We start from the raw sequence: 69,479 nt of genomic DNA on the forward strand, positions 1-69,479 counted from the left end.
TTTGGGAAATCCTGAGATCATCCTAGGATAAGCTTGCTAATTTTACTGAAAAGCATTAATATTAAAGCAACCAACTCTGATCTATGTGAATAATAGTGAATGATAAAGCAAAACACAAGCTGATGTCATGATTACTTGGCTTCTTTGTCTTCCAGCAGCATTTGGTGCAATTTAACCCAAGCATTCAAGATATTTCATACGAAACAAGCGTGTTGTGTGTGACACGGATGGATGTACAGCTGCTATTGAGCCAGGAACCCTGTGAGTGTACCAGGCGTGATCCCAAATGGCCAGGCAGGCAAACCGTGTGGGACCTGGGATCCCTACCACCCAACAAAAGGCCCAACGGTGCTGCTGGAAAATGGCTCTTCCATTCACTCCAGCAGAAACCTCTCCCAGTTCCAGCAGCCAGGCGGCTGGATGTGGTTTCCATGGAAATAGACGTCAGATCAGTAAAAAAAAACAGGGCAAGTGTTTAAAATAATCTCTGTTTTGAAAGCTTTGTACATTTCTGTCACAATATTAACCTTCCTGAAGGTAGGGTGGTTGTTTTTTTGGTGCAAAATCCTCAAGACTGTGCACGAGAAGGGCGGATCCCTCAGAAAACTCCTTCTTTTGGTGTTTTGGGTACAAAGACTGCTGTGCTGGGCAGCATTGTAGCAGATTGGTGTTTTTCTCCGGCCATCTGCCTCTTAGTGGCTGCTGGCGTTGGCTGAAGTGACTGCAGCATGGCAAGGCCACAGGAATCGCACGCTGGTCATTGTACAGCATGTACAAAAACACACATTGGTGAGCAAAGCGCTTCTTTGATGGTGTTATCCGGGGAATGGAGCGCTCGTTATGCAGCCAAGGATGAGGGATGCATGCAGGCAGTACACGTGTCGTGTCTCCCAAAGAACAGGATGGCTTTTCTGCTGGTGTCACCTCCCAGCAGAGGTGCTGTGCTGTGCTGTGCTGGTGGCTGACCCCAGAACAGCCGCCTGCTCCCATAGGGCTCTAAAAGCAAGGGTGCAGCTTTGGGGTGGCTGTGGCCCTGAGGGACCAAAGGTGGGCACTGCAGTGATGCTGAGATGATGGAGGTCTGTGCTGGCCAACCAAGGGACCGAGCTAAGAGACAACGGCCCCGAGCGACCGCCGCCCCGAGGTGACCGACGGCTCCAAGGGGCCGCTGTACATCCATAGGGGACGAGGGACGGCGCGGTCACGGCCCGCAGCCCCGAAGCCATCCCGGAGTTGTCCACCCTGTCACCGCCGCCACGAATCCCCGCAGCGAAGGCTGACCGCAGCCACCCGGGGCTCCCGCTCCTCCCCGCCACCGGGGCGGCAGACAAAGGGAGTCCCGCAGCCTTCCGGGAACGCGACCAGAGCGCGGCACGGAGCCGCGTAGCCCCCGGGACGGCCCGCGGAGACGAGGCACGGCGCGCCGCGGCCCCGCATCCTCCGCCGGGCCACCGCCGGGCCGCGGGGGTCGCCGCCCCGCACCGCCTCCGCCCGCCCGCTACGGACTACGGCTCCCGGCATGCAACGGGCGGCGGAGGAGGGGGCGCAGAGCCCCCAGCTTCGCCCTCCCCGCCGGCCGGCACGTGCCGCTCGGCTCGGCCAATAGGGGCGGGGCGGGGCGGGTCACGTGTCTTTGTTTGGCGCTTTTGTGCGCGGCGGGGCGGGCGGGAGCGGAGTGGGACCGGAGCGGCGGAGCGGGCAGGTGGGTGCGCGGCGTCGGGATCGGCCGCGGATGGACGGAGCGGTGGCCGCCTCCGCCGCCGCACTTCTGCGGTTGTGAAGTGGTCTGAGGAGAAGGGCTCGGAGTGGGGGGCGGCTGTCCTTGCGGGGGTCGCGGTGCCGCAGCGCGGGGTTACGGGGGGGGCTGTGAGGGGACTGACAGCGCGACGGGGCGGCTCCGCAGCCGTAGGAGGAGGGAAGCGGGGGGTCTGTAGGCGCTGCTTTTGTCCTCTCAACCTCGGGTGTTGTTCCCTCGATCCGCGGGCGTCGCGGCGACGAAGGGAGAGCGCCGCGGGAGACAATGGGCTGGGGGAGGGGGGATCGCTCCGAGGGAACCGCCCCGATGGCGGCTGAGGAGAGAAGGGGCGGCCGCGCCCCCGGCTGACAGCACCCCGCCATTGTCAGCTGGGGAAGGGGCGGCGCCCGGCCGCGCCCCAGCGCCTGCGAAGCCCCTCTCGCGTTAGGGGTCTTTTCCCTGCGGGTTGGGGAGGGGGGGCAGAAGGGAGGCGGGGGCCGCACCTGCGGCGGTTGGGTTGGGTTAAGGGGGGGCAGGAGGGGGGGGGCGTCGGACGGAGCCCGGATGTTGCCGTTGGCTCCGCCCCCTCGGAGCCCCCCGCGCGCCCGCCCGCCTGCGCGCGCGCCGTCTCGCTCGGCCGTTTGAATTCGGTGCGGTTGGGAGGGGCGGGGCTTCCGCGTCAACGCGCGGCGCTGATTGGCTGGCGGAGGGCGGAGCGGGGCAGTGCAACGTGGGAGGGGTCGCGGTCGGGGTTGGGGTCGGGTCCGCCCGTTCGGTGCTGCGGGGTGGGGTTGGGGGAGGGGGGGGGGGGGGGGGGGGGGAGATCTGACACTGCTGGCTTTGCGTGTTTTAATGGATGTGGATTCAAACAAAGGGAAAAATAACGCCGTGTTGCGACCCGGCCGTCTGTCTGCTGCTCGGTAAATGCAGTCAGATCCCAAACGCGGCCAGAAACCGCGAGTGATTCAGACGCGTGTTTCTTTGTTTTCCAGGACTTTATCTGCTTGAAGGTCTCCTGTTGGCTCCTGCAGGCGGATTGCCTCGGTCATGGCTACTTCTGGTACGGAGCACGATATGCTCGATGCTCTTTTGCATTGTTCTTGTCTGTTTGCTTCCCTCTATAATAATTGAGCTGCACCAAATGTATAATTAACTCTTTTTGCCGTGCTTCTCTCCCATCGCTAGGCTTGCTGTAGAGAAGCTGTTAAAGCAGCTCCCTGAGCCATCACACGCTGTTAGCAGATAGGATGCGGTTCGTCTGTGTGCCATCTGCTCAGCCAACAGAGCTGTCATGCAGGCAGCTTGATGATCAAAAAGGAAACTGCACGGGGTTGAGGTGTCTGCTCAGAGGTCTTCAAAGAGCAGAACGCTGCCTCACGTGTTTCTGTGGGAGCTGTTGTCAGTTCTTGGCTCTCCTGGCTTTTAACGAATAAAAACATTGCCTTAGACTTTCACTGAAAGGAAGGGATCTTTTTTTTTTTTTTTTCTTCCTATTTATAGTCTTGCCATGCTAGTTTTTGTGACTCTGGATACATAAAGCACCTGAGGCTATTGCAGCCTTAGGATGCAGTATCCAGGAAGAACAGCAGACAAAACTCTCCACTGCCTTTTTTTTTTTTTTCCTTTTTTAAAATAGTGGTGCTGTTGCTTAAAACACAGCTATTGGCTCAGATGCAGCTGTCTCCTTAAGCCAGCTTGGTGGCATTGAATTACTGAAGGCTTGCTCATCTTAGCCAAGTCAGTTTCCTGGCTTAAAACACCACTGAGGGTGGTTGTTGTTGTGTGTTCTTAGATATCCAAGTGAAAGAACTGGAAAAGCGTGCCTCTGGGCAGGCATTTGAGCTGATTCTTGGTCCCCGCTCAAAAGAGGCAGCCCCAGAATTTCCTCTTTCTCCTCCAAAAAAGAAGGATCTGTCATTGGAAGAAATTCAGAAGAAACTGGAAGCAGCAGAAGAGAGACGCAAGGTATGTTTGAAACGACAGATAGAAGTGAGACCTGCAGGCATTAGGATTTTCTTAAATATAATTTCTTTCTTAAGATGAGTGGTGAGGAGCTTATTTCTGGTATTACATTGTGAATGTTAATTTGGCTTTGTTAGGAATTCAGGTTTGTTCTTACAAAGCTTTATTCCCAAAATGGTTTTGAATGATCACTTGAAAAGCAGGGAGATACTTAGCTGGGAAGGGAAGCTGTTTCAAGAAAGAAGCAGTTCTTAATAGTACAGACTTAACTGAAGGATTCACTTTCTTCTACAATATCTAGTGATGAATCTGCAACTAGAATCCTTGTGCGTAAAGGATCTTGAGGTAAGTTCCTGCTGTTCAGATGTGGTTTGGAGCCCTTAGCAGTGCAGAGGCTTACTAAGTGGAGTGCAGTCTCCTGTGCAACAGAATCACAGTAACCCACCATCTTGAGAAGCAGGAGTGTTGTAGGAGAGTTCTATGGGTCTTAGCATCAAATATCCTGCTGTGGTTTAGCCTGGCAGGCAGCTAAGCATCATGCAGTCATTTGCTCATTCCCTCCCTCCCCCTTCCCAGTGGGATAGGATTGAGAATTGGACAAAAAATAATAATTAAAAAAAAAAAATAGAGCTTGAGTTGAGACTAAAAAAAAAATTCAAGATATGAGGAAAGGAAGAGGGGGGAAAAGGCTTATGGTTATGATCATTATATATATGTGTATGTATAAATATGACAAGTCGCATACGAGCAGTTGCTCACCACCCACTGACTGATGAACTTCCCCTTCTTTAAATTTACTTTCTGCCTGATGTCACGTGGTATGGAGTAGCCATTCTTTGGCCAGTTCAGGTTGACTGTCCTGGTTCTGCCACCCCCCAGCTCCTTGTGCCTCCCCCAGCCCCCTTGCTGGCAAGGCAGTAGGAGAAGCTAAGAAAACTGAAACGTCCTTGGTTCTCTGTAGCCCTGCTTAGCAACACCTAGAAGCACTGGTATGTTATTGACACTGCTTTTTGCCTAAAATCAAAGCATAACATCATACCAAACGCTACTGAGAAAAACAGCTGTGTCTACTGAAATGAAAACCTACCCATACTGTTTGTTCTGAGAAGTATCCTGCTTGTCAAGACTTCAGTTATAGAAATTTGCTTTCCTGTGTGGTTTGTAATGGTGAAATGTAGGCTATGGGGGTGGAGAAAGTACTAGGGAGCTTTGTATTGCATCAGGAAGTTATTTTGTTCTGGGGAAAATAGCAGAGAAATCTCTTCTTAGGAATTGCAAGCAACAGGATTGTAGTTGTCCTCATTCATCCGTTTCTGTGTCCAAAACGTGCGTGGTCTGTTTGTAGTCTCATGAAGCAGAAGTCTTGAAGCAGCTAGCTGAGAAACGAGAGCATGAAAAAGAAGTGCTTCAGAAAGCAATTGAAGAGAACAACAACTTCAGCAAAATGGCAGAGGAGAAGCTGACCCACAAAATGGAAGCTAACAAAGAGAACCGTGAGGCACAAATGGCTGCCAAACTGGAACGCTTGAGGGAGAAGGTATGTGTGGAGTCCTGGTTCTGTCTGGGAGGGAATGTATCAATAAAGATAGGTAGAGCCAAGTAAATGGCCAAGTGAGGGAGCAGACATATCCTTCAGTGTCCTGTGGAGTTCTAATTTTGAAATAAGATTATTAAATCCACAGAAGAGTTTGTAGGAATGCTCCTTTTGGGGAGATGGGGTGACTCTGGGCTGCTTGCTCTCAGGAAGCTTCATTCTGTAGCCGCCTTTTGTAACCCCCATTAGGAACCTGCTGTGAGCTGAGGGGTGGGAAGCAAGCTGGGGCTCTGCTGTGTGCCCTGCCTCCGGGCTTGGGGGGCTGATATGTCCCTGCTCCTGTCTTTCAGGATAAGCATATTGAAGAGGTTCGAAAGAACAAAGAAGGCAAAGACCCTGGTGAGGCCGAAACCAACTGACTTCATTCTGGAAACTGACATTCTCCCCCTCCTCTAAATATCCAAAGACTGTACTGGCCAGTGGTTTTGCTTTTTGGTTTTGTTCTTTTAAGTTTCTAGAAACTGATGTAGAACTGTAAAGTTAGATCCAAACTGTATGCTTTCTTTGGGGACTAGAGGGGAGACCTTACATGTTTCACTTTTTCTAAAGTTGTCTTTCCAGTGTAGCTATCTTGTTGCATCCTTTTCTACTCCAGAGCGCTTGCTGCTGGATTGATGGCTAGTACTGTATCAGCTCTGTAAGACATTTGTGAAAGGAATATGTAGTATACTGTTCCATGCTGAATATCTGTTACACTTCAAAAATCTGACTGTCCCAGTCTTTTAAAATACTGCTGTAACTGAGTGACTAAATAAAGCTGCACAGTGCTGTTATCATGAGAATGATTTCTGAAAATGACATAAACGGTTGGCTGAGGCCTCCAGCAGGCATCCTTACCCAGCACTGCATAGAAAGCTCTGTAACAGCACTTTTCCTTACATCCATGGGCATGCTGCATAACTGGCTCTTCCCTAGAGCGCTTTCATTGTCTCAGTTTTACAATAAGAGCTTTGTTTGGACACCTCAGCAGTTGTCAGCTGTTGTGTGTTTTTGTTGAAATGGTTTAGAACCACCTCCCTTCAGATGCTGATGCTTCAACAAACACGTCTTTGTTGCCACATGACTCTGATCTGACCCTTCTGTTTTTTTTGGTAAGGGTTTCTGGGTGATAACTTGTGCTATTGAACTGGGACTTGTGTACCATTTCCTGCAGCATCACAGAGCTTTGGTGAAAGCCAAACCCGTTCAGTCTTGGCATCATGTGCCTCCCCCAGCAGAATGCTGTTAGAGATTGTTTTTGATTTGATGTCTGCTGCAGATGTGTTGGAGTAAACTGCTGCAGGGTGAGTCTGAAGATAGCTCCTGCCCATGGGAACGCATGTCATGTTTGTTTTTCTGGGCAGTGAAGCAGATGCAACTGTACTTGTGCTGTGAGTAAAGATGCTTTTCAGGAGGAGTGTGTCTACATTGTACAGGTGCTTTTTTTTAAAAAACAAAATACTTTTCCTCTGAGATTACTGTCTCACACCCACAAGAACTCATGCTGCTCTGCAGTAAAGACAAGACTGCAGTTAGGGTGAGTTAATAGCCACCCCCCTTTTCATCATGAACAGTGCCCTGATCTGAAGTAGTTGGCTTTCGTGGTTCCTTCCCTCAGAGCAGGGAAGCTCAGCGTTCTGCAGTTTCTCCTGTCAGGCACAGAGAGGCTCTGCTCTGAGACCTGTCCCATCCTGCCTTTCCCCAGCTGTGCCCTTGATTTTGGGGTTTGCTGCTGCGTTTGCTTGGGTTTAATTCATGCCTGGATCATCTGGCACCAACCTGGTGACAGTTTGGGATGGAAAACAAGGTGAGGATATCTTTTATTCAGTGGGTATTACTGAGTTCTGGATCACTTATCTCTGGGGCTTGCTAATGAGGAAACGTTTAGGGAGCTTTCACATTTCATGCTTAGTGCCTTTGATTGTACTTAACTTGTACTTAAATAGCAAAAATGGAAAAGGGAGGAGGATGTGGGATGAGGCTTCTGTTGAAACAAAAGGAAAAGTTGGCCAATGCAGTGACGTAAAGCCAATGGTGATATTTGGGATGGCTGAGATCCTGTGTGAAGGATTTTTCAGTGCTGGTGTCACATAGATGACAATTTAAAATGAGCTGTGTCTGCCTGTAAGCACCCAGCCAGCTGCAGTGGGGTTCAGTACAGGATTTATGGGCTTAGAGGCATGTGTTACTGCCATGTAAGCAGAGAGCATGGAAATTAATGTGAGAATCCACCTGCAGAGGTGAAGAGGAGTGTGCAAGGTGCTCATTGTGGACGGGCTTGAAGCTATGAGTGTTTCTCTACTGCCTTGTAGAGGCTTAAGTCATCACTGAATCACTTCCTTTATTTAAGATCATACTTATGTAGCAATGGGGAAAAAAAAAAATCAGCTCTTCACTTTAATGTGTTCATCTGCTGCCTGAGCAAAACCCAAGTACCCCTAATGCTGGAAGCCCCCCCTTCTTTTTGGGGGAGGAGAGAAGGATGAGAGCACTGCCAGAACCCAACTGGCACTAAGAACACAAAGGCTTTTAAAACACGAGTTTCTGACTTGCCAAAAGCTGTCAGATGCAAACTTGGGCCCTTCTGTTCCTTCATCTTAGTTCTTTCCATGGCTTCTGCTGTGAGCATAAACGGAGCTGAACTCCTTAGAGAGGAATTGTGAGGTGGGAGTGAAGCTCTGGGAGGTGAGTACTGAGGGAGGAGGAGGAAAACAGCCATTTTGCTCAGGCAGAAAAGTGAAAAAGCTGCTTAAAAATGACCACACGAGCTCATAGCTGCCTGACAAGATAACCTTTGATTCAATAGCGAGTTACAGAAAGCCTTATTTGGGCTGCAAGGGTGATAGGAGTAAGGGAGAGGAATAAATGAGGGAATGATACAAACGAGGCTTTCCGATAGGCGGAGGCCGAGGGCTGCTCTCCCGCTGCCCCCTCCGCACCACGCGGGGCGGCGGCGTTTCCCGACGGGGCGGAGCGGATCCGGCGCTGGGGCGGCCGCTGCGGAGGCTCCGTCGGTGTCGGTGCTCCTAGGAGAGCTCCGTAGGTGAGGGTGGGGGTCTGAGATGGGGAAGGGACGGTCCGGGGTTGGGATGGAGGTCCGGGGTTGGGATGGAGCTCCGAGGGGGGTCGGTGCGGAGCTGAGCTGGGCGGGACCGGCAGCGGAGCGTTGTGCTGCGGGATGCTGAACGCCGTCCGTGCGGCGGAGGAGGGCTGAGGCTGCATCTCATCCAGAGGGTGGGCGGGTGCTGCTGGGGCAAAGAAAGCTCCGCAGGAAATAACAGGCGTTAAGGGCGGCGTTGCTGACATCTCACGGTCGTGTGGAGGCTGTTATTCCGAGCTCAAACCGGGTTAATGATTGCTGGTACACCGCAGTACTTGATCTGCTCATACCGAACGTTGCTTCAGGTTTTGCAGCTGGGAAGAGCTTTGCAGATTAAGTCCTGCTCCGACAAGTTTCGGAGAAGCCTGTGCCATGCTGCGGTGCCTTTCCTGCCCCGTGCTGGGCTGCTCTGGGCACGCGTTTCCCTTGGCCTCATCCCAGCGTTCCTCCGAGGGACTTTTTGCAGCAGAACCGTCAGGGGCTGAAGGCGGAGCGGAGCCACCTCCCCATGTGCAGGAGCAGGGTGAGCTCTCCGTGCCACACCAGGGCTTTATTTTGGAAAAATTTGGTCAAATCAGCCTCACCCCAGCAGTTCTGTTTTTGTCAGCAGCAGAAGCTGCTGCAGCGCTGCGACTATTTGAGATCAGCAGGTCTGCGAGTGTGGAAGGTTCACTAAGTTGGCTTTCCCTGGGCGCCCTGCCCGTGTCACAGGAGGTCGAGCAAGGACAAGGGTCACCCTGTGCCAGTGGCTGCTGTTGGTGCAGTGCCTCGGTCACCGGGCAAGGTGGGGAAAGAGCATTTAAGAGGGAAGCCAAGCAGTAAACAGCTGATTTTATCTGCATTTCCGCTCCTCAGCTTCAGGCAGGCGTGAGTTCTGGACCTGGCTGCTCCATTCTGATGAGGAAATTCTAGAGGTGGGTTTGTTGTTTCTGTTGTTTCTTGTTTTTAAATCCAGTCCCATTCCCTCCCCCTCCTGTTTCCAAACTTTGAAGAGCTTTTCCTGGCTGAGCCCTACTTGAAGTGACTGAACTTGGCAGGAGCTGAGGCTTAAAGCAGCACCAGAGCTGGGCTGGTTTCTTCCCAACTTGTCTGAGCAAGAGCAGGTAAAGAGTGGGGTGAGGGATCACCTCGAGCAAATTCTGTTCAGTTCTTAAGGCTGCTGTAAAAGGCAAAACAAGCTGGGGTGGCTGCCTTTATCTCGGTAGGGACAGCAGCTGCATAAATGTAAATATGGAAAGCTTGCTCACTGAGATTACGCTGCTGGACATCAGTGATGCAACCGGACAAACTTACTCAGGCTGCACTGTCTTTGTGTGAAGCCACATGGAAAATGTGGAGCTGGAAAACGATGCTGAGAACTCAGACCATCTCACTCACATGCCCTGTTTCTGATGTTGCAGTTATTTGTGGTCTCAGCGGTGTTGCAGGGCAGCTGTCAGCCTGCTTGCAGGATGCTGCTCCTTGCAGCTTGGGAACAGATGCTGCAGGCAACCAGCAAGGGAAAGTTGAGGCTGTTGCTGGAGGGGGAAGTTGTTAGAACACTCTAAAGTGCAGGGAGGGGGTGAGCTGAACTTCACTAGGAGCCACTGTGCCCTGGAGAGTTAATTAGAGCGTTACAGAGCACTAGTATGGGGTTAATTACCTCTCTGCTCTTCCAGATGGTGTCACCTGTATGGAATGGGGCACAATGGTGGCACTGCTGAAGCATCCCTTCCCACTCCTTCATATTGCTGATTTTAGTGAATCTGTTATGTCAGCTGTAACAAGGTCGCTCTTTAGTCACGGAGGATCTTACATATGAGAGGAAAAAAACTAAAGAAATGCATTCAGGCAGCCTCTTTGGTAAAGTTATTATTAAACCTCACAGCAGAACTGTCTTTTTGTCCCAAGGTGCTTTCGAGCAACGAGAGCTGCAGTGTGGCTGTGCCATGGCGGCGGTGGTGGCAGAGAAGCTCAGCCGCCTCTTCATCAACGTGCGCCAGGTCCCCCAGCTGCTGGCCCCCCCAGTGCCCACCACTGTCAGCAGCTCCGAGGTGCCGAGGGTTTTCTGGAAGCCTTACATCCACACCGGCTACCGCCCGGTGCACCAAACCTGGAGCTATTACTTCTCCACGCTCTTCCAACAACACAACGAAGCCATCAACGTGTGGACTCACCTGGTGGCCACGCTGATCCTGCTGCTGCGCTTCCAGCAGCTCTCCCAGAGGGTGGATTTTGGGCAGGACCCGCACGCCCAGCCGCTCCTCATCATCATCACGGCATCCATCACCTACCTGACGTTCAGCACGCTCGCTCACCTCCTGCAGGCCAAGTCTGAGTTCTGGCACTACAGCTTCTTCTTCATGGACTACGTAGGGGTGGCCATCTACCAGTATGGCAGTGCGCTGGTGCACTACTACTATGCCATCGAGCCCAGCTGGCACGAGAAGATCCAGGGCTTCTTCATGCCCACGGCTGCACTGCTGGCCTGGCTGTCATGTGCAGGTTCGTGCTACGCCAAGTTCCACTTCCACCAGTCAGCATGGCTGCTGAGCCGGCTGTGCCAGGAGGTGCCCTCGGGCCTGGCCTACCTGCTGGACATCAGCCCTGTTGTGCACCGCATCTGCACCGCATCACCTGCGGGGCACACGGACCCGGCCCTGCTGTACCACAAGTGCCAGGTGCTGTTCTTCCTCATCGGTGCCTTTTTTTTCTCCCATCCTTACCCAGAGAAATTGCTCCCTGGGAAATGCTATTTCTTCGGGCAGAGCCATCAGATTTTTCATGTCTTTCTGGTGCTTTGCACGCTGGCACAGATCGAGGCCGTGGTGCTGGACTATGAGTCCAGGCGGCACATCTATTCCTCATTGCAGGGTGACTTGGCACACCACTTCTCTGCCCTGTGTGTCTTCACTGTGACCTGCTCCGTGCTCACAGCTGCATACATGGCACGGAAGGTGAAGGACAAACTAAGCTTCAAAGAAGACTGAGATCCAGGGCAGAGCAGGGGATGCCATGGCCAAAGCTGCATGCTCCGAGGAGAGGAAGGAAGCGCTTTGCAAACTGTCACTTGGCACTGCTCTCTCCAGGGAGGGAAATAAGAGCTGCTCTTCGTGCTTTTTAATTCAGAATTAATCCCATCTTATTCATGAAATAGTGCACTGATTTAATTCCGATATCTGAATAAACAGATAGAACCACGTGGCAGTGTGGTGCAGCCTGGTCTCTGCTGAGCCCTGTGTGTTTTGTCCCAGGGGTCCCCACGGCTGTCCCCTCCACCCCATCTCAGCAGCAGCAGTGGGGCTGCATACCTCTCACCTGGAGCAGCTGCAGATGGGACGTCTGCATGGCCTTTCCCTGCCCTGCCCTGCTTGCATGTCTGTGTGTCTCCAGGAAGGCTGTGGGGAGCAGTGTGTTGCAATGCAGGTGAACGATGAGCACTGCTCCCTCACCTTGGCTAAAGATGTTATCTTGCAGGACACTGTCCAGTTGCTCAGATATGAGCTGCCTTTGGTAAATCTGTGCTGCTTTTCCCAAACCCCTGTTTTGTTTGTGTGGTAGTAGTTTCCAGGAGGATTCGCTCTGTTGCTTTCCTGGGGTCTGAAGGGTGATCTGGTGGGGACTGAGACCTGGGGGATCTGGAGGAGCTCTGCACCCCTGCACAACAGCAGTGCACTGCCTCGACAGGGCAAAGCACAGAACCCAGATCTGAGCAGTGCAGGGCAGCTGCAGAGCCACAACTGCTGCCCTCCGGCTCCAGCACAGCTGCCGCTCAATGCCAACTGGTGCTGTGCCAACTGCTTTTTGTTTGAAGGTGCTGAGGCATGTCAGGTTGGTATTTCTTGGCCGTAGGAATGACATTTAAATGTTGCCACCTTTAATCTACAAAATTCCTAAGCTGGGAAGTCCTGAATGTTACTGAGCTGTCTCTCAGCTTAGTGTGGAACATTGGGCGTCCTGCTGCCTTGCAAGGAGCTCTGCAAGGGAGTGAGGAGCTTGTGCAGGAATAAAGAACATCCCCAGTAGAAATGCTGCACACTGCCTAAGCTTGAAAATAACCAGTGACCAAAAACCACCTTAACCCTCAGAGTAATGCCAGGGCATCCTCAGAAATAGTGTTTGGGAAAGCAGACCCGGCAGTCTGCAACTACTGGTTTGCATAGATATCAATAACAATTGATCCCATACGCCAGCAACTGAGAATGGTGGAATGTCAGCAGCGTGTCTCTATACAGCACTCTGCAATCTGCCTCTTAACACAGTACTGCTGCATTTTGCAGTCATGGACAACGTTAAATAGTATGATTGTCCAAATCTGTTGGTATTGCAGTTCATCCTTTGTGACCCTGATGTAACCATGGAAACAGAACCATCAGAGTGAGTCTGCGCTATGCTGACAGCCCATGGGACATTGCTGATGTCTGTGCTCTGGTTATCCAGTTGGTCGTTGTGGGTCAGACAGATTGAGTAGGAAATAAAAATCAATTCTTCATATGAATTGCACATTACTGACGAGTAGGAACGAAAAGGTCTTGGGAGAATGTTTCCCTGATCAAAGGGATTTTAGGGAGTTTGACCCTGAGCTAAGAAAACGCAATTTAGTGGTTAGCTGAAACACAGAGTTATTTTACAGCAAAACCAATTACAGTAAAAGTGAGTGGAACAGTTACCCAAGGAAGTTGTGGATGCCCCATCCCTGGAGGCATTCAAGGCCAGGCTGGATGTGGCTCTGGGCAGCCTGGGCTGCTGGTTGGTGACCTGCACACAGCAGAGCATTGGAACTGGATGATCATTGTGGTCCTTTGCAACTCAGGCCATTCTATGACTCTATGATCTTGACCTGAAAGAAAGCAGTGCTCTGTCCTGGCACTGCTAAATGCTGAGTGTGCCAGTCCGTGTATACAGTTATAGCTGCAAAGTACCTGCAGTAAAGCACAGAGCAGCACATCACTAGCATGAAGTTGTCACTGGATACTTCCAACGCTTCCTCTAACACCTGAGATTATCAAACAGAGCTTCAGCATCTTTACAAAGGTTGGGATGCATCTGTGGACCGTGTGGATGGATGAAGATCCCTCTGTAGCAGCAGCAGGATGATGCCTCAGAGCTGCTGCAAGTGCTTATCAGAGAGCACTGGTGGCACAGCCGGAGCAATCGAGTGCTTCCCTCACTGCCACCGAGCTGTGAAATCGGACGTGACCTATTGACTGATCCTCAGACCGAAATTAAAAGGCATCGATGGGCTCTTCGGAGCTGTTGTAAAGGAAGTGCATTCATCCTATGCAGGACACTTGTATTGGCGATGCACTTTAGCAGGGCACTGATCAGAGAAACCTAAAGGAGTGCTTAGTGCCACGTCTCGGCCTCGTGTTGGGCTGCTATGGACCCAGCCATCCCTGCCTCATCTCTGCCTATGCTGGGAAGCTCCGACACAGCGATGTACCTCTTTCCTTTGGAGGGTGAAAGGGAATATGGTTGGTAGGAAGCTCAAGCTGTGGATTTTTCATTTCTAGCTTTTCTTTAAAAGTGATTCCCCCTCCCTTCCCATAAATATTATTTTGGTCACAGTTGAATTGTGCTCGGAGCTGTAGCAGACAGACCAACAAATTGATTTTCTCCTCCCTCCATCCCCAGCAAATATAAATTCAAGTGTGCAGAGCCTGCATTCCACCAATTGCTGGGGTGCTGACACAAACTGTTCGTAATGTGAAATCCACGCACACGGATGGAAGATGTCAGGGGTTGTCACTGGATACCACAGAGCTTGATTTTACACATTTTCTGTAAAGAAAGGTATGTTTTATTTCTAATGTGCTGTTTATTTTCACTTGTTTCTCTTTTATGATGTCTAACGACTATTTGTCTGCCAGTTTGAAAGTGTACTTTTGTGTTTAATAGCTGTCTCAATGTAACATTTCCTCTGTAGTCAGCAATATTGTAGCCACGAGAATTTAACATCCATTTACTTCCTTAATATTCTTGTTTTACAGTGCCAAAATTAATTACATCTGAACCGAAAGCTCTGTGTTAAATGACCTATGTACTAAAAAATCAGATTATGCTGATTTTAATGTGACTGAATTCCAAACAAAGTAATGTTATATCTACAAACAGAACTGTTTATGAAACCAGCAGATAATTTTTTGCATAAGTCATTCTTTTTTTCATAGGCTCGTGGGCAAAGGTAGCAGCACTTGGTGCTTGGACACTGTTCAAACAAGGTGTCATCAAGCAGAGGGAATTGGACTGGCGATGGGGGTTTATTTGTTTGCTTAGCACTGTCATCCACAAAGAGAAAGCAGTTATTTGCTCTCAATTATATGCTTAAAAATACTTAAAAATAATTGGTCACTGCCTTTTTGTTGTGTTTTATTTCCTCATGAGATCCTAAGCGTAACCAGATTTCATGGCAAAAAGTTAACAGGACAGAACCATCACTTCAGCTGCAACACATTGCTCACAACACTGAGAATGAGAGCCAGGAAGTATTTCTCTGTTTGTCTGCAAATAATAAATAAAAACTCATCACCTTCTCAGGTATCCTACAGATAAACATCCCACTCTCACAGTGGGATCTATTGGATGATGGGGAAGCAGATCCCTGGATGCCCAGTCCTGTTGTGAGGCAGGCACTGTATTTTCCACTGACTCAGATGCACAGGGGATGCTGCGTACCTCATAGTTACATCCTTGTCTGGGTGTCTTTTAATGATAAATTGGACACAGGTGGATGCACTTCTTTGTCTTTTAGCTGAGAAATAATAATGCCTACAATGCCAACGAGTAGCGTCATGTTGCAATTGACACCATGCGATGGTGATGCTTTTTTGTAATGAATTTAAGATGGGCTGCAGCTTTTACAATATCTGATGCTTGCTCTCTCATACTCTAGTGTTAAAATGGCACAATAACCATGGGAGACTGGAATTTCCTTGGAGGCATTCTGGAGGAGGTCCACATTCACTCCACTATTATTGGCAAGATTTGGCTAACCATCCTCTTCGTGTTCCGAATGCTTGTCCTTGGAGTGGCCACCGAGGACGTGTGGAATGATGAACAGTCAGAATTTATTTGCAATACCGAGCAACCTGGCTGTAGGAACGTGTGCTATGATGAGGCCTTTCCCATCTCTCTCATAAGATACTGGGTCTTGCAAGTTATCTTTGTGTCTTCTCCTTCTTTGGTGTATATGGGTCATGCCTTATACAGACTAAGAGCCTTAGAGAAAGAGAGGCAGAAGAAGAAAGCTCAGGTGAGAGTGGAACTTGAAAGCACTGAATTAGAAATGACAGAATATCGGAAAAGGCTGGAGAGGGAGCTCAGGCAGCTGGACCAAAGAAAGCTGAACAAAGCACCCCTGCGAGGTTCCTTGCTCTGCACTTACGTGATACACATTTTCACTAGGTCTGCAGTGGAAGTTGGTTTCATGATTGGGCAGTATCTGCTTTATGGGTTTCGCCTGGATCCCCTTTATAAATGTCAAAGAGATCCATGTCCAAACGTAGTCGACTGCTTTGTATCACGGCCAACAGAAAAGACAGTGTTCATCCTATTCATGCAGTCAATAGCGACCGTATCATTGCTTTTAAATGTCTTAGAAATTATCCACCTCGGATTCCGAAAAATTAAAATAGGTCTTTGTGGACAGGAGGAAAACAAGGATTACCGTGGCAATTTCTACACAAACAAATCCAAGAAATACTCTGTGATACCCCGCTCTTCTCTGGGAATATCTGCAACTCCTCAAAAAACTCTCCCTTCTGTACTTAGTGGTTATGCCTTTTTAATGGAAAAGCAAACCGACACTGCCATCTACCCGGTCTTAAATTCCGCTCCCATGTTCCAGTCTATTCAAAATAACCACACAGAAAATAGAGGCAATTACACCCACCACAACCAGGAAAACAAACTGCCAAAGAAAAAGCCAGCTACAAATGCTTTAGCTGGTCAGACTCAGAATGCTAGCACAAACTGCACTGAGGGCTTGCTGGCCAGGCCTGGGACTGAAATGAGGAATTCACAGAAAGAAGCTGATCAGAAACACTTCCTTGCTGATACTCAGAATGCAGATACCGCTTCAAGAAGCCTTGCTGAGATGCTGTCACAGCCCCCTCTGCAGCCTTTTCCCGTTGCCAGCCTCAGAAGACAGCACGGAATCATCTCCTCCTGGAACAGCTCCGCAGCGGCCGAGAGCGTCGGATCCTCCACAAATTCCCTCACCAAGAGCAGCAGCAGGAGACGGAGCAGCCTCAGCGCGAGCCAAGGCCAACTGCCCCCCAAAGCCGACACCCGGCACCCCAGCCGCCCCGACACCCCCGACTCGGCAGGGGAGGCCAGCATTGGCTCCAAGCAGAGCCGGGGCTGCGGCAGCCCCCAACCACTGCCCTTATCTGGGCGTCCGTCGCTGTCGAGCAGTGCGAGCAGCCGGCGGGCCCCCACCGACCTGCAGATATAGCATGGCTGCCCAAGCAGTGTGCTTGGCTAGCTGCTGGGCTTTGTGATAGAAGCCAGAGCAGCTATGAGCAGCTTTTTCGTTCAGCTTTAGCCTTCCGCAGAGGTTAAGATAGAAGTTGTGCAGCCCTTTTGCTTTTAGCTAAATAACTTCTGAACCATCTGCTTGCTTTGCTGGCGATGGAGGGATGGCTTAAACCTCTGTGCCAAGCTTCTGCATTAACCTTCCAGCTGCAAAGGAAAACGTACATCATAAAAATCCACATACAAATCCACAGATGAGGAGAAGTCAGGATTAAAATTATAGTTGGCGATATGTAAGCCGGATAAAAGTAGAAGAGAAAATTCCAGTCTATAAATGTATATTATGAAAACCAGTAAATGAAATTAGGTGTAAGAAGGCACTGGGACACCGGAGAGAAAATAATTAACAATAAATAACATTCTTAGAACCAGGAAACCAGCACAGGAACCAGGAAACCAGCACAGTGCTTTCGCTTGCAGCCATTTGACCGCATCCACATCAAGTGTTGGCCTAATTAAAATAATTCTGTCAGTGTTTCTCCAGCAGCCGTTGTTTTTTCTCTCTGTATTCACTTACAGCTCCGTGTAATTATGGGCACTGTGGGGTTGACACCACTGACACACACACCGGTGCCATTTTGCTCATTCTGCCATTTAACCCCTGCACTCACTGCAGTGTCTGCGAGCCACATTTTGCTATTTGACACCTCAGTAGTAAAACACACGTTCACTGCACAGCCTAAAGAGCAGAGAGACTGCTCTAAGGGGCCCGTGCGTGGCACACAGTGCGTTCCCGCCTACTCGAGGTTAGAAAGGACCCCGAATAGCAGCTGCGGGGCTCTGAGGTGGGCTCTTTTTAATGGTCGTATGAACCACACTGCCCACACCGACACTTGAAAGCACTGCGCATGCGCAGGCCTCCAGCGACCGGAAGGCTCCGCCAGGTTCTGGCCAATCAGCGGCCGAGCCGAGAGCGAGGCAGAGGGCGGGACTTCCGGTTGCGTCGCCATGGTAACGGTAGGAAGCCGGGGCGCCATAAAGGAGGCGGGCGCAGGCCGTGCGGGCGCTGCGGGGTAGATGGCGCACCACAAGGTAGGGGCTGCGGGCCCGCGAGGGGCGGCGGGGCCATCCGGTGCCCTCCTTGGTGCTGGGGAGGGGCCGCTCCGCCCCGCCGAACCGCCTCCGTAGGCAGGGGTGCGTCGGCGCTCTGACCGTGTGGGCGTCCTCCTTCAGGCCGCGGACTCGAAGCGGGAGCAGTTTCGGCGCTACCTGGAGAAGTCGGGGGTGCTGGATACGCTCACCAAGGGTAAGGCGGCCTGAGGGCCGGGCCGTGGTTCTGCATGAGTTGGGCGTTGGGGCGGAGCAATGGGACGGCGCTGCTGGGTGCGGGGCTGCTAACGCTGGGGAGCTCGTGGGTTTTTGTGGAAGTGGTTGTGTTTATCGGGATAGGGAATAAAAGCACGCTGCGAGCTCAGCACACTTATTTTCTTATGGCTGAAGTCCTTTAAGTTATCTATATGTGTTCTCGAGAGACTTTCAGCAGGGTGTTGGTATTCCGGCTTGATAAAGTGCACTGCCTGTGGGGTGGAGCAGCTGTACGGCTCTGTGCTGAGCCTTCCCTGGTGTGTTGGGGCCCTTTGGTTTCTGTAGGTGTTGCTGTGTAAAGTGTGACAGCGAAACAAATCTTCCAAGCCTTGTGGCAACCAAGTTTTGCTTCTAACTTAAGTGGTTAGCTTAAAACCAACTTGCCTGTGCAATTCATGTGGCTGAAAGTGGGAGGAAGGTACTTAAGCTGTCTGCAAGTAGTGCTTGAGAAGCATTTATGAAAGCAAATGTATAGAAGTGCATGCCTCTGGTGTGTGTTACGCCACTTACTTTGTCCTCCGTACTCAAACCCTGTGGTTAGGTCAAAAAAATCCCTTCTGCCTCTGTGTGGGGGTGCACTATTTCCTCCTGTTCAGCTCTGTCCTTATCATGAAGGATATAGGCGAGAATCTTCTTAAATAGGAGAACATGTTGTAAGCATGGCACAAAACTTCTATGCATTCTGACTGCTGTCTTGAAAACTAGAGTTGCATGGATGACTTATAATGGTTGAATATTTCATATTTGCAGTGTTAGTAGCCTTATATGAAGAGCCAGAGAAACCAAGTAGTGCACTGGAGTATCCTTTTTGTCCTCTATGGATTGTTTCTTGCTGTTATAAGCAGCCTGCTCTGTTTAGTTATCCTTTCACTGTTTGGAACACAAACTGATAATCTACCAAAAAAGATGTTGGTAGCAAAATGTGAGTAGCTGTCCTGTATGTACTGATGTCTTTCTGTAGAATATACCAATAAATTTGGAAAGCTTTCTTATTTTTCCAGCTTCTTTCTGTAGGATGAGAAGCATGGCAGTAATTTGAGTGATTAAATGCTTTCCGGTCATGTTTATTGCAGCACTAATCCATGATTAAATGTTAAAACCAAGTGTCTTTCTGTCTATCTAAGGAAGTACTTAACATGTAAATATCAGCTTTCTGAAGCATCACCTGGGAGCTTCAGCTCCTGAGAGTCCAGAAGTGGAGGCACTTCGCTTGGAAGTAGCAGAGATGAAGGAAAAATATGAAGCTGTGTTGGAAGAAAATAAAAAACTGAAAACCAAAGTAAAAGTCTATTTAATATTCCTAAGTACTTTCGTATGTGACAAGAAGAGTATTTTGACACTTAGAATACAGCTAACTTTCACTGGAATAACTGATGATGTTATATTGTTCAGCCTTGTGGCTGGAGAATGTGATTTCATTTCTTGCCTACCTGTATGTAGCTTCTGATGAGGGACTTGTATTCTGGAATGCAGTTTTTGCTAACTACAGACTTTTCTTCTTGCAAAATAAGTAAAAAAAAAAAAAAAAAAAAGGCATCTTGGGACTGAATGATGAGACGAAGTTTCCCATTTGTTTTGATCTGATACTGTATAGCTTATGGGTTCCATAAGAGCTTTGAAAAGCAGGGCTGGGGGGAAGCTAATGCATTACTATGAAGGCTTTCCAAAGGCTGAATGCAGGAGGGGAATTTCGGTTAGACTTGAGCTCTGGCACAGGTCTGTGGCAGGGTTTTACCAGGGGAGGTCACCCTTACCCCTATGGGACATTAGCTTGTGCTGCAGCCAATACAACTCTAGAGCTCCTGTGTCTCTTTAAGACTTGACATCTAACTGAATTCCTCTCTTTAAATCCACAGCTGGCTCAATATGAACCACCTCAAGAAGAGAAGCGTGATGAATAACAGTAATTTCTCCTTTCATACCTTGACTTAATAAAGGGCTTCCTGAGAACTGTAGTCCTGTCTCTTCTGTGTGAGCGCTGCGTGTCTTTGTGGTACCTCATCTTAAAGGAAAACTAGTGAGTGTGCAGCTGTTTTTGTGGTTGTTCATTTTACTTCTGTGTTTGTGGTTGAGCCAAAGAGAATAAAAGGGAGCTGAAAGAGGAAATAACACTGTAAGAGTTTCAAAAGCAAAACAACCCCCACTGGACTTTCATCTCTATTACAGGAAGCAAATGAAAACTCATAGCATTAACTGTAGTGCATGTGCAGGCTGGGAGGGGGCTACTGTGCAGAATGCATGAGGCAGATGAATCAGTGCTGTAAGAGAGGGGGGAGCAGTGCAGTTCTGAGCCCCTGTTGATAGGGGAGCAGCAGGGGGTGGTGTTGGGCTGAGGGAAGCACAGAGCTGGAGGCAGGCCTTGGTTCTCCTGAGCCTTAAGTCTTGTGTGGGATGGATTGATCACAGAATGGCCAGGGCTGGAAGGGATTTTAGGTTGATGAAGCTCCAACCCCCTGCCACATGCAGGGCCACCAGCCTCCACATTTCACACCAGCCCAGGGCCCCATCCAACCTGGCCTTGAACACCTCCAGGGATGGACAGGGCATCCACAGCCTCTCTGGGCAGCTGTTCAGCACCTCACCACTCTCTCTGTAAAGAACTTCCCCCTGACATCCAACCTCAATCTCCCATCCCTCAACTTCAAACCATTTCCCACTGCTGCCAGTGGAGGAACGAGTGACCCGCGGCAGGGCGGACAGATCCACCCGTGTCCGTCGGCCCGTTCCCCCGTACGGCCTCGCTGTCCCGCAGCCGCCGCTTCCCGCCCCGCAGCACCGCCCCCGCCACTCACGTGCTCCAGTGCCGTCACGTGATCCGCGCCGCCTGACCGAAGCTCCACACCGCGCTGCCTCCTTCAGCCAATCGGCGTCGCTAGTTTCGCTGCCAACCAATAGGGATCAGGAGGGGCGGGGCGCTGCGGCGCAGGCGGAGGGCCGGGCCGGGCCGACATGGCGCTGCAGTTCGGCGGTGCGGGCGCGGCGGGCGCGGCGGAGGAGCCGGCGCTGGTGGGGGGCAGCTTCGGGGCGGCCGACTCGTTCCCTAAAGACTTCGGCTACGGGGAAGAGGAGGAAGAGGCTGAGCTGGAAGGCGGCCCGGGGTCCGGCGGGCCAGGAGGCGGTGCGGGCGGGCCCGGGGGCGGCGCGGGCGGGGCGGACTCGAAGCCGCGGATCCTTCTGATGGGGCTGCGGCGCAGCGGAAAGTCCTCCATCCAGAAGGTGAGGGGCGGCTGAACACCCCGGCACTGCCGCTATCGAGGGGCGTTGGGCGGCTCAGTCCTCCGAACGGGGGGTCCGATGTCCGCCCCGTGCTGCAGAGCCGTCCGTCCCTTCCTTTGCAAAACAGGCGCCGGGTGTTAGCGAGCAAACTTCGCCTTTGGATCGCTCTGTCGTTGCTTTCCAGTTATTTGTTGTTATTTGGGCCTGATGCCCCCGCTCCGTGTGCAAATGCACCGTTTGGACTGATTTATTTTCTAAGTCTCTAAGCGATGTGAGTGACAGCCAACAGACAGATTGATTGCCTTTGTGAAACTTCAAAGTCGGGGGGAAGCTGCAACCTCAGGCATCTGGTGGGAAGTTGCTGAAACCATTGGATTGTGAAAGTGCAAAAGGAACACATGGAAAGGCAAAGCCGTGCTGAAGATCAGCTCTTTGTAGCGCTTTCCAGGCCTGTCTGCTCTGCTTGTGTTTGCCCGGTGTCACTTGCCTGTATTAGAGCTAACTCTGTTCTTCCAGTTGGATTTTACCACGGCCTTTTCCTTTGCTTTATCCAAGTTGCTTAAAGCTAGAAAGAATGGGGGTAGATGCTAGGCAGCAGAAATGGGATTTGATCCAGGCTGTGTCCTGGTCAGTCTGAAGAGGGAGGGAGGATGAGCCTCACTGCTTCTCAGAGACTCGTCTGCTTTAACCTTTGCTCCCAGTCTCTGCCCCGTTCTTTGTGAAAGATGCTGAGCTCCAAAAGAGTGCTGATTTCCAGACTGCTTTACAACCCAATTCTTCAAACCCTGCTGAGCTTTTAGTCCTTTCAGTAAGGCTGGAACCTGTCTAGAACTGTTCTCGCTTTTCCATACAAATGTCCCAATGTTTAAAACCTCTTTAAAGTCCTGGCTTTCTCATGCTTCTGCCTCGAGGAAGTGCATTTCTTTCCCCTTATTCTTAAAAGTTGAGTCTGACGTACTGCTTTGGAGCTCACTGAGTGCTGTGCTGCCCAGCTGTGTGTCGTGCAGGTGGGCAGAGATGGTGGCACGTGGTCTCTTTAGGGACTGAATTCTGTAACTGAAATGTTTCGATATCCTGTTTGCTCAGGAAAGGGCTGAAGTCCCAGTGGGGTTTTCTGAGCACAGCAAGAAGAATATTTCTCATCACTGCTAAGTGGGTTACCAGCCAGTGTGGGCGCTGCCAGCATTCCTGTAGGATACCTGAAGGGAGAAGGTCAACCAAGATACATCAGCTGCTCGTGGAAGGCAATGACTTAGCTATTCCAGACACTGAAAGAGAGGTGTTGTTTTTATACCTGTATTGCACTTTTGGAGTGGTCTGATTCTGTTGGGCCATAATGCTGAGCACCAGACTAAAGCAGTTTGCACAGGAGTTTCTAAGACTGGAAATGGACCATTCTTAAAGGCTTGCTTACTTAACACAGGCTTTATACCTGAGGTGATCTGGTTAATGGAACAAAATTGGAAGAAACTGTTAGAAAATAGCCAGAATGTCTCTGTCTTCAGGTTGCATCGTTACTTACACTTGTAAAAGTGATGGGCTGTGTGTTAGTGCTTAGTTCTGGTTGGCTGTTATGTGCTTGGCTGATGTAGGAAGCAGTCTGTGCACCAAAAGGGACAACTGAAGTAACTGTAGGAAAAGCTGTACACTTTAGGATATAGGAGAAATCTATTTGTTAGAAGTTCTGTGACTTGAATTTTGCAATCTCTTTCACTGAGACAAAGTCAAGACTGTGATTTGTGTTCTTTTTAACAGGTGGTATTTCACAAAATGTCTCCAAATGAGACTCTGTTCTTGGAAAGCACCAACAAGATCTACAAGGATGATATTTCCAACAGTTCATTTGTGAATTTCCAAATATGGGATTTTCCAGGGCAGATGGACTTTTTTGATCCGACATTTGATTATGAGATGATCTTCAGAGGAACAGGTGCTCTTATATATGTTATTGACGCTCAGGTAAATACAAATCCCTAAGAATTATGAAGAAGTTTCCTTTTACTTTGTGAGAAGAATGATCAGGAGTGTATTTTAAGATAAGTTTGTGAAAGATTCGTTATGTATGAAAGGATGTGTTGGCAATTGCTTTTAGTTTCCTCAGTTGATTATGTGGAATGTGTATCCCCAGTGGAAAGTGGCAAGTACTCTGAGCTGGAGCAGTGAGAATCTGATCTGCTAGATGATCTGAATTACCCAATTATCTCTTCCCTCTGCTTTTGATTGCTATGGAGTTCATGTAGTGCCAGCACGCTTCTGACCTCGATGTCAAGGGAATGGCCCTGTTAGGTTTCTGGTAGCTTCTAGTGAACTTAGGAGTTGCACCGATGGAGAGTTCCTGGTTGTTGGGACCGCCTTGGAGATCACTGCTGCGCTGTGCTGGAGTTGAAGCATAACCACCTTTTGCTATGAAGCCTAGTTTTGTGTAACGTAGCTAATGAAACAGAATCTAAGCTGCGTGGATTTCTGATTCTCCAAGGTATTCTCTCCTACCAAACTTCTGTTTCATTACAGAAGTGAAGTGAAGTTTTTTGTACTGAATGGAATAGTTATTGAAGATAAAGCCTTTTCATTTATTCCTGCCAAAACTTGTTCACAGGATGACTATATGGAAGCTTTAACAAGACTCCACATCACAGTTTCAAAGGCCTACAAGGTCAACCCAGAAATGAACTTTGAAGTTTTTATTCATAAAGTGGATGGTTTATCAGATGACCATAAAATAGAAACGCAGAGGGATATTCATCAGAGAGCTAATGATGACCTCACAGACGCTGGGCTTGAAAAACTTCACCTTAGGTGAGTTTTGTGTTCTTGCAAATGTAATTTTGCTGTTGCTTGTATGTGTACAGACTAATGGCTTTGACACGTAGTAGTGGACTGGAATGAGGTCTTGTTAATTTCTTAAAACTACAGAATGCTGTGCTGCATCTGGCCCTATCTGCCTTACCTCAGTCTGGTAGCTAGCCATCAGATGCCCCTCAGACTTCTTCATAAGCTCACATTTATAATTCGAGGACCTCTTGCCCAGCTTTCATTCTGTGTATGAGGCCAAATTTGTGCAGGTGGCCTGGAGGAGTGGGCAGGAGCATGGCTGCTGGCACTGCCTGCTGCTGGCTTTACAGCACAGCTGGTTGGCAAAGCTTAGGCTCATCCCTGACTTTTGGCCTGCTTTGGAGGGCATCTTCTTCTGACCTCTGTGCAACGAAATGTCATTTTTTCTCTTTTTACTGCTGTTTTGATTCTTGTGGAGCCTGTAAACATGGCCAGCATCTCAATATTAGTATGATAAAATAGAAGGCCGGGAAAGGGACTCACTGAAACCTAGTTAAGCATTTATTTCCTTTGCCTTAAGTATTCTGGTAGGCTAAATGTATTGTGAAAGCATTTGCACAATTTTCTCTCTCCGTCCTCGCATCTCCTGCAGATGAGAAGACTGTGTAACATTCATTCCAGTCTCTCAGAAGTGAGCTTCTTGAGAGAGCAGTTACAGATATTTGTGATAAAGCATTTTGGCTGACTCATCAGGCTTGAGTGTTAGAAAACAAAGCTGCACCATCTCTACTGCAATTGTGATGGACTCATGGATCTCTTCTCTTTTTTCCTCCCTCCTGCCTTGCCCTGCCTCAGCTTTTATTTGACCAGCATCTACGACCACTCAATATTTGAAGCCTTCAGTAAAGTGGTACAGAAGCTCATTCCACAACTGCCAACACTGGAAAATCTACTAAATATCTTTATATCAGTAAGTGGTGATCTTACAGAATTCTGAGTGAAGTATGTGGAACAGCAAAGCAATTCCTTCTGCTCAGATGTAAACTCTGTGCTCTGAATATCAATTGTATTCTGAGCCTCTGAACTGATTGTTTAAAACACTTCTCGCTGTTAAGAATTGAAAGTATATGAATTGTACTTGAAATGTAAACATTCATCCAAATTCTTTCTCTTTCCGAAGAATTCAGGCATTGAAAAAGCTTTTCTCTTCGATGTAGTCAGCAAAATCTACATTGCAACAGACAGTTCCCCTGTGGACATGCAGTCGTATGAGTTGTGCTGTGACATGATCGATGTAGTGATAGATGTTTCCTGTATATATGGGTAAGTGATGAATACTCTTAGGAAAAAAGTCCTCACAAGCTTTAGGGCAGGCTGCAGACTGTGCAGGTGCTGTTTGCTGCACCATCTTGCAGCGTGCTGTCAGTTGCTCTGTGGTGCACATTTGTTCTGTGAGCAACTGGAGTAAAGCCAAAGGATTTGGCAGCTGGGTTAAGCTTGTGATCAGTTTTTCCCCTCTGCTTCTGTTTGTGGGAATCCATTTTTGACATTAGAGGCAAGTGTTCCATGTACAATGTGAGTATTGCTGTGTCTCGTTTGGCCTGGTCACCCCAGCCTTGCTGACTGTGAAGTTTGTCTTATTGCTCTGTTAGCTGTGATTTGTTGTTATATGGCTTCAATTCTAAACAGTCCGTGGTAGGAGCTTACTGTCTGACTGCTCCCATTAAAGTGAGTGCTGTGAGTCCTCCTGAAGCTTCTGTCCTTACATCTGCTCTCTGTGCTCCTGTGAGACTTGCCTTCAGTAGTTATGAGGGTGACTGTAGAAATATGTTGACTATAGCACTTTATATTTAACCTTTTTATGAGCTGCTTCAAGTGACTAAACAGGCCAGGTGACTGAACAGACCAGTACTTGGATCAGAATGTATATTATCAATATCTCATACAGCAAAAAGATGCGGACTGAGAAAGGCTTTGTATTCATTTATTAAAAGTAACTGTGCTGACAGTTACTTTATTGAAGTTTTTACCAGTTTTGCCTTAGAATCTTCAGTTACTGGATGCCATAATGGGTGGCACTGGGTGCTACCAGATAGTGTGTAGCACTGTCTCTTTGGTTTGAAGGTAAACTGTGTTACAGCCCGTGTGTTGTGCTATATCCACATAGAATGCTGGGAACAGTATCAACTAAACAACCACAGTTGGTAGCTTGTGTCAAAGGGATGCATGCTGGTAGCTTGCTGGTAACTATTCAGATAATGTAGGTTGTGTGTAGGGAGACTTTTCTTCTGTTTATGTCTGGCTTTTGTATAGCACTGGGGAAACTTAAGTGGTGATAATGCTCTTATAATTGCACTTAAGTCCTGTGCTGAAAGTCCTTCACTTGCTTGCCATCCAATATGAGCATTATTCTTTTCACTACATTTCACAGGCATTAAGTATTTGCTGTGAAGTTACTGAAGCGTATCTTACTAACTTGCACCTTGGGTGAACTCATTCTTTCTTAGGTTAAAAGAAGATGGCACTGGAAGTGCTTATGATAAAGAGTCAATGGCAATTATCAAGCTCAATAACACAACAGTCCTGTACTTAAAGGAAGTAACAAAGTTTTTGGCCTTAGTTTGCATTCTTAGAGAAGAAAGTTTTGAGCGCAAAGGTAAGAGCTTCCCCCATTTGCATGGCTTTTATCTACTGATTTCTATCAACTGTAAGATATTAATAAGGCTTACAGGTCACCTTAATTTCGTATAATTAAATTTGTGTAATTTCTTCTGGGAGGAATTTGCTCCCTTCTTAGAGATAAAGAGATCTTATTTTTGTTCTTGTGAATCAGTGCCTTAATTGACGTCCTCCTGTTGAAATTACTTGTGTAGCTAATGAGGCCTTGTCATTACCATCTGCTACAGTGCTGTCAGTTATTATGTTCTGCTTGACAAGCTGCTGTGTTGTGATAACCATATTGTCCATTACCTTTATGACACTCCTGTAACCTTTTTAACATATGACTGAGGAGATGGACAGCGGTGAGCTGGCAAAATACACGGTAGGAATGTAGGGCAGTATTCAATGTGTTGCAGGCTTAACCAACTATATGGTTGCTTGGACCTGCAGAAGATAATTGGTATGAATGGTCTTGAATATGTTGTGGGATAGAAATGAAATCCTAAGCCTTGATTTTAAGATATTGGGCTTAAATGATGGTGATGTTTACCTTGGTGTTCATGGACTTCAAAAGGTGGAAGGCATATATATTCTAACTGTACTCTGTTTGGTCTAAAGTTTCACTCAGCACACTTAGGATATACATCAGCAACACCATCAAGTGGAAGGTAACATTAAAGCCACGGTCAAGCTGTGCTATCATGTTTAACTGCTCCATGTGTTAGAGCACTTTTGGGGTGGGTACAGTCTTGTGTTGTCCCCTTATCCGCTCTTGAATTATAAATACAAACCTTGCATTCCAAATGAGCACCTTGTTTCTATAAAAAGAGACAATCTAAACAAAGTCTGGCATTAGTAAAACTTGACCATTAGATCTCAAATTCATACTACAGTAAGCAACAAAATAGCTGGATGTTAAATGAACCGTACATTGATTTTGAAGCTCTGTTGACTACATAAATGTGCCAAGCTGAGCAGCTTTTCCTTTTCCCCCTCTCCTCCTTTTTGACAGGTCTGATAGACTACAATTTCCACTGCTTCCGCAAAGCCATTCACGAGGTCTTTGAGGTAGGTGTTGCCTCCCACAGAATCTGCAACCATCAAGCCAGCGCCTCCAGTCTGAAAGCAGTGACGCACAACGGCACACCCAGGAATGCAGTCTAGAGGAAAACTAAAGACATTGGATAGACTTGTCAGCTCTTCAATCCAAAGCTTTGTGGAACAAGAGAAAAATAGTCTGAAAGCCTGCAGTGCGTTTCACAGGAGAAGAGCAGCCTTAAGTGTGGCACCGCAGCTTGTAACTCATGTCGGACAGCTGAAACTACTGTAAAAATACTTTGAGGCCAGTGGTGTTAGAAATGTCAGTTTGAAACCACCTCTATCACAAGTGCAGTGGTATTTCAGTTTGGAGTCCTGTTCTACCAGTCTGTCTATGACTGATTGCCCCGGTCAAAACTTCAGAATGGTTGAGTTGATTTTAATGTGAAACACCAAATTGTCACTTGCTCAAGCTTTTTCTTTTTTGAGTCGTTCGGTAGGATATCCAGTTTTGCTTAAGTTTAACCTTTTGTCATGCAAAACGTTGTCAGTGTTAATAGTGAGGCTTGTGAAACCCATGCTTTTAGTTGTGGCTCACAAGTCATTCCATGAAGTTTTCACTCTCCATGGTTTGCTCAGCGTATCCTTAGAAATCTGTACCTGTGCAGTGGATGCAGAGCTCTGTTCTCACTTGGAGAACTGAGCTGTATTTTCATATGAAGAGATGGTGATACTTTGGACAACCTCTCAGTGTGCCCCCTTTGGTGAAAGGGCAGTGCTAAAACCAGAAATAAATCCACCTGTTCTCTTTTGCAAAACCATGGGTGTCATAAACCTGATTAATCCTATTCACAAAACAAATGCTAACTAAACTGAAATGTCTGCCATCTGCTGGAGCAAAGCAACAAGGCTCAGCCCTTTCCGAGTGAAGAAGTGACTGCATTCCTGGCTTCTGATGGTGGGATCTTCTTTTTATCTTCTGAATGATAATCATGACAAGTTTTAGGAAAATATCTGGAGGTGTTCTCCTTGCATAGCGATTAAATATCAGGGTGCCACAACCTACTGATAATAGCTGACACTCAAGGGGTTGATTCTGCGTTGTGGCAAACAGCTTCTTGTTTGTCACCTGAATGGAATTGCATATTTTCTGTTTTTATGAATGCTGGCCGTCGTATTATGGGAAGTGCATCAGAGCAGTCTTCATCTAATTTATTGGTAATATTGCTGCAGATGTCATGTCGTACATCAGCCTTGTTATGCAGTAAGCTTGGCTATCGGCCTACAAAGATCTCGCCACTTTCTGCCTATCCCTGTGTGTGCATAGGTGTTCCAAAGCCACTGGACCAACTGACTACAAGTGCCACTATAAAGATTTCCACAAGAAGGTCTGTAACTGTGAGCGATCTCTGTGACTGTTTGTGTTTATGTGGTCAGACATAACCACAAAATTGCTTCTGTGCTTATAGAATGGATTTTCATTGAACTATGTACAATTGAATATACATACATTTACATTAGGGTGTATGCACATACCATGTAAATGTTTTCTCCTTTGTTTTAAAGCTGTTATGTGATACTCAGTACCTAAAGGATTTGCTCCAAATTTACTCAAGTCTGTACGAGATTTGGCAATTCACGTGCTCTAGTCCAGGTCTCTGTGGACAGTTGTTCTGAACCTGGGCCCCTTTTTGGTAATGGAACTGCAGGGTTTTGTAAGGGTGTGCCACAGGCTTGCAAGTATGGTTTTTGTGGCTTGCAAAGTCCGTGGCAGCGTTCAGGTACTCGAGGTGAGAGGAGAAGCAAGAGGCAAGATGACAGGAGGTAACAAGTCATTCCCATTTTTGTAGTTTTTCCATGTTCTGGGTACATGCGTTCCTCTCTTTGTCTTCACTGTACATGAGTCTGTGCTAATAAAATGAGAAAAGATCAAACCATGGCACTGTTTTTTCTGTTGGAGGATGAGATGCTCAGCAAGCCCAGTCAAACAGGGCTACTTAACAAGCAAATAAAACTGCCATATTATTTTCTTTTTTAAAACAATCTTTAATAATTCTATTCAACCTTTGCTTTCCTTTCAACTTAAAGCCAACGTGACACTCAGTATTCAAAAGATGGCTCTAGATGTGAAAGGCAAAGCTGTGATAAAGAGCTTTGGTCTCATCTTTTGGTTAATGCTGAGCCTTGGGCTGCATTACGAAGCTCTGCCTTCTGCTGCATGTCATGCTTATTACTTAAAATCTTTTATTGCTTGTGTGTGTGATTATTTTTTATTAGAAAGAAACCCCCCAGGTGGGCTGTGTCAGCTTTGAGCACCCATGGGCAGCAGATGGCACCCTCGTATCACAGCTACAACAAGTTCTTCAGAAATGCTTCCTAAAAAGTAACCTTCCCATTCCTTACCTGCTGAGCTTTGCATCACATGTTGCTATCCTGCTTGGCATTAATTACAGCTGTGTTAATAAATCAGCGCCAGCTTGTTGCAGGCTCACCAGACGTCCCAATGGATTGGGCTGCTGCTCCAACACTGCCAGCAAAGGTGGGGCAGATGGAGCAGATGCAGCCACTGAGCAGTGCTGGGTGTTTCCTTCTGACACAGCCAGGTTCCTTGATGAGGTTTATGAGGTCCTGCTTTGTTTTGGTAGCAGGGAATGCAGCCGTGCTTGCTGCCCTGCAGATGTGATGGAGATGAAAGCTTGTCCTGGCTGCTTTCTTCATTTCTGTCCTTGATTGTTTTTGTGTTACAACATTCAAGTCTCCATTCCTGCTTTTTTAACTTTAGATAACATAACTTCTTTTCCTTTCTTTCCCCCCCAGCAATCAGCTTGATAAACCAGACCTCGTTATTCTGATTTAGCTCTGAGACACCTGGTCAGGCAGGGGGAGAAAGGCATGCTCAGAAGGAAAGGAAGCAGTTAACATTGCTCAGGCCTGAAGCAGGAGGTCAGAACGATGCTGGGGGCTGCAGCTGGGCGTCAGGAGAGCAGGGTGTGAGGCCTAAACTGGAGAACCTGAGCTGTGAGATCGTTTCCAAGGAAAAACAGTCGTGATTCTGAAATGCAGGAATAAAGCTTGGCTTCAGGAAACGACGAAGAAAAATGATTAACTAAACTAGCGAGCCTTTCTAATAGGGTTTTTAAATTTCTTAGTAGTGGCTGCAAGTGTCTGAAGTGAAAAACTTTACCTTTATAGGCTTTCTCCATGCTAAGTGCAGGGTGTGATGAGCATCCCTCCCCTCACCCCCTCTTCCCAAAGGATAACTCCGCTGCTTTGCTCCCTGTTGAAGAAATGGGAAGAGAGGTGGGGGAGTTCAGTGTTTGTCCTCCTGCAGCGGGCAGTAATCCAGGTGTCTGTAATGGGCTTAAAATGGGCTTAAAAGGCCCTGTATTACTGGGCCAGTTATGCCATGAGGAGTTACGTCTCCGGTACAGGAGAAAACGGGACTGAAAATACCCACAAAAATGAGACATCAGGACAGAGAGAGAGGGCTGCAATGCTGGTTATTTGTTTCTCTTCATCTGAATCAAACCTTTAGGCATCATGTTGAGAGATGTGGCTTAGTGAGAGCTACTGGTAATGGTTGGACTGGGTGATGCTGTAGGTCGTTTCCAACCTTGGTGACTCTGCGATTCTGTGAAACTCTAGGAAGATTTCCCTCCTCTTTCTTCAAATAATCATCCTGTTCTCTGAATCTTTTTACCTACAGTGCCTGCTCCACGTCAGCTGTTCTAACAGAAGTGCATGAAACCTTCCCACTGCTGGGAATGGAGCTGAGTGAGCAGTAAGGAGCACCTGGAATCCTTTTTCAGAGGACTGTAATCTCCAAATTTATGAATATTATTATTTTTTAAATATACACCAGGAAATAGCTCCACTCGGAACTCTCTGCTCCTACGACTGTGATGTTTTATGCAATTTATCAGCAACGGGTGCTTAGGACATTGCAGCTGTGTTATGACCATGCAGCACAAAAGCTCTGTGCTGCGTTCTGCCCTGGATCCAACACAGAAATGATGAATACAGCAGAAGTGACTTTACATCCACAATTAGGGATGATGTTGTGCTTAGTAACGAGCATCCTGCTTTCAAGAAAACGTATGTTTTCTTTATAAGTGATCATTGTATATTGTCACGTTTTGATTTCTGGATTATTATGGGAGTTATGATGGGATGCCCACTGGGAATAATGATGGGGTGGTTTTCTCAGCTCTCAGTGGCTTTGGATGTTTGGTCTCCCCATGACCCAAAGACCAATTGGCTTTGCCCTCTAGATGGCTGTCTTGTTCTCTCTTGGAGAATGTGTGACCCGAGGAATGTCTGCAAGAGAAAGTTTGGGAACGGTCACAGCTTTTACACGTTTCCATATTCACAGCGCATTTATGGGACGTGGGGGCCCTTTAATGAGGAAAGCCAACAACTGTGAGGAAGACATTTCATTTTGATGGTGTCCCTTTTTTTTTTTCCTAGCAATCTTTATATATTTTTTTCTCCATCTCATACTCAAAGCGGAGTTCTCCTTCTGCCTTTGACAGCACTGATCCGATGGTGTTTAGAAACAACTGTGTAGTTAATTGCTTTTAAAGACAGTTGTTAAGAGATGATGACTTCTATGATTTAGCATTGATTAAAATAATTGCTTTCTGGAAAAGAATCTCTCGTCTAATAAGTTAATGCTTCTGAAGGGGAGATGCTGAGATTATTAAGCGTTCTTCCACTGTCATAAGGAAAGATGCCAGTCTCCATAAGTGATGGTAATTAGCACGTTCTGATGGTAACTTCGGCTAGGAGGTGATGGGCTTAATCTGCTTCTCCTGCACGCAGCGGGTCGTGATGCTATAGATAAGCAGTTAGGCTTACTCTGTGATTAAGGATGAATCATGTTTGAAAATCATGATGTAAAGCATTCAGTGATCTTATCAGTCATTCATAATAACTCCTATGTCATGCGGAGTTCTTATGGAAAAGAGCAAAGTAATTGCTATCCGTCACATGCACTTGTGTGAAGATCACCATTGCCATGACAGTACCGTGCTTTAATAGAGTCTGTCAGCTTAGCTTAGCCTGGAATGGCTCTCAGCACATCAGTCCTAGGGAACACATGAATTGATTATTGACAAAGTTAACGTTAATTTTACGGAGGGTTGTATCACAGGACTCTCTTAGGGATGGAAGGGTGAATACAAAAGGAACTGAGCACGATTAGGCACGTGGCTTCTGACATCATGGGCTGAGGATAACAGGTCACTGAAACAAAAACAGAGCAACCCCCAGCTCAGCCAGCACTAAGAGGAATGCCACGTGAGGTTCATGTTTGATTTTACTGCATTACATGCATTTGTTTCAATGAAGCAGACTGGCAGTTTCTGCATGTTTCCAATCGGCTCGGTGGCCAGGTGATGCTTTCAGAAAGCTCCACAGCCTGCAGCTGTCTGATCACAGAGAGCTGGGAAACTCGGGGAGTAAGAGAAGGACTTGGGTTTGTTTGCTGAGCATCTGTGTGTGTGAGCACTCATCATCAGAAACCGTCACTGTAAAAGCAGTCATCTTTGAAGAGGAAGGAGAATCCCCAAATCGGTCAAAAGTAATTGAGCAGAAAACTTACTTTCAACATAAAGGTGATTATCATTGTCTGCAGGAGAGTCCTTCAGTCAGAATTTCCTGCTTTCCCTTCTCTGGGTTGCACTCTGTTTTCCTGACAGTATCTCACGCTTGCTCAAAATGCCAAACAAGAGCATAACCTTTTCTCAAACATAATTGAGAATATTACAGTGTGAATCTGAATGCAGCTGTTGAGCTGGACCAAACTCAAGGATCAGCTCTGGACACTCCGTTGTGCTGTGCGGAGCCTTTAGCCTGTCGCCACGAGCTGCTTATGTGAAACGAAGAAGAAAAGAAAGGAAATATCATGGCTGCAGGTATATCTACAGGTTAACAGTGCTTCTGTTACTGCAGGAATACAGGTGAGCTGTCTTTAAAACAGTTCATTTGGACTTCTGACGTCGTGACAGCAGAACTGAGCTGCGGTCCGTGCTGTGGAACTGGAGGAAACATTCAGGTGTTTGTAACACACAAAGATCTGCCCAAACTCAGCACTTAGAAGTCAGCTTAAGTCAGCCTGATTGATTTGAAGGTAGCAGTATCCCACGGAAAGATGCATGATTGGAACACTTGAGGTTTCCAATCATGTAAAATTAGAGGAGATGTGAGGCTGTGCTGTCATATTCAGTGTTTCTCCGATTACATGGAAATGCTGCTCTTTGGAGATCATTGCTATCTTCAGCCTTTTTACTTTTAACACTTTCCTTTCTTGTGTTTTGTACTTTCCACTGTCAGTGCTGATAGGGTCTGTATGTGAAACAATGCAAATTCTGCTGTGTGCCCTTCTTTAATTTTCTGCTTAGCTTGCAAGTCAATGGCAATGTGAACTGAAGACCTGGATCATTTGCCATTATTATAAAGGAGCTAAGTATATTTTTTGGCATTAAAAAAAAAAAAAAACAAAACTACCCCCCTCCAAAAGAGAGAACGATCAGTGTGTGTGAGATGGAAGTGATGTGACTGCATTTTGGCTTCAGTAGCATTCATCAGCTTCCCAGTGTTCACAATAATATATTTATATATGGGGGAAAAAAAGCTCTCAGACACGGGGTGGGGGGGAAGGGGGAGAGGGGACGACTTAAAAAGTGAGTCATCATTTTTTCCTTCTTTTCTTTTTTTTTTTTTCCCCCCTTATTAATTCTGCGTAGGATCATAAATGAAAGAGTATGAAGTGTTCTCTTTGGAACCGGTGTAGTTGGTTGGAATGAGGATGGCTACACCTATTTATTAGGGTTTGATATCAGCCCGTACCTTACCTGATTCTTCTACACAATACTGTTTTATCATCAATTTTATCACTGCCTCACACCAGAAGGTTATTAAACGTGAGCATATGGATCTGCCCTGGCGGCAGCACTAAGCACAGACTGAAGGGTTGGGAAGAAGGAAAAGGAATAATAAGGAAAAAAAGAGAAAGAAAGGGGAAAAAAAAAACAAACCACAAAAAAACCCATAAAATGATAACGAGCGAGCACGCAGTCCCTCTCAGCAAGCAGCTCAGCAGAGCAGAAGTGTGGCCTCAGTCACGGCACTGCGCCTCATTATGAGAATCCTTCGCCTAAAGGCTCGGAGCAGCGGTGCGGCGCAGCCCCACGCTGGGATGCTGATGGCTCTGAGGCTAATCAGGCGGCGGCTGCTGAAGGCTCGCGCTTGTTTCGTGACAGACGTAGTCAGAGTCAAACGTTAAGGCTATCAGGTCTTGTGATTTCCGTGAGGGCACAAAACATCCCGGCTTATTCGCTATGAAATGATTTTTTTTTTTTTTTTGGTAGGATAATAAAGATTATGATCATTATTACCAACCTCGTCTCTCGGGAGCGAGGCGGTGTCCTTCTGGGACTGCTGTGGCTCTGATGTCCTGTTGGGTAAAATACTTCTCAGGTCTGGATGGGGCTGAGCATTCTTTTTTGGCACTGGGAGAATTCCCTCCTATCGGCCCAGGAAAGTCTGAGTGAACTTTCCTGCTCTTCTCCCAGTGCTGTCCATCATTATGGTGACAGCACAGGGATGATAATGTTAGCTTGGTACCAAAACTTGGTCCCTTTTGCTCATTTTCTATTCCTGATTGGTTCAGCATCTCTGCTTAACGCAGCTTCCACATAACTTCTATCGTGATAAAGGTGTTCTTTTGTCATCTCATAACATCGCAGACTCTTTATCACAGCATCTAAAAGCTTCTTGAACTGCACGGTGTTCAAATTTCTGTCTTCTGAACTGTACTGTCGGTCCTTAGCTCTATACCTGTGTGTGAATGATTCTTCATAAATAGAGCAAAATTTGAGGCTAAATGGAATCATGAGAAGCCTATGGAGAATAGGACACCAAAGCCTGAAGAAAGCAAACAAAAAAACAAAAAAACAACCCCAAATTAAAAAAAAAAAAACACCCACTAGGTTACACAGTAAGTTGCTTTTTAGCATCTTAGCACCCATCTCTTATGTCTCGTTGCACAATAGTGTGCTGCTGTCAGCTCAAAGCAGTTCTCTGATGCTTCTTTATCTGAGTGTGAGGATTCCTGTCTGAAGCATCTCGCTGTCGCTGCACCACGGAGAGAAAATGCCTGGCACCTGAAACTGGGAGCTGCAAAAGCCTGCTCACCAGGTTGTTTCAACTAGCAAATAGAAAATGCCAAAATAAGGGCTGAAGACTTCCTTTTTGTTAGGGATTCTGATACCTGACCTCTGGAAATCACTGAGGCAGATTAGTCTTTTTTTTTTTTTTTTCACACAGCAAGGAGGAGGTTCATTTCTATGCATCCCACCAGGGTTTCAAACAGGATCTGAGTTCACCAAGACCTGAGTGGAAAGCTCTGCTCCTAGCGAGGCAGCGTTTGTACTGAGAGCACTGCAATGCCTTTCCTGCTGGTGTTCCCATTGCTCAGCTTTTTAAGGGTACTCTCAAAACACGACCAGCACTGCCACTTGATCTTCCCCATCTATGAGAGATGCAGCTTGGCAATTGCTCTCCAAACCTTTCTCATATGAATTATACGCATGCTAAAATATGATGTCCATAATAAAACGTGGGCAAAATTAGAAATTTTGGATGAAAGATAGTTTTTTGAAATGCTATTTTCTATGGTAATGGTGCTGTCCTGTGAGCCCACCTCGGAGGGCGGTGGTGCACTGAACACCTCTGGGTGCAGCTGTGGGTCTGCTGCTGTTGAGCTGCTGAAGGTCAATGTGAGATCCCTCTACTCTGCTCTTGTGAGGCCCCATCTGGAATACTGCACCCAGGTCTGGAGCCCCCAGTACGAGAAAGGCAGGGAGCTGTTGGAGAGGGTCCAGAGGAGCCACCAAGATGATCAGGGGGTTGGAGCACCTCCCTGATGAAGACAGGCTGAGGGAGCTGGGTTTGTTTAGCCTGGAGAAAAGAAGGCTGCGGGGTGACCTCATTGCAGCCTTCAGTACCTAAAGGGAGCCTACAGACAGGAGGGGAATCAACTCTTGGAAAGGGGAGATAACAACAGGACGAGGGGAAATGGTTTGAAGTGGAGGGAGGGGAGATTGAGGTTGGATGTCAGGGGGAAGTTCTTTACAGAGAGAGTGGTGAGGTGCTGGAACAGCTGCCCAGAGAGGCTGTGGATGCCTCGTCCATCCCTGGAGGTGTTCAAGGCCAGGTTGGATGGGGCCATGGGCAGCCTGAGCTGGTGTTAAAGGTGGAGGTTGGTGGCCCTGCATGTGGCAGGGGGTTGGAGCTTCATCATCCTTGAGGTCCCTTCCAACCTGGGCCATTCTGTGATTCTGTGAGATGGCTCCAGGTCCAGAGACAGAAATTGAAGTGCCTCAGAAGTTTGCCCTATGGGAACTTGAATGCGTAGAGACCTCAGATGCCCCTCGGATGTACTTGTGGTAGAACAGAGCGTTGGGGATTGGGGCTCATAGGTCCTGCTTGTCAACTGACTGCTGAATGTTTCCTCCGAGTTTTGCAGTTCCTTTTTTGAAAACCTAAGAACAGAACGCAGGGTTCTTTATGCCTGTTGACCTAACTGATAAAACGAGCTCATGCTCACAATGATGTTAGGAATAACAGTTCTGGGTTCCTTGGATTTGTATTTGCCTTGCTTGGAAACATGCAATGTCAACATTCAGAAAGCTGTTTTCTAAGCCAAGTGGTCGTGACGCGTGGTTTTGTCATCGCATTTCTCCCGTTGATGATATCTGAAATGTAATGAATCTAGGAATGGTTTGAAGAAAAACAGTGTAGGTTGAGATGTGATTAAAGCAGAGATTGTGTAGGGGGGTGCGTGTGTCTGATATTTAGGCTGCTCTGTTTTACTTGAAATGAATTTGAAATGTAGGATAACTGTACACCCTCATATGTTCCCATGACAATATTCTTGACATAAACAGCTGCTACACTTAAGTATGGATTTGACCTTCTTGTGGCTGGGTTTAAATATAGTTGAAGATCTGAGCAAAACGAAAGCCCAGATTCGGGTGTGCTTTGTGATTCTGTGTCATCACACCATAACAATGGAAGCAAACAGACTGCATGTGCTATTCCAGATGTGCACAAGTCTGAACCTGAAATATGTAAAGTCGTACCAGGTAATAGTTCTATTGGTCTGGAGGTTTGAAATATTATGCAGAGTATTTTTGTGTTTTGGCAGCAGCAGTTAAAACTCTGCTGGAGCATTTTGTTCAGCACATGGATACTTGCAAAGAGTACTCTATGTGAAGTTAACCAACGAATATAAATACAAATTACAATTGGAGCTTAATGGGAATGCAAAGAGAATTTGTAATTCTGTGCAATTTGGGAATACAATATTTATCAAGCATTGTAGTTTCCAGGTAAATGATCTGTGGATCACCCAATTTTGTTTATGGGTAAATTTTTGGCTATAGGGTCTCATGCTGCCGACCAAAACAAAGAATGCATTACAAATGCTGCTCTTTCTTATCTGCACGCAGTTCCAAGATGCACCATGATTTATTTCACCTTCTGTCATGATGAGAACGGCATAGGAGTGCTTCATGACTGACTACTGTGATGTGGAACATATGGACAAATAAATTATTTTGGTTTTGTTTCCTCGCCATCTTCCCTCCTAAATTTGTTGTGTTTCTCTGGCCTGTTGGTTCCCAAGTTTTTTCTTCAGTGCCGTTTGTTAGGAGGGAGTACATGGGATGCTTGCAGGACGTACAACATACACTGTTTTCTGCCTTCTTTCTCTGTATCCCCTCATTCAATTTTCCACTCAGCAGCCTTTTCTTAAAGAATTCTTTGTTTCATTTTTTAAAAATAAACTTCAGAAAGGGTGATTAAAAGTCCACCTTTAAAAACACGACGTGGCTGAAGGCTTATTTGGAACCTTCTGACTTCCCATTTGCTTCTTGCTTTGGGCAAATAATTTGATTGAAAATCTGAACATTTTAGTGAAGTGTATTATGCTGAAAGAACATTACCTCTTAATTTTAAATATTTTCTAAAATACAGGTAGAATGTGGGAGCTGTTTAGCTGTAATGTTCCAGCTCAGTTACTGTGTGATGGAATAAGAAATCTCAGAGGAGTTTTGTTAGCAAGGTGAGATAGAATCACATACATCCCTTATTATTGCAGAAGTTTCTTTAATCATATTGTTCAAACTTTTCAATACACTGTAATGCTGATCAGTGGTTTTTCATTCTCAGCTGTCAGGTAATTCCTTTTGCTAACTCTGGATAAAAAGGACTCCCAACACTTTTGGTTTTAGTTACGGATGATGCAGATATGACCAGACAGATGATATAATAAAGAAGTATTGTGTTTTCCACTGCGTTGAACTTAGGGGTTCAAATGTGTTAATGCAATTGATTTGATTGTAATATTTTATAAAAGTTTCTTGCACTAAAATGCCATTAGTGATTCTTGTTGTCACTGGTTATGAAAGGAAATGGAATGTACTTCGTGCCGCAATGACAACAGATGCTCACAATATCAGAGAGAATAGAAATGGTCTCGTGGTTTCTTTTTCTCCCCTTTGCCATTAAAGGCAGTATGTTCACCAAAATCCTTATAATGAGAGGCACTGAAAAATATTTTCTTCAAAAATCGCACGTGTAAGATCTGAGGAAATAAATAACAATTTTCCAAGATTTGAAGTATCAGTTTGTTATGCAGTTTCCAGCAGCTGCTTCCCCTTGGGGCAATGTTTTCCTCCTATTTCTTTTGTTTGTCAGTTTGAAATTTGATTTGGTTCTGAGTCAGAAGTATTCTAAGAGAGAAGTGACTAAGGACCTTGAACAGGCTTAGGCAAAATTGCTACAATTTTATTTTATTTCTTTAAATCTTATTAGCTCTTTTTTGGTGAGAGGGAAGTATTGAGCTTGATCTCTGTCCTTTGGTATCAACGGTATTCATAGGGGAAGATAATAAACGAAGAGTGTGCTGTTCAAACCTGTAAGTGCACAATGACATATTTCATCAAGAATCTTCAAGTGCAGCATGAGTTCTTAAGATTTGAACTGTATTGATCACTTTTTTTCTTGGAAATGAAGCAAAGGAGATGGAAGGCATTTGCTAGCTATTGAGGTGTCATGGTCAGGCTGAGTAGTATTGGATATAAGTTAATAGAATTTAAGGTCAGAACAGAGCCTACTAAAAACTTAAGTTCTAATAACACATTATGAGACTTAAAAATGGAGAATAATGGAAATGGACATCTTAGTACTGTATTTCAACTGTTAAATCTTTCTTGAATCCATTAGTGTTTCTAAAAGCACAGTGCACTTGGCTTTGTTTCTCTGGAGACACAAACCATTGAAGGTGTCAAGAGACCACGGGCAACCCACTGTTGGAACAGGATCACCTCTGCTGTGAAAAAGTGCTGTTGCAGAGTGTCGGGCTGCTTTTTGCAAATAATATTTGACATTTTCTTTTCATGGAGATCCATATACCTGCGGACAACCCCTCTATGATCTTCTGTTGCTGTGCCTTGAGTCCCCTTTCCATATCCACTTTTTTTTTTTTTTTTTTTTTCCATCTGGTAGAATATAATCTGTTAGAATGCAAGAGGAGGAATTAAAAATCCACAGCACCTTCTATGCCTGAGCAAATCCCAATGTTAATAAGTTTACCAGTCAGAAGAAAGGATAGAGAGAGGACTGAAGCTCGCTTAGGGTTGTTTGTGTCTAAATAAGTCTGTGCATAAGACTTTTCCAAAAGCAGAGGCTCCTGATGAAAAACTGAAAATGTCTGTTTTGTATGAAGTGTTTGGAGTCTCTTGGATTTACCCAGTTGAAGGCATTGTGGCTGTTTTAATTAAATATTGCTAGCCATATAATAAATGCTCTTCATCAGTCTGGGGATGCTGCTCTGGATTCGGCCATGCAGGATTCCATAGGGGCAGAGAACAGATATGGCTTTCCTGCAGCAGTATGCTTCGTTAATTGATTCTTCTCATTAGCAAGCACGGCCAATGGTGGTGCATGGAATTACGAGTACCTGTATGAAAATTCCAAGATAGAAAACCCAGGCGAGCAGAAATCAGAAATCACTGACGGTAATTTTCTGGCCTATGCAAAAGGGCAGTGAGATCCCTTGTGTTGGTTTTGCTGCCTTAACCTCACTAAACGTCACAAAAAAACAGCCGCTAAAAGAAAATGCCTCTCTTCAAAATGAGTCGTACGAGATAATTAACGTAGTGAACGTCCGAGGGGCAGCCGAACACGCGCTGGTTACTTGGCATGCATTCGGAGTCCATCACTGCTCCTGGCTGGAAGTCAGCAGCCGTACCTCCACGCTCCTCTGCCTGCACAGTGGGCACGGTGAGCAGTGCGTGCCCTTCTCAGCATCCTCCACGTGCACGGAGCTCCCGGCACGGCACACTGACCCGCCGGAGCTCCGCGTGCCGCGAGATGGAAGGTTGGCCTGCCCGTCTCTGAGGTGGCGGCGCGGATCAAATCGCAGAGGATCAGGCAGTGAGATGTTGCCTTGCTCTGAGTGACAGAAGTTAATAATTAGTGACAATGATTGACAGATACACTCCATCTGCCGCTCTGACGCCTAGGAGCGCTTCTCCCGCCGCTGTCTGCCGGCACAATGAACTCCTTGGGGAGTGCTGTGCCATGACTGACAGCTGCCGTGCAGAGAGACGGGCGCTGACAGGAGAGGCCCTGTCAGCAGAGTGCTGACGTCCCCCCGCTCCCTGGAAGCCTCACTAGCTGTATACATTTATTCTCTTTCATTTATCGTGTCAGGTGTGGTTTTAAATACATTACTTCCCAGCCACATTCTTAACTATGGTTTTTTTTTTTTTTTTTACCCCTTCTCCCCGCTGGTGGAGATGTGCAGTGAGATGCTCCACCCGCTCAGACCAAGCAAAGCAGTGTCTCATTAGTCCGTCTGTCTGTCAGCATAGAGCTCTCACGTTGCATTCTCTCTGTATTGAGTGTTTTGAGTGCTACTCTAGTAAATTTCAAATATTTTCAAGCGTGGAACAAATATTGGGAATGGATTTGTAATTTAACATAAGTCGTGTGGGTGCCATCCCTTCATATCTGCAATGTGATAGTAGAAATAAAGGTGTTTTCTTAATGGGATTGTAAGCTGTAGCTCCTAGGTCTCAATAATGCACATGGTAAATGGATAACTGTGATTTGTAATGTAAAATTGTGCTGAAACGATAGTCAAGCCAAAGTAATTCTGAATTCCATAAGATAGAAACACGTAAGAAAAAGTATCAGAGCATGTTTAGCTGATGGCTCATTGCTTTACCTCATTATAGAGGTAAATTTCTATGGAAATAAGTGCTAACGGCACAACATGTCAGTGGGTCTCATCCCCAAGCACTGTACTACTTGCAGTCCACAACTGAGATCTGGGAGTGTAATTTTGCAGTGACAGAGATGTATTCACTTACATCAGCAGAAAAGGTTTTACCAACCCATGGATAGAATGGCAGTCGTTGAGCATTAGTATCCAACCATTATTGCTCTGTAGGAAGCGTTGCTCTGCCTCCCATTTAGAAAGAAATCCTGTGATCCATTCCCAATTGCCTGCATTTCCCTCCTGGTCAGTGAGACCACAGAGAAGAACTGAGTTTCTTCTGCAGATTCCCACATGTCCTCCAAAGGCGTTCTGTTCTTTACTCTCTCTATTTCTCATACTTGAGGATGTCATTTTTGCACTGCCAAACATCCTGTACTTACTAGAGGAGATCTGCACTGCTCTTTGTTTCTATTTTCTTGCCTGCTTTGATCTTCTCCACAGTTTTTGTATTACACATTTTGTATTGACTAACTGGATAAACAGCTACCCCATGCAAAAAGTCCTCCCGTGTCACTCAACCCTGCTCCCAGTGGCAATATGCTTTCTTAGATAAGCTGTGCTGGCTTTCTTACCATAAACCTGAAGAAAGGGTTAAATCTGCATCCTACACTTGTAGATAACCTCCATGATTCCATTTGCTTTGGTACGTGCTGTTTTGCTTAAGTAGTGGTAGGTAGAAGTGTGCAGTCACTGTTATCCTCCCAGATCTGAGAAGAAGTCCTTTACTGTTGCTTGCCTTCCAGGTCATCAATTAGATAGATTAACTAGGAAACTTCTTGTTCCTACAAATGAAACAAGTTCCTACAAATGAAATGAGTTTGACACGCACTTTCACTTATGCCTTTATTCCAATTTCATTTATTCCAGTGTCCACATGACAAAGCTTTTGCACGATATAATGGTACGATGTCGAAAATCTGCAGCAAATCGGTTGTCCTCATCTTAAGGGGGAATCAAATTAGCTTTCTGTTAAGCAGGGAACTATACTGGTTTTCCAGAATGTTATGTTTTTGACTGTCAACATTCAAGTCTTGTCTTTTTCTATTTAGAGTCTTTTCTTGATTCACAATTTGAATTAAAGATCTGGAAAGAACAAGGCCAACTGAGAGAGCTGCTTCGATCAAGCTAAGAGGCAGAGACTGCAACTTGGAGTCTGAAGCTTTGGGCTTTTTGGACACATTCTTTCAGTCTGAGGCTTCATTTGCAAAGTTCAATGTCCATGCCTGTTAGCAGTGAAAGTCAAGTCTTGTTGAGTGTCTGTTTGCTAGCACAGCAGGAGGTACATCATCTGTCTTTGAATAGGGCTGCTGTCGTTTCAGCTGACATGTACAAGAAGCAGCATGCCTTGCAGAAATGAGTGTGTGATAACTATACAGTGAACAAAATATTCTTAAGGCATTAGGAAACCGAACAGATCTCACTGTGTTGTACTTCATCTTTGCAATTCAAAATGACACATTTTTTATAGGTTCAGCAGTCGTAACTGAACGCATGTTTCTGGCCCTGTGAACATGACCCTTTTAAAAAGGCTTAAGTTTTTTGGACTGCTTTGGAACACAGACCTCTGTAGAGCCAGTCTTTAAGGGAGGGAAAAAGCCCTCATCTGTTGAAGCGTGATTACAAAGAAGTAATCCTTGTGTATGGTTGGCTCACGGAACTTAAAATAATTAGAAGTATGAACAAGAATTGAATGAGAACACGTGTTTTGTTTATTAATTTATTAACCTGTCCTCTTCATTTTCTTCTCCCTATCGGTACACATCATCCGTTCTAGCGTGCTCTACCTCAGCACTATTATAGCTGAGCTGATGGGCTTGCCAGCAAGACATGCCTAGCTGTAATCTTTGTCTCATCATTAGCAGCCTGCTGTGAATCTGTTCTTCAGTTGCTGGCCATTGATTCAGTAATATACGTTTCCTCAGTGACATTTTCCCCTTCAGTGTTCTTTTCTTTTTTTCCTACTTACCACTGTAGAATAATTAACCCTTTTGACCAGTATACCGAGATCACTTCAAGTGCTACATGTAAGCCCCGCAGGGATGTGAGGAAACAGATGCTACCAGCACTTTATTGTTTAATTATGATTACAGATATTTTTGTACTCAGGAGACCTGTCTGTTTTGGTGGTGCCATGCATTTCTGGGTTGCTTTTGAAGTATAATACCTCCTTACATCCCAGCAGAAAAAGTAAGGTGAAAGAAGAAGAAATTCTATTGGTATTTGCAATGCCAAAATGTATTGCTCAAATTCTTGGATGTGCATTTTTAATGTGATGAACAAAGCTTGCCAATAGTACTTCATGGAGGATCCAACTGCAGAATTTATTACGTGGGAATGTGGTGCTTACTTGTAGTTCTGCAGGTACTTGGGTTGCTAGTAGGGAATTTGGGTACATGGAGAATTCCTAAACATGTAACAAATTCCTAGGAAATTCTGAATATTTAGGAGAGCTAAATCATGTCCCTGAGCATCACATCCAGATGGTTTTTAAGCACATTCAGTGACTGTGACTCAACCACCTCCCTGAGGAGCCTATTCTATTGCTTCACAGCCCTTTCTGTAAAGAAGTTTTTCCTGATATCCAACCTAAACCTCTCCTGGTGCAACTTGAGAGGTGACAGGACAAGGGGAAATGGCCTCAACTATTTAAGCAAGGGAAATAAAGACCACATTCAGAATGACTTATTGTATTTGGTCGGTGTATGGGAACTGCTGAATCACGGCCTGAACCTCTGATTGACCACCTGAGGCAAGCAATGAGTCAGAGTCAGCCCTGGGAGCACAGGTGAAGACAATTCTCCTGGCTCCACCTCTCCTAGACCCCATGTAAGAGCTGACTACCAGTGGGGAAGGATCTCTTTCTGGAAATCCCTCTTTTGGAGTTTTCCAGCGAGCCCAGGATGAAGATAAGCACCCTATCTATTCTTTTTTTCAGTGTAATAACCTGCTTAGCTAAACTCTCTTATATATTTCATAATTATAGCATCCGTATATTCATTGTTTATACAATCAGGATGACTAAAAGCAGAGCCTTTGTTTATCGAGGTTGATGAATAAGCAATGCAGAGTAAAGCCCCACCCTTGCAGGTACACGAGCTGGATGTCCTCGCAGATGGAAGCACTAGGGCCTGGAATGAAGCTGCTCCAGCTGAAAATAGTGTTTCCCGTGAATCACATCAAAAACAATTCTATTGTTAGCTGCTCCCGTGCAGGGGAAAATTATCTCGTTAAAGGCAGGATGAGTGCCCTGTTGCCTGAGCTGGGGCTGATTTACAGAGCGTGCTACTGCCATGTTTGTACCACTATGAGCTCATCCACCCTTGGGCTCTCACCGTGTGTCCTTTGTGTTCCTTGGAAAAGGATGCCTGCATTTGCCTTGCTCAGGTCCTGCTGTTTTCTTTGCTAATTAGGTTCTTGCACGTAGAGCAGTATCTACTAAGTTGAGATGTAAAACAACACAACTCTGTCTGCAAAATTAGCTTAGCAATGATGCTGATTAAGCTGTTCTGTGCTGGAAGCATTGCCGTGCCATGCTATGAAGTCCTTGTTCTTGTGGGACCTTGGTACTCTTGGTCGTTAGGCCAATGTTTGCCAAACCACTAGGAATATCTTTACAGAAACCATGTCAAAAGGACTAAGGTACAATTATTACAGAGCACAGTCGTTACTGTGAGGTTTCCTGAAACGGCAGGATGTTAATATGTGACAAATACTCCTGGTCTGGGAAATACAAATCTAAATTACATCTGATGTTGTGTGCTTTGTTGTCGTTTTCCTGAAGACTGTTGTTTTGTTTCTGGTTGGCTGGTTTTGTCCCTTAAACTCTTCTGGGTGCAGCTGTCAAAGGGAAGTGCACAGCTCTGCTGTTCTTCATTAGTGTGTCAGTGCTGGCTGGGAATTTGGAGCTCGACAGCCAAACTGCTTCTGCATGTTTCTCATGAGAAGTTATCAGAACTGAAAGCTCAAGTACTAAAGCCACAGTTACGAGTACTTGCTACTGTGTAAGTACATCAGTACAATGGTTGTGTATCGAATGCATTGAGTACAAGAGAAATAACTGAGCTCAGATGGATTGCTTCCTGCACAGAGATGATCTCCAGTTCTTCTGCTGCTGTTCATGTACTTTTGTGCAGTCATTTTGGTGTGCTTCACGAGGGGATGAAATCTGACTTACCTGGAATTAATTTCTGCTGTGCTGATGAATCGTACCATCAACAGCAATGTTCCCAATTAGAATTGTTTAGCTATGGGAACTAACCAGTTAACGAGCTCACAACCCTCCTGAAGACACAGCTGTCACCACTCTGACATTTGCAACACATGTGTCCTGTGGTCTTTGGCAGAAAAGATTTCAAGTTCAAAATAGGCTTTCATATTGGGTTTAGGAAATAAATCTATCAACCTCTTTTCTCTTGGGGAATTTTCTAAAGATACGGGTCCTTCATAAACGTTGTGGCTGTGTAAGTTTAACAAACTTGATGTTTTCAAACAGTCCAGGCTGCAGTTCTACTCTCTTACCAATTTCCCTCCTTGTGTCTCGTGGTCCTTAATGTGTGTGGTATGGCTGTTTATTGGTGCAGTACAAACCCAACCCACATCTCTGGCTGATGAGAGGCTTAAGCTGCAGCTCTGCTATGCTTCCAGCCAGCCAGATAATGGATCCCACTGCCAAACTTATTTTTGAGGCATTTGTCTCTATTTCAAACTTAAGAAAGAATTTAAATATTTGAAATGCTCTATGCCTATACTTTGGTGTTCCTCCTCTTACTTCAGGAAGTTTTAGTTCTGTTTAAGCAACGTAAACCCATAAAAGTAGGCTTTACAAAAAAAAAAAAAAAGATTACTTTTTTCCCCTAGCCTTTTTAATAACGAAGAGCCATCTGAATTGGTGAGTGATGGATTCTATTTAACTTGCAGATTGTTGGTCCAGCTTCAGTCAGTATAAACTATAATGCAAAGGTCATGGAGATTAAATAATGTATTTAAAAATGATAATGATGCAGATAAATGGGTAGGGTTATTTCACATTCTTACAATCTAAAATTTTTGACTAATGCAATGAATCAAGAGCTGTTTGTTGGATGATAGAGGTCTCTGACCTTCCTTTGACTTGATTAGCTGTAAGCGGGATGGTAATATTAAAAATGATGGGACTGGTATTTAATTTTTTCTTCTAATATTTTATTTATAATCAAACAGTAACATTTTTAATGGCTGCTTAGTCAGCCCAATCAAAAATCTCTTACTGTATTTTTTCAACTTTCAATTTCAGCATTTCAAATCTCGCAAGGAAATGGATAGTTTGCCTTACCGTCTCTGGGTAAAGTTTTATGTTGAATCAACTCAGGCTTTGTCTAAGACCAATGCTCCAGAAATGGAGATACAAGGGAAGCAGGTTTGAAGTTTGCTTAGAAGGGCTTCTTTTTGGCAGAATATTCAAAGGCAGCATTTGCTGAAGCGTTGTCTGCAGGGTTGGCTGCTTTGTAATTACAGCAAACCTTTTAGAATCCTCCAACGCGTTACTGCAGTTAGTTGGAATGCATCTATATTGTGCAAGTTGTATTTATAGCTCCAGTGCTCAAAGCACGCAGACACCAAGGGCTGCATTCAGTGACCCAACAACAGCCTCCAGCAGCCCCAGGAGGACCAGTTGTGTTGTATTCGGGAATGATGGGCAGCTACCTGGGGAACCTGAAGAGTTCGGAGCTTAGACTGTGTGGCACGAAAAGCCCATTACTTCTGAACGGCCATCTTATATTTTATGCTGTTGACTGCCAAATCTGATGTACCACGGTGTTGTGTCTTGATGAAGGCATGGATTTTTCTGGAGATGCCTGAGGGTCCTGCTGCACTTTGTGCTTGGGATGGAGCACTGGGACAGCCTTGTGTTGCACTGGGATTGACGTGGCCCCATCACCTTGGCTCTCACAGACTAAGGGCCCGGTTTAGTGACTTGGGTACGTGATGCTGAAGGACTGTAACTTGGGAAAGGGTCTCTGCATGCAACCAGGCAGGCTCCTTCCACTCCAGGCCTCGCTGCCTTGCTCATAAGCATGCAGCACTGAGGGCGGGCTGCTCTGTGCTCCTGAGCACCGGCCTCACCTCTGCCCCTGCCTGCTCATCTGCCTGGCTGGGGGGAAAGTCTGGGTAAAAAGAACACTTCTCCCTCTGCTGTAGCAATCAGCTGAGTGACACAAGAAATGTCACTCAGGATGATTAACATTTTAAAGCAGTAAATCTTGAAGGTCAGTGTGAAGCAGAGGACGGGGAACGCTTGTGGCTCTCATTCCCCTCTGCCTCCCGTGAGGGAACACGATGCGTGTGAGCAGGGTTGGCAGAGCAGTAACAGCCCACTGCTTTCCAGTAATGCGAAGGATAGGAATTATTTTATAAACGTAAAAATATAAGCAGTTATATTCCCGCTTTGGAAACTGCACCACTTTGTCTCACTCCCATATTCTTCCAGCTGCCGCTTAACCCAGTGCCCCTCACCTTCACGCAGTGCCACGCTGCTGTGTAGGACTCTAAGATTGCTGGAATTGCACGAGGCACGCAAACCTTCCAAAATGAGCAGCGAGGTCAACAGCAACAACAAAAAGCAAAGGCCCCACCAAACTCAGCGCCATAGGAATTTCCATTACAGTGAGGCCCCCTCTACGCTCACGAGCCCCTTCCTCAAACGCTCTGCTCCCCCCTCCCCTTTTCTTGTTAAGTGCATCGTGATGCCACACTGAAACATAAAATAGGTAGAATCAAGCAGCTACCGCCGGCTATTTATATGCTAATATCCGTCCCCAAGCTGAAGTAGGCACCTAAAGCCTATTGCTGCTACTAATGATGGCTATGCTTTAACCTCTATGGAAGAAAGAAAAGTATTTTTCCTTAAGAAAACAACTCAGTTTCTTTAAGATGAAATGTAATTATCTATTATCAGATGTCCTTTAAAAATGCAAGGCCTATTTAAGCTGCTAAAAATATTGAAGCCCTAATTCCACCATAATAGCATTTTAATTTCAGCAAATCACAGTTCCATTGTTATAGGACATTTCGCTGTAGGAATGTGGTAAGAGGTCCATCTTAGCTTTTTAAAGAAACATTTCCCTTTCTTTTAGACATTCAATTAAATCTTGGCAATCATCTAACCTTCCATGACACAATTTTACTTACCAAGTGAGAAAACAATGGCCATTAGCATTTAAAAGAATTTGTTTTAAAAGTAGTTAAAGTTTAATTGCTTTACATATTCTCACTGGAATATTTTCAGCTGTTGGCTTACCGTTTGCCTTAGCTAGCTTGTGTTTAATTCATTTCTGCATGCCATTTAAAAGACTTATTTTAATATCGGGATGAAGTTGGTGTAAAAACTGCTGTATCTGGGTCTGTGAATCGATGCTGAAGATTATTTGAAGAACAATGTAAGTGGCAGCTGAATGCAGAGGTCATCCTTTTCTGTTGTCATTAAATAAATTTACTTTTCTACTTGAAATTGCTTATTTATCAACATTTCTACTGTTACAGCCCACATATGTAGGTGATATAATTATAGAAATCCCATTCATGTTGACGATTTGTGCTGTCGTAGCAATAGGTGGAACGCACTGCCAACAGATAATGCAGGCGTCGTCTTAAAAAGTTCCTTGAATATCTAATTTTGGAAGGGGATGAGGTAACTTGCTGGTCGTCTGTTAGTTTTCCTTCTTACCTTCACACGCTCAGAGAGTCGGCCATAGAGAGTACAGCATTTTGAGTTAGAACTTCTGACGGATGATGCAGATGCCATTCCTGCCTTCGTGGCTGTATCTGGCCTGGCAGAGTAATGCTATGGAAGTAATGCTGCCTGCAATTCTCTCTCTGCATTATGCAGGAAAACCCAAACTACAAGCTGCCGACCCATCAAAAAACCCAAAGCCAACCCCAGGAGAGGAATAAAATTAAAAACCTGTGTTAGGTTTAGGAAACAAGCTCAGCTACCTGTGGTGGGAAAACAGCACTGAGAACTGGCCTGACTTTCAACCTGTGGCTGTTGCTGGAGTGTTTCAGCCTTATGAATGTTAGGAGCATAATGTAAAATGGGCTTGACTGGTTGGTTCCTTTTTCAGGGGAGAATTTTTCTTCTGAGCATTAATTATTTTTCACCTTCCATTCACTCTTGACGAAGTTTTGTAATCTCAGTTGCAGTATAAAACATCTTCCGTATATTAAACTTGATGCTTTCAGAAAGTGAACAGCCTTGGTTGCATTTGGGCTGTTGGTAGGCTTCACCACCTGCAGTGCTGATGCAAACTGAAGTCAGACGGTGTAATATGTGCTCTCAATTAGCGTGCTTACAAAAACCCAGCAGTGGGAAAGACGAGGGCAAAGCCCTACGAGGAGTTCAGTCTGCTCTGTCAAATTCATACCTGCCCTCCTATATGCAGACACTGCTGTGCAGCAGTGGGGCACTGCACTTAGCATGCCTTGGGATACCTGGCTGAAGGATGTGTGCTTTTCTTGCAGAAGCAGCAGATTGGTGCCACTTGCAGATCGTCCTCTATAGAGTCGTCTCTCGAGAGCGATGATCTTTTTAATCACTTGAAAATTGAAGGAATAAAAAAAGTATCTAAACAGAATAAAAAGATTCTTGCTCTGCAACGTGTGGAATTAATCAGCACTGTCATATTTTACAAGATATAATGAAGAGGATACAGTGTAATACATGCACAAAACAGTTATAATTCAATTAAATCCTAGTTATTCCAGAGCTGAAACGAATAGCAGTGGCAGGCCCCTATAGCTGGGGCATATAGCTATATGAAACAACCTATTTAAGCTAAATCAACTCCTACTTAAATGACTGTAATAAGCATTCGTAGAGCAGCTCTGCCCCTGGGGGTGTCATTTATCACAGCATAATAGAAAATTGTAATGAATAATAACACCTAGCTATTCAGCAGGAGCTTGCATGTATTAAGGGAAATGCAAATAATGCCACCAAGTGAAAAGATGAGAGTTGTAATGTTGTTTTTTCCCCCTTCCCCTACTTCTCCCCGCCCTTCTCAAGACTATAGCTGCTGTGTGCAGAATGAATTCTCCTTGCCTGGAAGGTTTACATTTGAGAGGCAAAGATGTCACTCTATCATTCTAATCTGTGTCTCTGTTCTCTGCAATGTGCTGTATAATTCTGGCTTATGTCATATTTGCTAAACAGGAAAGTGAAGCAGAGAGAAGGCTGTTATTCTGGAAGAGGTGTGGGCTTTGGCCTGAATCTTAGCAAATGTGTGTGAATGCAGAATTACACCATGCTTGCTGGAGCTCCAGCCAAGATTGCACAGTTGCTATTTGCCTTTGAGTCGATGGCTGATTTTCAGCTTTCTTGACCAGAAATCTTTCCTGTCCCAGCACTGCTGGAGCATGATTCTCTCTTCCTCTGGTTTGTGTGCCACCTTCACTGAATCAGCATTTAAGACATCTTTCAGTGAGTTTGCCTATGCACTCCTATGGCCACCACTTCTGTAGAAGTGTAAATGTGGAAAAAAACCAGCAGCTACAAATTCTCAGCAGGTGCAACGACATTCATTTGCGTGCATTTTTCTTGTGGCAGGTGTGTAAAGACCTGTCTTAGGCTTCATTCATATGTGCAGCAACGTAGCAAAGTATGGGGCATATACCTCAAAAAATATCTTAAGCATGGCATAGGCAATCTTTCAAAAGCTCTGAATAATAGCAGAACATTTTTTTTCCCCCTTTTCTGAACTATTTGTAGTGCAGGAATCCATTCTGGACTTGTGTGTGTTTTTTTTTCTTAGTTTTTTTCCCATTACTTTAGTTTTGGGGAAGGATGAGCAAAGGAGGGAGGGTGGTGTTGGTTTATGCCAGTTGAGTCGAGCCTCCTGGGTGCAGCAATAAAATGATGTGTAATAATGGTCTCACATTAGGGTGTAATCCTGGGCAGTGCAAATGTACGAGTTGTTGGGAGTTTGTGAGCAGAGCCCTGTCTCTGTGTGAATGAAAGCATGGGCTGTTCTAGCAGGAGAGTTTCCGAGTGGTTCTTCTAGATTCTGTTTGGGTGCATTCAGGATGAAATAAGCTACCTGCCTGTAGGTTTTCCTGGGGTTTTGTTTTTAAGAATTCACATCCACGTGATGGAACATCCAGTAGTATGTTGGATGAACTTTCAGCTTTGTGACGAGTGTAATGGACATCTCATCATCTAAGCAGTGCTCATAATGTTCACACAGTTATTATTCCATTAACAGGACCATTACAACCACCGAATAGCAGAAATTTATTTTAAGGAGCAAATATCACTCACAAGTGAGCTCTTACAGCTGAACAAGCATATTTCTTAAGTTCATAAAACACATTTATTAGTAATACTTTAATTTTGATGATGACTGAAAAGAGTAAGCCATTAACAAACCATTTAAAAGCTACTGAGTACAGTAATACCTTCTGTAAATGGGAACAGCACTTTTTAATCAAGTATTTAAGGTTATATACTCACTAGTAAGTGCTGCTTTGTCCATTAATAGTGAGTCTAACTCTGTGCTATAACAAAAGATAAAAGCAAGAAGATAACTTCAAGTGGCAGATTAAGCTGTTTGGCAGGCCAAGTTATTAAATTTAAATCAATGTGAAGCTACTGGGTTTTTTTTTTCTTAATTGATTTTGATCAAAAATGGGGGTCAGTGTAATTAAAGGCTCCCTAATGCGATGTTATAAGGAGGAAGAGTGGGGAATAAAATGGTGAGGAAATCTTTTGCTGTCTTGCTCAGAGGAGCTGGGCACTGGGAGAAGTTTTGGGGGTGGGAAGGACAGGGTTGCTGAGTTGGGTAGTGAAAGTGAGTGTCTGGGTGCTGGAAAGTTGCTCCTGTTCTGATATGCCCCGTGCAAATTGACATAAAATCACCAACCTGTAGGGTTGTGAGCGGAGGGAAAGATGTGGAGACAGGCAGAGTAAATATTTAGGCGTAAATGAGTTAAATACAACAGGAGATTGGAACAGACAGTTAGAAGTGCCAAAATGAGATGTCATTATCACAGCGTGGTGATAATGACAATTCAGAAGTCATATTATCTTTGTGATCAGGGCCATTTGTTCCCAGAAGTTCAGAAAAGAAACGGCCTCGTTTGATGCTGTTGCTAATAATAAATAATTGATTTTTGAGAATTAGACTAATTTGGCAGTGAGGCAGGTGACTTAAAGCTGTAGTTCCCTGTATCTCTCAGATTTAGTGGGAACATGGTAGTTTATTACAGAGATGTTTTAAGAAAGAAAATAATATTTTTCAGCATTCCCAGGATGCCAAAATCTGCCTATAGAACTGTTTTGCTCTTGTTCTGGTTCCTAACTTGTACTCTGTGATGGAGGTCAATTTGCAATGGTGGCAGAGGTACGTCTGCAAAGTGTGGAACATTGAGGAGCATTTGTCCTGTTTAAAAGAGTTGGAAAGGGAAAAGTAAATGAACCCATGGCCACTAACAAGATGCTACCAGGGGATGAGCTTCCAGACAAATTACATTCAGCTTTTCTCAACCGAGCATCATATGGCACCCAGTGATCTAAAGGTTTGCTTGACACACGAGGTTGGCTTGATATTTTGATGCAACAATCCTGAAAACTAGATTTTTTTAATCACTTTCTCCACATAAAACTGTTGACCACGTAGTTATGAATTTCTGCAATGTAATGGTGCTTACTCTGATAATTCAGCACACTGTTCAGAGATTTTCACGATGAGAATATGTAAATGTGTAAATCAAAAACATGTCTAAAGTTTTAATAGAAAATAAACATTATATTACGGTAATAATAAACTCCGAGATAGTTTTGTTATATGTAACATTCTATTTTAAAATAAACTTTATCATAAAGTGCCTGTAATAATAGGAACTGTAGCTCGAACGATGGAAACCAGTTTCAATTTGACATCTTAATTGTAGAACAAATGAGATTTAAAGCAAACAGGCTCAGGGAGTTATGATAATACCAGCAGTTCAATTTAACAAATTTGGACAAATGGTGAGTGGTGTTCTCTGTGAAATTTATCAGACTTCTGATTTCATAGGAAGCAGATTTCAAATGGCAGTAGTGTGTTTGAGCCACGCTGATGTTATCGAATAATCCGAGAGATATGAGAGTTTCTTGGGTGTTTTCCCTCTTTTACACAAGATGATAGACAAACTTTTCCTCACGTATTTCTTTTGATAGAGGATAATGTGAAGCATGGCCAGGAGCTCTGCAGCAGAGGTGGTTGCAATCCTTGACCTGGCCCAATGCTTGGTCATCGTTTGATGTGAATGGAAGGGTGGAAGATGGAGCTTGTCCTGCCAGAGCAGACGAATGTCCTGTCTTTGTGTTAGCAGACCTTTAAGATTTGTTATCAGACTAGTAAGTCTAATGAACAGTTACCTCGTAACTTTATTTCTAAACAATAAAGTGCAGGTTTGATAAATTATTGCCTACATTCAAGTGCCCCTCCAAACTTAAACCTTTTCCTTTCTGTCTCCCTACCAGATGCACGAGCTCTTGGGCCCATATATTATTCATTACAATCAAATAAGACACAGTGGTGGCTCAGTAAACTTGCTTTTCATATCAGAATTGCTTTTATTGAGTAACACACACTGCAGACCCTAGCTTCCAGCAGCCAGGGCTGAAATGAGCAATTCTCTCATTGTAATAATGTGCCTCTGTCATCTCCTTATTATCAGCATGATAAAAGATGAAATATTCACAGATGCTGCCCTCCTAACCTGATCACAGCTTGATATTTGAGCTTTGGAAATGAGTTTTATAAGCTTTAATATACTCCTTGGCGGAGTGACCCCTGAAATTAAACATTATTACAGAGCGGATATTTAAAAAGCTGGGGCCGTAAATTACATCAAAATGAAAATATTAAGGAGTATTACGACTATACCAAGTGGGAACTCGCTGCTTTTGAAACTGTGAATGCCATAAAATTCAGCACGTTGGTGTCAAAAACATCAGAAAAAATAATAACAGCGCAGGCACCTTGACTTCAGTTATTTTATACTTAGGGATAAACTGAATTACTGGAATGTTGTTTTTTTTCCTGTGGGCTGGTTCTCTGGGAAGCAGAGGCGCATTATTCTCAACTCTGTCTGTCGCGGCCTTCGCAGCTCTTTTAAAATGCACATTGCTTCCTTTCTGTGCAAACACCAATAGAAAATACTTCAGGATAATGAAGCCAAAGATTGCACTTAGGAAAAAAATAATAAGGCGACGTCTCCAGATGAAACATCTTGGTTCAATTTCCATTGCTCTCGCTGCCGCGACAGACAGGTCTGCACAAAAGCCTGGGATGTGAAGATGCCTATAGGAGCGAGGGGATGTTCCTGGTTGTGTAAAAAGGGAAACACACTGCACATCTTTCAGCCCAAATGGTACGTGGTTTTCTTGAAGTTGGTAAATAGCAAATTCTCCAATTTAATGCACTGTAATGTGCATGGAAATGTAAACTTTCTACGGGAGGTCAGAGTCGACGTTCCCTCATTTAGGATATATACAAATGATTTACAAGCAAGTTTCTCTTTTTCTGTGGTTTATTATTTCAAAATTCCTTTGCATTGGTTTATGGAATGCAGTAATCTTTTTTTTTTTTCAGGAAGTTGATGTAATGCATTTTAAGAGGGGAAGAAAGTACCTTTTGATGCCCCCAGCACTAACCTTTGCTAATGAGCATATTCATACACTAGGTACTGCTCAGGTTTAAGTCTATGCTAACAGTATTTCACAGCACCTTCCTTTTACTGAATTTCCCTTTTCTCCCACTTTCTGCCCTACCTGTTTCTCTGTAGATATTGACAGAACTATCAGTCCTTCTACACCATCACCCCCATTTTAACCATTAGTTCATGCAAAGACATTTCAGAGAGATCTTTCATTCACAGTCCTGCGGTTCTGCCCTGTGCTCCCCTGGGTTCAGGCACTCTCCACATTGCTAATGCTGCATGAAAATAAGCTGTAGTGGCTAATACTTGTCAGGGGAGTATTCCAGCCACAGAGCTGCCCTGCTAGCAGCTGCTCTGTGCAGTTTATTTGGAGGCAGCCTCTGTCCTTAGGATGCATCATAGAAATAGTTTGGATTGCTGGGCTCTCAAGAAGGAGCTTGGACCATATTTTACAGATTGCTGCTCTTGTAAGGATGCAATACCTCAGTGCGTGCTTTGGGTGTTTAATTCAAGTTCTGAAAACTGTGCAAGATAACAAATCACTTGTCAGTACGGAGACTGACTCTGTGGTAAAGCGAGGGATTGGATCCAATCCCAATTCATATGTGGAATTTTATTGTAATTATTTTATGCTGTATGAAATTGAAGATGTGTTTTCATGACTTTCCGTGCCTAGCAGCTGAGCTGTCACTTCCCCATGTAACACAAAGCTTGTCAGCTGGGAGAGACCTGCAAGCGTGCTGCAAAGCGTGCATGAAATAGAAGACTGATGGGAGAGAGGAATCATCCCTCCTCTATTCGTTCTGGGAGTGAAATGTGCTGTGGGAAAGCTGCCTTGTTTTCCAAAGAGCCAGACAGGTAGAAAAACACTTTTTGCTGCAGACTGCAAGTCACAAAGCAGAGTGAGATTCAGTTTCAGGAGTTTCTTTCCTTTTGAAGCTCCATTTCTGCACGATGATTCAAAATTCCTGAAGTTATTTGGGTTCTGTGGTTTACGCTCATCAATGGGAGAACTACAAGTAGGAAGAGCAGTGGCAAGCTGCTCAGAGATTGCTGAATCACCACCTGTAGAGGTTTCTCAAAGGGTGACTAGGCAGAGCCCTTTCTTTATGCATGGAAGTTTCACTCTCTGCATGTTAACCTGTGTGTTTGAACGTTTTCTTTTGGATCCATTGGACTTGTATTTATACCATTCTGCCTTCACAGTTAAAATTGTGGAGTGCAATTCCAATCTTACTATATGGACTATCTTAATATTTGGACTATTATCTTACCACTGTTGAGGAATTAAGAAAAGAAAACCAAAAGTAGAATGCTGACATCTATCGATTACAAGTCAAGCTTGAAGTTTAAGATAGCCGAAATGTTTTTATGTACTTCATCTCTTTTCTGGTTTTGATAGTCTCCAAAATAGTGCGTGCAAGTGTGATTGCTGTGGACTTCACTGAAGTCCATTTGCAAATCTAAACTTTGTGCTGGTTAAGAAGCGTATTCTTAATCTCAGATTACTCTGTAGATTTCTTCTAATATTATAGAACAAGATCCAGTGCTGTAATGCATCTGAAATTAGCTTTCCTTGTTGGCATGGCTGCTCTTGTTAGCTCCTTATGCCTACCTCAGTGCACGAGAGAGATCCTTTTTATTCTTGGCTTCGAATTAATGATGGCTTTAAGCCTATAATTAATTTTGTATGGTGCTGCTCCAAGTCTTGTTTAAAACCAAGAACATGCACATTTAGGTCTTAGGTTATAAAATCTGACTGTCTGCTGATGTGCCTCTAGCATTCGGCCTATGGATGTTTTTGAGTTCTGTATCTGTGGCAGTTTGGCCATCACCAAGTCAATGTGATTGTAATATTCTCTGTACTGATCTAGCCAAAGCTCTTGCTAAATTGAGCTCAGCAGGAGCAAGTCCAGTGACCTCATAAATAGTGGAAATGATTGCAAATCGGAATTCATGTATGTTCCTGTCTCAGTGGGTAACCGTATCCCCCACAAAGGAAGCAATCATCTCTTTCAAATTTCTGTTTGCCCTTTCACTCAGATGTGTTTGAAGATAATATGGAGAGGGAGATCTTGCAGCCTCTGCCTGACGGGGCTGTTTCCTGAAATCTAAAATAAATGTCTCGTTTCTGACGCCCCTACTTAGTGATGTGTGTTTCAAATATTATCCCTCGTGCCAAGAATCTGGGGCACGGCGTGTTGCAGTTCTGTACCTGGTCTGGCAGATTTGCCTGTTATATTTAACTTCTGATATGACCTTTTTGTTTTTTTCCTCTCACCGTTCTGTGATCTGAACTCCTGTTAGCGTTTATACTTTGGTATCGAACCAATGGAGATTCACCTGCAATATTCTGTAGTTCTCATCACTCAAATGGGTGCTAAATCTTAGTTTGTTCATATTCCAAAATACTTTTTTTTCTTTTTTTCTTTGCAGTCATGGCCACAAATGGCCAATTTTCTGCCTTGTGTTCCTTTTGTTGTCAGTACAATGTGCTTCAGGTTCCCATTGGGGTGGAGATGGAAGATGTGTAACTCATTATGTGATGCCCTGAAATGTTTAGCAATAGGAAACTTTCTTGCTTTACGTTCCTTTAGCAATGATCAGAATGAAAGAAGTCTGTGTCTGTCATCCCTATGCTGCATTTTCATGTAGTGAAGTGGGATCTTTATAGAAAGAAAAGTAAGGATTGATCAGTTCAGAGATTTCCACCTCTCAAGTTTTAATTGGGAATATTTGTGGTCATTTAACCTAAATCTATGCAAAAGGAGTACTTTAGCTTTTGTATTGGTAATTTTCAAGGCATAAGGTGGGAGGATGGGAATGATGTATTTTAAGTGTTCCGCAGTGGTTTTAAAATCATTATGAGTCATTTTCCCAAAGCCTAAATGCTCAGAAGCCAACATTGGCTATAGCAACCAGCCTGTGCTTGGGTATACAGCAGCTCCTGTTGCTTGAACTACTGCTTATCTATTGGCCAGAACTCTGGCGAATACCTGATGTTGTTATAAAATGATTTGTTTGGGGCTGAGGTGTATGTTGGACCTTTCTCTTGCTCCAGAAGATGGTGACCTCCATTGGCAGTGGTTCCTTGACATACAACCTTCTGATTTCAAACTCCGTACAGGAAGGCATCCTACGGATGTTTTTCTTTTGCTAAAGCACAGCTTTGCACTACAATAGAAGAATGGGGAATGGATGAAACATGGCTGTAAATAAGTGCAAGTTACAGTGCAAACTTGCAGTATTGTTTGAAGCATACGATCAGATTTGCAGTTCACTCCTTTATAGAAATAAACCTGCCCATGCTTCACAGTGCTCTGTCTCTCTTCTGTCTTTTCTCCTCTATTTAGTTATGCTCAGACATGTGTTTGGCCAACAACATTTATTTTATGGTTCTTTTTTTGTATTTCAGGTAAGTGGTCTGCCTCCACATTTGCAAAGTGACTTGTAAATGGCATGTTTAATTGGGATTTATTTTACATTGCCTTTAAATTTATTTAATTGCGTCTGTACAAAGGTTGAAAAAAAAAATTTACAACCGTGTAATGGAAATAGTAAGAAAGATTTAATTAGGTTCTGAATTTGTTTGCATTTCTAATCGCGAGGTAGTCAATTAATGGCTTATTTCCAAGGTGTCCTTATCTGTCAGTTCTTCTTTTTTGCTCATCCAAGTCTGCTTTTCTTCTTTCTTCCCTGCTACCAGAGAAGTTAGTGCGTGGCTGAATCCATTTATACCTCGGGGCTCTGAGGTCTATGCTGCAGACCCTGTGACATCCAGCACAACGTGGCACTACTGACATGTTTTATGATAGTCTGCAAAGTGCTGTGATGGCTCTTAATGAGAGAGAGATCCATAATCTGGTGGGGATGACTGATACATCGGGCAGTACATTTATTAAAATATATGTACTGTTCTGTACTGTTAGGGCAGGACAGAGAAGTCTTATGCTTAAATCACTTTGTTTGCTTTCTGGTTATAAATATTGACACAGTAGAACCAAGAAACTGTGTTCGAGGTCATGGAATGATGGATGAAATCTCACTCTCTTATCTTCTCCTCTTGTGTTGGTTTATAGTACTTCACTTCTGAGGAAGTCTTGCAGCACCAGATCTGTTTAGGACTTGGAGGATTCAGTTAACTTGGCCTGGATCCATAGCTCTGACCACCAAAAAATCCCTGCCCTCAGCTCTCCCTTTCTTATTTCGGAGCCCAGGTGCATCCAGGAGAGTCATAAAAGCAATTCAAAGATCTGCTGGTTCCTCACCTCTTGGCTTCGTTTCCAAGAGATTTGCATTTATTTCACTCAGAGGTCAATGCTTTCCTCAAACTCTTTATTGGTGGGGGCTCACCTCAGCCTCTCTCCTCTGCTCTCGAGCAAAGCCACAGCTCGGGGATGCTGAGCAGTTCCTCCCAGCAGAGTAGCAGCACTGGGGTTTGAAACTGGCTGACGACACAGGAACCTCTGATATGAGAGTGAGTTACAGCCACTCAGATGAACACATTAAGATCTCCCGTTGTATGGGGCTGCTGAATCACGGCCTGAACCTCTGATTGATCACCTGAGGCGAGCAATGAGTCAGCCATGGGAGCACAGGTGAAGGCAAATCACCTGTGCTGCAGGAAGGGGTGGAGCCTGGGCCCCACCTCCCCTAGACCCATTTAAGAGCTGACTGCGAGTGGGATAGGACCTTTCTGGAGATCCACTCCATCGGAGTTTATCTCGCGAGCCCAGGGCAGGGTGAGTGACTTTCTCTCATTACTCCGATATAAATTATATTAGCCAAGCTCCTGGATATCTATTTATCTATCTATCTATCTGTATATCCATTGATTATGCACCCATCCTGCTATAGCATGCAATTATGTCATCTATTTCCTGCACCTGTTGCTCCCTAGATGCTTTCAGAAATCTTATTGGGTTTTTACTTTAAAAACAGCATTGATTTTTAATGTAGACCAATTTATCCTGGAAGGTATTAGCTTTCTTCCCCTTTTTGCCCACTTATTTACAAGGAGAGGCACGTTCCCTCCCAGCCTTCATGCAGTCATTTGGTTCCTTCCATCCCTTTCTCACGGCAGAACATTGGTGTATTTCTTTCCCTTGGGAGCACCTTCTGTATCCATCTGTAGTTCAAACAGAGCTAAACTTCAGCTGTCTTTCATGGTGAAATGAAGTTAGCCTGACAACATGCATCTACTTGCAGATAGTTTTTAAACGTTCACATAAATTGCTTTCAAAAGAGCAAAGATAGGCAAAATAGAATAAGGGTTTTAATATGACTGATAGAAGTGGGCTACTTATTTTCTACCTGCCTGTCTTCATCTCTTCTGTTGGACCTGACAACTAACCAGTGACTCTGGAATTACTGACTTCTACACAAAGCAGCCTTGATCAAGCTGAGTTTAAATAGTTGCACAGAGCAATCTCTCTGGCCCTTGTGTTTGAAATCCAGGCCTTTCTTTAATGTTGCTCGCAGAAAGGGTGGTTTAAATTCATAAGTGCGTTGTGTTCCTGAATTAGTTCCTAAAGTAAAAGAAACGTAAATGTGCTTTTACCCAACAGATTTTAGTCATCTAATTGGCTTAGAGCAGCGTGCTGACATGTGATGCTGACAAAGCCAGGCTTAAATAAGAAAGCTCAGTGGAACTTAATTTCTCCCCTGTGGCAATGGGGAATATTCTCTCATTTTTCTTAATTTCTTTCTGAGGCTGTTTTTCAAGGTACTTCATTGGATGTTTACTCACTGCCTTTGTATGGATAACTTCCACTAGCAGTTTCTGTTATTATTACTAGTAGTTATTACAAGTGCTTAGTGGGGGTTATATTATCAGACTGGGTTGGGGTTTTATCTTAGTGTTCCTCGATATTTTCATTCTTGGGTGTTTGTAAGCTGTTGTATGGAGCAGGAGTAGGCAAAGTTCCAGCTCTGGAATGTCACAGCGATGCCTTATTTGCAGTGTTAGCTGCAGGCTGTGGCTGTGTGCAGGTGGGTCCCTATCACAGTACTCTGCTCCTTCCAGTTGGAAACAAAACCTCGAAATCAAATCCCTACTGAGAAGCAGAGATGGTTTAATTGAAAGCAATACACATGCATTAACCACTAAAGCAGCTCTGTTTTACTCAGAGATAGCTTACCAGCTCCTGAAATATCACATAAGTAGCTGAGAATGCTTTGTTCAGAAAAACTTACTGAAGCGTGGTGTTTCAAATGATGGAATCAGGTTATTGACAGCTCACACTAGAGGGAGCCAGGCTGCAGATCACTGTGCAGTAATGAAATGTGGGTACATGGGAGCAGAAAGAGGCATCCAGGTGCGCAGGATGTTTCTTTCTGGCTCGCTGCCTTCCTGCAAGTTGTGGAGCAAGCAGTGTGTGATGCCCTGGCAGCAGAATGACTCCTACTGTGGCTGCAAGCATCTGTCAGCATGGGGAACCAGCTGTTCTGCATCCTCCTGGAAGAGCTTGTGGGTAGCAAGGAGCATCAGCACCATGCAAGGGGTGGTCACAGCAACGTGGTCTGGTCCTGCAGTTCACATTACAGAGAAACACAGGGCAGGATAGAGAGCAAAACATTGGAATTGCATGCTTCTGAGCGGACCAAAAGCAAGAAAAACCACGGAGGAATCTCTCAACTTAAGAAACAGAGACCACTCAGAAACCTGCTTTGTATTAAAGTCATTTCTCTTGAGTTCTAAGGTGAAAGGTTAATGTGTTTGCATAAAGCACGTCCGTTCTTACAGTGCTGCCAGCTAGTTCACCGCAGTTCGGGATTGTAATTGGCATATTTGGTCCTTTGGCTGGTGGAGACTTACTGCAGAAGTGACAGTGACAGCTCTCGGGGAGGATGGAGCCACGGGATGCACACAGCTGTCAGCGCTGTGTCGGGCAGGAGCTTTGCTCTGGAGGCAGTCCTTGCCCATCTTTGCAGCTAACGGGGAAATAACCAAGGGCAGGAGCAAGCCTCCGTGCTGCAGGAGCGGTGTTACTAATTCAGGCCTTCCAGTGATGCAGAATCACCAGAGGAAAAGGGAAGAATGCAAAATGTTTGTGTGCAACTTTTTTTTGTGTGTGTACGTATGTGTGCAGAGATGCATGGGAAGTGGTTTTTATCCACAGACTGAATTAATTACCTGGAAAATTTAGATTGCTTCTGTACCCCCTATTGTTGCATGTGGCTGTACAGCAGAGCGCACCAAATTAAAGTGCACAAAAATGGGGTTGGCTTCTAAACCCTTGCAGCTGTGAAGATGGGGACTTGGCAGTCAGCTTGTGTGAGGAGCAGAGCTGGTGGGAGGCGAGGTCACTGGATCATCTGTGTTGGTGATAAGGTTAATGGGCTTACAAAGACAGCTTATGAAAGTAGGGGAATAGAGTCATAAGTGTCCCAAAAAAGAAATGGGGACGGGGAGAAGTGGCAGGATGGAGGATGTCCAGTGAAATGGGATTGGGTGTGAAGCTGGTGCACTGCCTGCAGTGTCTGCAATGGGGGAGCAAGGGAAAAGAAAAAGGAATAAAATTGCAGTTCGTACACTTGTAATGGTTTTAAAGCCTGTAATACAATGAGCATGTCAGAAGCGTGCTGGAAATATTTTGTTTTGGTCAAAATAATGTTGTTAACATGAAAAATCACATACTCATGCATAATGGTACTTCAGTGAAAATGAAAAAGCTTTTCTGTCCTTTTCTTTTTGGCTTGTCTTTGATGAGCCTTGCCTCTTAGCCTTCACCAAGGCAGGTAGAAAAGGGGAAAAGAAAACTCTAGCATGTCTTCAGTCTTCTGAGTGAAAAACAAACGGACAAACAAAGACTTGCAAGGACATTCAAATGAATAATAAAAGAATGATTTGTAAATGCACCGAGAGTCAGTGCTATAATTAAAACAGAGGTCCTGCTGACCTGGTCTCCTGACATTTACTGCAGTGCTGCTGTGAGTTTTGGCTGAGCTTTGTATAGAAAGGGACGTTTCTCCAGCAGGCTCCCGCAGCATCCTGCAGTAGGAACTTGGAGGAGAACGGAGGGTTAAGAGCCGTTTGGGTGCTGTTTCATTACAGATGCACTGTGTGTCCTTGTGGGGTCTGCCTGAGCAGCTCCAGCCCTGCCAGCCATCGTTCGCATCCCGCGTCAGGCTCCTGATTTATAGGTCTGCTTAAGCGAAGGCCGTGCTTTCTCCTAGCACAGCCATTTGTTTTCTCATTTTTTAACCACTCTGGAAGGATGTGGCTCTGGAGGAGCAGAAAGCTTGCTGCTGCTGAGAGCTGTGTGTTTCCCTTTGTAAACGAGCACCGCTTTCTCGCTCATCAGATCCAGAGAAGTATTTGATACCCCAAACAGCAGTATAGATTCAAACGGTGATCGTGTCTTCATTTCTCTAATCGTTTCTCTACCTGCTGCATTCCCTTCTTGTTGAGCAAAAAATATTGAACACCTTTGACTTCCTTTGAGAAGCTGGCCACGAGTTCCTTGGTTCCATCTTGAAGCAAAAAGGGAGAGCTAATAGTGATGCTATGGGTGGCTGTGTATGCGTGCTTGTAGCTGCTGTGCTGGCATCTAGATCTGGCTTGGCATTTTAGCTGTAGTCCAGGTTTCTATGTGGGCTTTGTCCACATGGAGAACTGAATTTATTATGCTACTTGTTCCCTGTTCTCATTCCTACCTGTGGGGACCTCTCTATCCTCCATGTCAGGTGGGTGAATTCTTTAAGGTCTTTTATCCCTATCCCTGTCTGTGGACTTCAAGATATTTGGAGGTTTCTGTATTTCTTTGCTACTGAAAAGCAGAAAATGCTCATCTGGCTGCGGGAGGAACTGGAAAGTGTACAGATTGCTTGCACCTTGGCAAGTGACTGATGTAACATAGAAGTTTTGATGTTGCCAGTCAGGCTGGCCTGGAGATGTAGCTCTGCACCACCTTGTTTCAGCATCCTGAGAGATCTTGGTGGTAATAAAATGGGCTCTTATCATATATCATTTATTTATATCAGTTCTGTGATCAGTACTTTCAAAATACCGTAAGTCAAGAAAAGTTGTATGATTGCAGTGTCTATTCTTTGGATTTCTGCCTTCAATTAAATGCCATGGAAGACAAACTGTTGCAAAGGGTGCTGCTAATTCACATCAGCTCTGAGCACCGGGCACAAGGCTTTTGAGTCAGAGAATGACTGAAATTGCTGCACTCTAACTGCAAAATGTTTATTGAACATATCAAACATATTTTGGGGGCTTGAGTTTGAATGGCAGATGTTTGACAGAGGCTGAGATGAGAACTAAAAATCTGCAGAGACAGCAGGGCTATGGGGTTATGGAAGCAGGACTGCTCTGCGTGTGTGCAACTGCACTGTGCACGGTTCTTGCTGTTACTTATTGCTTTCACACCATCAAGGCTGGAGACGTTCAGAACACACGCGTGGTGACAGGCTGGGGGATTTCTGTGTGAATGTCTGGTTTAAAGATGATCTTTGATGTAGGCTGACAGGGGGTTATGAAATAGCCATCACCGGAGGTTGTTGCCAAGTCTCTGCAATGCTGGAAGCAACAGACTTGACGTAACGATGCTTTTGTAGGTGATGGAAACAGCATAACTGAAGTCCTGTGTGCATGGAGACAAGACAGAATGTGTGAGCATTGGAACTGAGAGATTTTTGGGACCTTGTCTTAGTGCTCGTGTGTAACTCACAGGGATCTGTCTTGCAGGAGGGAATCTGGTTGTGGCCCATGGCTCTGAGCTTTGCCCTTTTCTTGGGTCTGGTTGCTTGTAAAGAAGTAGAGATCCATGCCCTGTTGGTAACTTCAAGTAGATAATAACAATCTCTTGAAAAGTGTTTTTAAGATGAGTGATAGAAGAGGTAGAGAACTTAGTGATTAAATGAGTGACATGTGGTCATTTCTGCTTTTAGATGTTTAGGACTCTTCAGTACAGTTTGCCAAGCATGGCACTGCTAGCAGGACAGTGCTGGGAAACAGGGTTAGAAGATACTTTCTCTGTAAATAAACAGCGTTGAACATTTCTATTGGAAATAAAGTAGCTTTTCTCCATTTCAGAAAGATCCTTTCCCACAAGCAGAGTAATGCACAATACAATCTGAATTAAGCTTGGGGCAAACGTCTGGCACTTCTGCAGTTCACAAGAACACTTGGAAAATGAAGAATGTCAAGTGCTGAAGAATGCAAGGAAGGGGCTGTGTTAACATCTCAGAGCATTATGAAAGAATAAATAAGCAAACTAATTAGGCATTTGGAGGTTTTATCTACAATTATCTTATGTCACTGTTTGTCATTTCAATGCAATCTGTTGAAGATTGCAGTGGAATATATTAATCAGACATTAAGGTCTACGTTTAAAACATCACAAAGTAAACTCTCTTGTGTTCTAATAATGGTAGTGTTCTTTTTCCAACTTCAGGCTGCCAGAGCTGTTGCCTGCCTGTCTGCTGCCATCTTCACCATCCTCTGTCATCTGCCAAGTCCATTGTTTCATGGTCTCCACACCTGCATAATGTGACCCTCAGAATTGTACCTTCTGTCTGTTTCTGTGCGTGGACTGAATTCTTTCTGACATCACTAAAAGAGAAAGTTCCAGTTGGTGAAGCTGAAATTGGGAAGTTAGAAAAGCAGGCACGTACTGATTGGACTTTTCATGTATGACAGTGATAGAAAATTACTACTTTCTATCACAAAGATAGAGTAAAATGTTCCAGTCATTGTCTCCACAGTAAAGAGTCTTGTGGTGTGGTCTGTTATCCCAGAAGTTCAATTACAGAAGAATTTGCTTAACAGCAAGCAGGACAGCAGTTTTGAGCTTTAAGCAGGGTGTTCAGGTCTCCAAACGTACCACCCATATCCAGTTGGGTGTTTCATGGCCACAGCTTTAATTTCTTCCAGAAGTCCATGCTTGCTTTTGATGCCTTGTCTAAGGATGAGGCAGGCAGTTGTTTGGCCGTGTGCACGGCTGTCAGTGCTTGGTCTGGTCTTCTCCCATATGCTGCTTCTTTCTGCCCTTGGTTTGTATTCAGCGTTGAATTCCCACATTTCTCTGCACTGTATTTACTGACCCTTTGCCCTCGCTTTTTCTGCTGTGAAGTATTATAAGCCATCTCGAAGTCCAAATACATTATGTCTGTTAGCCTGTTCCATCAGTTCTTATTGCGACTTTTTTCATGGAACTTAATCAGATTTGTTCAGCATGACCTACTATCTCGTGATTTCCCAATGTACCTCTCCCTTTCCATGTGTCCCTTTATCATTTATGTCACTTATTTCTCTGTTGTAATGACTGCATCCAGTGTACAAACCCAGTCTTTGCTTCCCTTCTGTTTTCTGTAGCACTGCCAGTGCCCTTCCCTCTCTTTCACTAATTTCTGTATTCACCAATGCTCCATCTGCATTCCATGCTCCAGTCCAAGCCCAGCATATGCGAAACGAATTGGACATGAATTGGCCCTGAATCTCTTAATGCCCCATTTCTTTCTAAAGGAGCAGGAATTCAATCTTGAAAGATTGAATCAGATGATTGTTACAGAAGCATGTAACACGCATCTGATCTATCTGGATATTTCACCCATCCAGCAGTCAGCGACTCTACAGAAACCCAAATCCTGCTATTAATCTAAACATAGACAATTTCCTAAGGAGTTTTTATGGATACATTTCTTCTGTGGTGTCATCGGGAGCAAATCAGTTCTTTCCTTTTCCCATTGGGAGCTCAGTTCTCATCACTGGGCCATAGATGTTGCTGCTGAGGTTAGCAGTGTAAGGAATGGATTCCTTCCAGCAGATCATTGCTGGTTTGAACTTGTGCCAGTATAACTATTACAAGTCACACTGCCACTGCACAAACATTTTAAATAGGTGGTTGCATGTAACTCATTGAATGTCCATAAGCAGACAGTTTCTTCGGAGGTTTATTGGTCTAATTTCCTCAACTTAATCGGTCTAATTGCCTCAATTTTAAATCTGAAGTTTAAATGTGAGCTTGCGTTACTTAACTGTCATAAAAGGGCATCACTTGGAATTGTCTGCTCCCTCTGTATAAATGCAAGCTGCTCAGTTTATCAATATTAACCTGCTTAACTAAATTGAATTTTGTGTAATCATTAATTATCACTTACTTGCTGATATACTAATGGTACAATGAAGAGTTGAACACAGCTCAAGCAACCATGCTTCTCTTGATTCGAATGAGTATTTGTGGTGTTGCTTTTCCTTTGTCTTTATCCTGCTGTGCTTGAGTACTTAAGAAATACTTTGGTGAATTGTTAGAAATGAAGGAACAGGTTTGTTTAAGTCTAGGAGTTCTTCAGGAAATAAAAGCTAACTCCAGACAACTGGGTAGGAAGCTTATTTCTCTGCAGTCATTTTTCCCCCAAATTTGCTGCTTATCTTACACTCGTGCAATTTTCTGTATGCTCCCTTCCTGGCATACCGCAAATAAGAAATAAGCCAAAAGCTGCAGCCCTGGTAGTGACCATCACAAAGGAAGTCTTCATCATTTCTTCCACTACCTTGCACCAGTGCTTGCTAGTCAACATAATTGGGAATTGAAAAGTTGCTATTTTTGGCTACTGAGTGCAAAATGCAGATATGACTTGACAGCAATTGCCTATTTCTTTCTGCCATCAGTTGTGATGCTCTGTTGCTCATTTACAATATTTGGCTTGTAAGAAGATGCATTTAACAAAATATTCACTCCCCCCTGCTCTTAGAGCTTATTTGTAGTGTTTGTCAACAGTTGCTGTTGAGGGGAGAGATTACAGAGAGATGAGAAACACAGAGTACAAATCAAAGATAAGATAATTTCTTCTCAGTCAAAGCATCTGGTACAATTCCTACATGTGTGGCAGTGTCGTTCCTTCCAGTCTAGAATGCTGTGGCTTTGGGAAATGGCAAGCAGAAAGCATTGGGAATCCTGTTATCTCACCTGGGCGTGACAGCATCTTGCTGAGATTTGTAATCAGCCCACCTTTCTACATAGGGTTTAATGCATCATTTGCTCTGGGTTATTGGCAAATATTAACAAATTATTCTGAGAGCTCGAGTTGTCTTTTGAGTATTCTTATTTTTGGTCTACTTATACGTGCAATTATCTCCATTTAGAAATTCTTCTAGCAAGATCTTTGCACACAGCTCATACAGTCTCACATATGGTCTCATAGACTTCCTATTTATTTTTTTCATACTTTACATGTTAAACTAGGAAGACGCTTCTCTAGCTTTCTCAGTCAATCCGATTTGGAATACATTTTTCCTCCTAAAGAAGCCCCAAGAGGAATGGAGGTAGGACAGTTCCATTCAGAACAATTCAATTCATTTAGTTCTTCCAACTACAAGGTAATTTAACAATAAACACTAAAAAATAAATGATGACCCCAATGTATCTTCTTATTAAAACTGACCATCCTTTGATTGATCAGTGAAGCCTGCTAATAGAGATCTGCATGTTCGTTTCTTCCCCCTCTGTTTGTTGGGGGGGGCAACCTCAGAGAGGAAAAAAAAATAATCTCCCTATGTTTCTGTACCACAGCTGCTGGTGGAGCAGAGAAAAATGGTGGAAATATTTGAAGCACAGCAGTCTAG

At 44.8% G+C, this 69,479-nt stretch overlaps 5 protein-coding genes across 13 annotated transcripts; all 5 read left to right on the plus strand.

The window, feature by feature from the left end:
* The first annotated feature begins 1,615 nt into the window (after positions 1-1,615).
* STMN1 (stathmin 1) lies at positions 1,616-6,064 on the plus strand. Its single transcript, XM_085208562.1, has 5 exons — positions 1,616-1,702; positions 2,728-2,795; positions 3,528-3,700; positions 5,043-5,234; positions 5,582-6,064. The coding sequence occupies exons 2-5, from the start codon at positions 2,783-2,785 to the stop codon at positions 5,648-5,650; spliced, it is 447 nt and encodes a 148-aa protein (XP_085064688.1). The 5' UTR covers positions 1,616-1,702; positions 2,728-2,782; the 3' UTR covers positions 5,651-6,064.
* A 1,659-nt stretch (positions 6,065-7,723) lies between these two features.
* PAQR7 (progestin and adipoQ receptor family member 7) lies at positions 7,724-11,550 on the plus strand. 9 transcript variants are annotated; one of them, XM_010723371.4, is made up of 4 exons: positions 7,995-8,313; positions 8,676-8,893; positions 9,226-9,284; positions 10,261-11,550. In XM_010723371.4, exon 4 carries the CDS (start codon positions 10,299-10,301, stop codon positions 11,337-11,339), a length of 1,041 nt encoding a protein of 346 aa, XP_010721673.1. In that variant the 5' UTR covers positions 7,995-8,313; positions 8,676-8,893; positions 9,226-9,284; positions 10,261-10,298; the 3' UTR covers positions 11,340-11,550. The 9 variants fall into 9 exon arrangements, with proteins under 9 accessions (XP_085064685.1, XP_010721673.1, XP_085064684.1 ...); XM_085208558.1 differs by having other exon boundaries at positions 7,995-8,309; XM_085208559.1 differs by lacking the exons at positions 7,995-8,313; positions 8,676-8,893 and adding an exon at positions 7,724-7,955.
* A 2,455-nt stretch (positions 11,551-14,005) lies between these two features.
* On the plus strand, positions 14,006-17,658 carry GJA9 (gap junction protein alpha 9). The gene is made up of 2 exons (XM_085208554.1): positions 14,006-14,142; positions 15,242-17,658. The coding sequence occupies exon 2, from the start codon at positions 15,263-15,265 to the stop codon at positions 16,802-16,804; it is 1,542 nt and encodes a 513-aa protein (XP_085064680.1). The 5' UTR covers positions 14,006-14,142; positions 15,242-15,262; the 3' UTR covers positions 16,805-17,658.
* A 124-nt stretch (positions 17,659-17,782) lies between these two features.
* MYCBP (MYC binding protein) lies at positions 17,783-20,139 on the plus strand. The gene is made up of 5 exons (XM_010723376.3): positions 17,783-17,916; positions 18,058-18,130; positions 18,940-18,988; positions 19,339-19,468; positions 20,046-20,139. Exons 1-5 carry the CDS (start codon positions 17,902-17,904, stop codon positions 20,088-20,090), a joined length of 312 nt encoding a protein of 103 aa, XP_010721678.1. The 5' UTR covers positions 17,783-17,901; the 3' UTR covers positions 20,091-20,139.
* Positions 20,140-21,095: 956 nt separating this feature from the next.
* On the plus strand, positions 21,096-29,810 carry RRAGC (Ras related GTP binding C). Its single transcript, XM_003212545.4, has 7 exons — positions 21,096-21,405; positions 23,161-23,364; positions 24,002-24,201; positions 25,033-25,147; positions 25,358-25,500; positions 26,685-26,833; positions 27,851-29,810. Exons 1-7 carry the CDS (start codon positions 21,139-21,141, stop codon positions 28,000-28,002), a joined length of 1,230 nt encoding a protein of 409 aa, XP_003212593.3. The 5' UTR covers positions 21,096-21,138; the 3' UTR covers positions 28,003-29,810.
* Positions 29,811-69,479: the final 39,669 nt, after the last annotated feature.

This window comes from Meleagris gallopavo, chromosome 25 (genome assembly GCF_905368555.1).
Source record: "Meleagris gallopavo chromosome 25, MGAL_WU_HG_1.1, whole genome shotgun sequence".
NCBI classification, from domain to species: Eukaryota; Metazoa; Chordata; class Aves; order Galliformes; family Phasianidae; genus Meleagris; species Meleagris gallopavo.

Excerpts from the sequence above, each read along its gene's own strand:
- GJA9 (XM_085208554.1), top strand. The coding sequence starts at position 15,263 with ATGGGAGACTGGAATTTCCTTGGAGGCATTCTGGAGGAGGTCCACATT.
- STMN1 (XM_085208562.1), top strand. Across the intron at positions 3,701-5,042 it reads CAGCAGAAGAGAGACGCAAG|TCTCATGAAGCAGAAGTCTT; the intron begins GTATGTTTGAAA and ends GTCTGTTTGTAG. Across the intron at positions 5,235-5,581 it reads TGGAACGCTTGAGGGAGAAG|GATAAGCATATTGAAGAGGT; the intron begins GTATGTGTGGAG and ends CCTGTCTTTCAG.
- RRAGC (XM_003212545.4), top strand. The coding sequence starts at position 21,139 with ATGGCGCTGCAGTTCGGCGGTGCGGGCGCGGCGGGCGCGGCGGAGGAG. Across the intron at positions 24,202-25,032 it reads CTTGAAAAACTTCACCTTAG|CTTTTATTTGACCAGCATCT; the intron begins GTGAGTTTTGTG and ends GCCCTGCCTCAG. Across the intron at positions 25,148-25,357 it reads TACTAAATATCTTTATATCA|AATTCAGGCATTGAAAAAGC; the intron begins GTAAGTGGTGAT and ends CTCTTTCCGAAG.
- PAQR7 (XM_085208559.1), top strand. The coding sequence starts at position 10,299 with ATGGCGGCGGTGGTGGCAGAGAAGCTCAGCCGCCTCTTCATCAACGTG.
- MYCBP (XM_010723376.3), top strand. Across the intron at positions 18,989-19,338 it reads AAACCAAGTAGTGCACTGGA|CTTTCTGAAGCATCACCTGG; the intron begins GTATCCTTTTTG and ends TGTAAATATCAG. Across the intron at positions 19,469-20,045 it reads ATAAAAAACTGAAAACCAAA|CTGGCTCAATATGAACCACC; the intron begins GTAAAAGTCTAT and ends TTAAATCCACAG.